General features: G+C 34.4%; 1 protein-coding gene across 1 annotated transcript; it reads left to right on the top strand.

Annotated features, from left to right (window-relative positions):
* The first annotated feature begins 16549 nt into the window (after positions 1 to 16549).
* Positions 16550 to 55003, top strand: LOC107843086 (flavonol synthase/flavanone 3-hydroxylase). The gene is made up of 3 exons (XM_016687254.2): positions 16550 to 17236; positions 53813 to 54140; positions 54615 to 55003. Exons 1-3 carry the CDS (start codon positions 16722 to 16724, stop codon positions 54825 to 54827), a joined length of 1056 nt encoding a protein of 351 aa, XP_016542740.1. The 5' UTR covers positions 16550 to 16721; the 3' UTR covers positions 54828 to 55003.
* Positions 55004 to 57500: the final 2497 nt, after the last annotated feature.

Raw genomic sequence — 57500 nt, forward strand, 5'->3', positions numbered from 1 at the left:
ATAAGACATGATATATTACAATAATTTATTATAAGTATAATCAAATATGAGTAAAGGCATATGCAACTTATATGAAAATAGGTTTCCCATGCTCTAGACAGATTATGTACTTAGCTGCTCATGTTGAGTATACAATCTGCCAACATGGCTTTGATACCAAATAAACGGATCTGAGAACAACTTGTGGGAATTAGGTCGGCTATGGATAGCCGATATGAAAAGTGCAGACAAACGATGTCATGCACATAGATGTGAGCTAACCTCTCGGCATTGAAGAATGTCTGAGTAGGGATGAAATATGCTGACTTGGTCAACTGATCTATAATGACTCAAATACCATTAAAACCACGGGAAGTGCAAGGCAAACCACTAACAAAGTCCATCGTGATCTGCTGTCACTTTTACTTGGGAATGGGCAATCTCTGAATCAATCCACCAAGTCGCTGATGCAGGCTTTTACCCGCTGACAATGTAGGCAACGAGCCATAAAGTTTGTCACATCTCTCTTCAAGCCTCTCCACCAATAATGTTGCCTTAAATCTCAATATATCATGGTTGTACCCAAATAAATCGAATATCCTGAGCTATGAGCCTCATGAAAAATTAATTGGATCAAGCCACCGATCCTCAGAACACAAATACAGTTATCAGATCTGAAAACACCTTTAGAATTTGTGGTATCCCTCTAGACTCACCAGTTAACATATGATTACGGTGGATGCAAATACTATCATCCACAAACTGAAGATCCCAAATTTTCTCAAATAGTGAGGTAGTTGTGATCATTCACCTTAAGCTTCCTCAAAGTATAAGTGATAATACAAGCATGTTGCATCAATACACAACCAAACCAATGCTAAAAGCATAACAATACATGGTGAATCCCTCACCCTCAACAAGAAGAGACAAATAAAAGCTGAAGTGAGAAACTCCTTGAGCTTTCCAAAGCTCGACTCACACTCCTCGGACCATTAGAAAGGAACCTCCATAAATCTGCTCATAGGCACTGAAACAGTAGTAAAACCCTATGAATCATCTATAATAACCAGATAAACCATTAAATCTATGAACCTCAGTCAGAGATGTAGGCCTAGCCCAATCATAAAAAGCCTCAATCCTCATTGGGTTTACCATTATACCATTATTAGACACATGTCCAAGGAATGTCACTAACTCAAGCCAAAACTCACACTTAGAGAATTTTTTCGAAAGCAAATAATCTCTTAGAATCTAGAGCACAATCCTCAAATGTTATACATGCTCCCCTCTACTCATCGAATACACAAGTATATCGTTGATGAATATAATCATGAAGGAACCCAAGGCCTAAATACTCAGTTCATCAAATCCATGAACGCAACTTGGCATTAGTCAACCCAAAAGATATCACTTGGAACTCATAATTACCATAATGGGTCTTAAAGGTTGTCTTTGGTATATCCTCAGCCTGAATACTCAATTGATGGTAATCAGACCTCAAGTAAATCTTAGAAAATATCACTGTATCCTGAAGCTGGTCAAACAAGTCATTAATGCTATTGACATCATTGTATCCTCAAGTCATTAATGCTTAGAAAACATCATTGTATCCTGAAGCTGATCAAACAAGTCAAACACAGGTCTTTATACTCATTCAAAGCTTCAATTATAGCTTTCTTTTATTGCGGTTGAGCATGTACAATTATCTTAGTCTCCCTAATATTTTCATGATCTCCTAAATTGATCGCCTCGGTTTTATCCAAATTGGGATTTGACTTATTCTCAAATTATTTGAAATATTTGCTTATTTCCTCAAATGCATCTCCTTCATCGTATTCAACTTCTTTATTCATTATTTTATAATTAGATTAGGTTTATAAATCTGGTTGACAATTCTTTATGCATTTCATATTATTAGAATCGGCATAGAAAGAACTGTATGATAGAAAATAAATAAATAAAAATCAGACTCAAAATAAAACGAAGGGAAACTACGCTTTATTAGAAACATAGATAAAAAGAGTTTTAACCTAAAATACCAAGTTTAAAGTTTTGAATTACAATCCTACAATAATTTAAATTACAGGAGTAAAAACAAACAATCTACTAAGACTATAAGAAAAACAAACAAACTACCAAGACTCCTTTATAATAGGGAGAGAAGTGGCCTCCCAATTGTTAAGCTGGACATCAGGGCCAACAAACTGCACATCTGTATTGCTGGTACCTTCTCCAATTTCAACCATATCAGCTTCAATGAACATGTTCTCAAAAAGGCCAATCAACTTTATATCATCATCATTCATTGATTCTGCAGCAGGTAACTTGGAGGATCCAACAACACTAAATTTGATGAAAGACTTGTGAAGTGGCGGCATCAGCTTGGTAAGTGGTCATGACTCTTTGTTACACTTTTTAACCTTCTTTATATCTTCAGCAGTAGGCTCGTATCCCAGACCAAAAGTACTAAAGTTCTCATAGAGGTTTACCGGATGAACTATGCTTGCAAAAACATCCCTAGACCTTCTCCTGATTCGAAACCATGCTTCAACATTTCATTCACTACCATAACAGATGTAGAGAAAAATTGTGGTCTTGCGATGAGATTCCCCACAAGGATATGCTCAACAACCACTACCTCAGAAGTTTGATGAATTAACACATTATCTGCAGTATCTTATTTGATGGAGGAAATAAAGTAGTCTTTATAAATGGATAAATATCCTTCACCATGAATAATTATTTCTTGCCTGTCGTGTTCAAATTTGACCATTTGATGCAATGTTGATGCGATTGCTTTAGCCCTATGAATCTATGACCTTCCCAATAGCATATTATATAAAGTTTCAATGTTCAACACTTGGAAATCCATAGCAAACTCCACAGGTCCAATTGTCAATATGAATTCTATTTCACCAACGGAATTAGTTTTTTATCCGTCAAGACCTTTGATGCATACATTATTAGGTCGGATCCTTTTCACATTAACATTCAACTTTTGAAAAGTTGACATAGGACAAATGTTAGCACCTGATCCTCCATCAATTAACACTCGAGTAACGATGAAATATTTATATTTCACAGAAATGTACAGACCTTTGTTATGCTCAGTACCTTCCATAGGCAATTCATCGTCTGAGAAAGTAATTTTATTTGCTTCAAGGATCCTTCCAACAACTTTTTCCAGTTGATTTACTCTACTATCACTAGGAACACATGCTTCATTAAGAATCTTCATTACAACCTTGGGGTGTTCCTCTGAATGTATCAATAAAGACAACAAAGAAATCTATACTGGTGTCTTCTTCAACTGTTCTATAACAGAATATTCCGGCAATTTCATTTTCTTTAAGAATTCTTCAGATTTTTCATCAGTGACAGGCTTCTTGACTGTCATTCATTCTTCACTGCCTTGTTTATTCTTTCTTAACTCTACTGGAGCATAACATCTTCCAGATCGAGTTAATCCCCCTACTTCATCTATATCTTCAGTCACTTCTTTCCCCTTGTGCATCACCACAATGCTATCATAATTCCACTAGCTTGGTATCAACCATAGGCAGCTGTGACACTGGTTTAATAATAATAGAAACTATGGGAGCTTCTTTTATGATTAAAAGAGGCTTATTGGATCTTTCGGGAATAATGAGTTTTGGTTTTATTTGACTTGACCCAATATTTTCTGAAATCTCTTTCCCCACCACCAAGGGATCATTCAATGATTCGGGTTTTGCTATCACAACCTCCGCTTCTGCAGGATTTTCTTTTATCAAATCTATAACATTTGCTGATTTTTCCGAATCAGTTTTAATTTTAATAATTGGTTTAAAGAAAATCATAACATCTTCACCACTGAGTATGACTTCGAGCATGTTTGTTTCATTAAGATCTGGCAGCGGATTTTGATTGACATTTGGAGTGCCTAGTCTTTCTACCATAATCTGTTGGGTATTAATCAACTCTTGAATGGATATTTTTAGATACCAACATTTCTCTGTGTCGTGCCCTGGGGCATCAGAACAATATTCACATCTTCTAGAATAGTCCAAATTCTCCAGAGGATGATTCGGGATCCTTCTCTCAATTGGGTTTAGAACATTCAGTTTTCTCAGCCTATGAAATAAACTAGTGTAAGATATTCCAATAGGAGTGAAATTATCTTTTACCATGTTATCCCTTTTGAATTCTGCTCTAGGTCGAAAATTAAACCTAGGAGTGCCTCTTTGAACTTACGGGGCCATTGGATGATTTTAGATTGCTGGTGCACGCCACTACGGGTAAGAAGGAGCCCGATCATATGGTTGTGCATTATAAATAGGATATTGGGGGGATGGAATGAAATATAATGGATTCTATGCGTATGGTTGACACACACCTCTCTAATTTTGCCGTGGACCTGTCTTCTTTTCTTTCCCCCAAAACTTCCTATACCACTTTGAATTACCTGTGTTGTTGCTTTTAAAGCGGCCTGGCTGATGATCTTTCCTGATTTTATTCCATTCTCTACCATTTCTCCAACTTTAATAACTTCAGCAAATGTGCTTCCAATTGTAGAAAGTAAGTGATGGAAATAATCAGGTTCTTGTGCTTGTAAAAAGATATCAATCATTTCAGATTCTTTTATTGATGGTCTGACTCTTGAAGCCTTCTCTCTCCATTTGATAGCAAATTCTCGAAAACTTCCAGTCACCTTTTTCTCATGTTAGCAAGCGTAGTGCGATCTGGCACTATCTCAATGTTATATTGAAATTGTTGACCAAAATCCCGAGCTATGTCATCCCATATGTACCAACGGGAAATGTCTTGGTCAATGAACCATTCAGAAGCTATACCTATAAGGCTTTCTCCAAAGTAAGCCATCAATAATTTTTCTTTTCCTCCTGCTCCCCTTAATTGATTACTAAACTTTTTCAAATGAGCTACAAGATTGCCGTGACCTTCATATTTGTCAAACTTTGGCATTTTGAACCCTAACGGCAAATGGACGTCTGAAAACATACATAAATCCTTGTATGAAACACTTTTTGGTCCACCTAGTCCTTGCATATTTCTCATACTCTGCTCTAGGCTTCTAACTTTTCTAGCCATCTCCTCCTATTCCTCATTCTTGGAAATCTTCTCAATCACAATAGGAGTATCGCGTTAATGAACATGATAATATGGATTTTGAGATTTAAAAGTCATTTCAGGAGGATACAATATATCATGACTTGGTTTCCCCATATTCTTCGGTACTATCGGTTGAGCACCCGCAGTACCTGGTGCTACAGAAGTAAAAAGTGGGTTATTTGCAACAGACGAATTTGGTGGGTGCATGTTAGAAGTACCAGCAACTCCAGGCATATTAACAAATGGGACAAATCCTGGTGGGTAAAATAGATCACCAGTTTGAGATGGGTCAGAATTTGGATCATTCGAAGTCAAAAGTCCAAGGATTGAAGAAGGCGAGGCTTGTCCATTCAACCAAGCTTGGTACATCTCTGCCATCTATTGTTTCAATGACTTTATTTCTTCCATTGATGCTACTATCAACTGATTTTGCTCTTCTTCACTGTCAGACCCTATACCTTTTCTGTGGGTCATTCTTTTTTTACCCTTGTATCTGGTGTTATACGGATGTGATGCCAGTTTAAACCACAAACCAACCAACAATTACTTTATCTTTCTGTTACCAAGGAGCAAACGGGTGAGTGTTATATTTTTAACATATTATAATGCCAAATTATATGTCATGCTTCTATATGCATTTTCCAACCTATCATGGAAGGCTTTGTGTTTCATCCCGGCTTTTCTAGGCATATTTTTTAAAAGTTATGATTGAACCTTTTGGAGGGTTGCCTACGTATCATGCCAGGGCATGAATCAAATCTTGCGTAGTTCGGGAGGAATTTAATAAAAATGATTTTATCTTTTTTTTCTTTTTTTTATTGAAGAAAATAAATAAAGTAAGTGAAGTAAACCATATGTAATATATATAGAAATAAACAGTCAACTTCATTACATTCTATAATATAAATACGACAAAATAACTGACCTAACTCCTAAAATAAAACCTACTAACTGACATTTGAAAACTAAAAGACATAATATCTAAACAAGAAGTTTTAAAACTGAAAATGAAAAACTATGACAAAGAAAATAACTATCCATTCAAGAAGACTTCGGCTTAATATGTCCTCCCAAGCTCAAATATATGTCCTCCAATGAAGTAGTGAGATGCTGTGAGAAAGTTGGTACTTGTGCCAAAAAGTCCTCACGATCCCATTCCTGGGCCTGTCGATCTCAAAAATCAACCATCTTTCTTGTACGCTGTTCAGAGCAGAAACAACCTCCAACTATTCTCGTAATATTCCTCTTTCACGGATCCAATGAGATCTCTCTTGATCAATTTTTTCTTGCATGTTTTGTTCAACTTCTTGCAGTTGCTGTCGATGAGATGCGGCAAGTTCTGCAACGTGTGACCTTTAGTGATGGACAGTTTGATTTGTCCCCGAAGTGCAACCTCAATATCTGTTGATTTAGCTTTCTCTTCATGAAATTCCCTTTGTTGTTCGTCTAATTTTGCCCTGTCATGCTCTAATTCTGCTCTTAAAGCTTGGTTGGCCTCATGATGTTCTCGCATGACTCTCTGAATCCTTATCCTGATTGCAGCTTCCTGATCTATAGGTCCCCTAACCGATCTTTCTGTTCTGACTGGCGGACTCGACTGTTCTTCAAACCATTCACGGTAATCTGGGTGCACTTCTTCTTTCTCACGCTCTATGACCATCGTTTCAATCCCCATAATACGACAACCCTCCCAAATCTGCTGGGCCAAATCTTCTGGAAGTGGAATCTCTGGTCTGACCTCAAATACAAACTCGGTCATATTTTCCATTATGGGAATTATTTGATGCCTTCCTAGCTGACGTAGAACCCTCAATGGAACATACGGTTGAATACCTCTAATACCCATTAATAACAAGAACGGACGAATGACAGAACTATGTATGAATTGGCTCCAAGGGAACCAATAGAGATTCCAAGTGATTTTATCTGTTGTCAAAGAACGCAAAAGCTTAACCTAATCTCTAATTTTTTTTGGACATTTATATTTCTCCATCCTTTCCTCGTAATTGTTGATGCGATTAAATCGCTTAGGATCGAACCTTGTCAATGTAGGACGGTGATAAAGATGCTCCACAATCTACATCTGTAACAAGATATTACATCCCTCGAAAAAAATCTTTCCCTTCTGACAAACAGTCAGAGCACGGTAATATCAGCTAGGATCACTGGTACCATAGTGTAATCTTTCTTAATCAGTATCTGTACTACTTCCGCTAAACGAATATTAATTTTTTCTTCTCTTCTCGGGAAGACCATAGTGCCTAAAAAGGCTACCATGAATGCAAATCATCTGTGAATTTTCCAAGCCTCAAAACTCCCCTTATTATAAAGTTGTTTAACGTACTTTTCAAACCCCTCTTGCCTTCCATATCTGTCATAAAAAAATTGCAAGGAAACTCAACTTTTTTTCATTGATTCTTCTTTCGTATTCTGTATGTTAATGAGCTTGCAAAATCTGTTTATTGAAATAAGTCTTGGGGCTATAAGTTTCTTCCGATGCATATCCCCATATCCAACATAGCCCGCTATCTCTTCTAAAGTAGGTGTTAACTTAAAATCTGAAAAGCGGAATACATTATTCTTCGGGTCCCAGAAATTCAGTAATGCAACAATCACCTCCCTATTAGGTTTGATTCTCATGATACTCGTCAAAAAACCCAAATACTTATGTATCTCATCATAATCGAATGTATCCATTTCGTTCCACCACAACCAAAGCTGCAAAGCGGTACAATCCACAACCTGAAGCGGTACACTCCCATCTCTCTTTCTCTTTGGACGCTTTCCACGAACGGAAGGGGGGGGGGAGGGGGGGACATTTTATACCTATTGACAGGTACATAAGATTAATAAATATCTAGACTTAGACAAAACTTAATTTATTAATTTTGAAAAGAATTTATAACTTAACTTGTAAAACCTAGTGCGACCATTATTTGGACTTAGTTGCAAAGAACAATTTTACCAAAAATCAAAGCGAGAGAAACAAGATTGATAATATTTTTCAAGAAAAACACTTATTTAAATTGACTCTATCAAAAACTTTTCTGTAACAGACTTCTAGACAATTTTATCTATATGTTTGAAGACAATATTCCCTAAGTACAAAAATAAAATAAAAGGACTCAGAAATAAAGAAAAATAGAATGACCGTTTTATGTATCAAGTTGTATAAAAATTTCAGTCTCACGACCCTAAAGGTTCAGGACTGTTAAAATTGATATATATATATATATATATATATTGTAAAAACTTAGTGTCATGATCCGTAAAGATTCCGGGCTGTTAAAATACATATTTTATTTTTATTTATTTTGTAAAAACTTAGCCTCATTATCCCTAAAGAATTCGGGCTATTGAAATATATATATATATATATATATTTTATATTTATATATATATATATATTTAATTATTATTATTATTATTATTATTATTATTGTAAAACCTTAGCCTCATGATCCCTAAAGATTCAGGGCTGTTAAAATATATATAAAAATTGGACTTGAGAATTAGAAAAATAATTATGAAAGTAATCATATTTTCAAAATATTCCCCAATAAATCTATGAATAATTTTTCAAAAGATAGGGTCGTATCCTAGGAATGACTTCCTACGTATCCCACTAAAATGTGAGAATCAGACACTCGTAGTTCATAAAGATTGTAAAAACTATGTTGTTGTACATTTAAAAATTTTCTTCATTTTAAAAAAAAATAAAAAAAAAAATTTTCTTTCAAAAAAATGATTAACTAAATTTGAGAATAAATTAATCTCTCGCATTTTAAAATTGCCTAAAGCCGGTCAACAAATAAGCAACCTTCCAAGAAAATGTCAAAGAGCATGTAGAATGAATATGTTGGTCTTCATAAATTAGGTCACCTCTCCTAGACAGATCCGGCCCCTATGCCGAGTCCTGCTAAGTCAAATGCATATGATGCGAATAAAGAGGTACCTAATAGGGATAACCAAATTCTGAGTTTTCAGTTCTTCTAAATTTAAACCTAATACGGATAAGTGTCTAGACTGGCTTACTCGAGCGGACACTCGAGCCGAGGAGGGACAACTTGGTCGGTAGCAGGGCAACACCGCTTTTGTTGTCGATACGAACCCCGCCTAACATGTGTGACTATATCCTTCACCAGGTGTCGTGACACTCTGGGTATCTCAAAAATAAGGTAGGATGCATATGCTGCATTCCCTCTATCGTATTTCAGAGACTCAGAGGGGGTACGCGAGAGAAAACAATATATAATATAGTTCAAATAACATCAAAGCGGTAAATAAGCGACAAATAGCACATAAGACCAATAAACACAATACCAACAATAATTAAAGCAAGTATAAGTCAATATTAAAATCTCAAATTCTTATTAGTCCCCAGCAGAGTCGCCAGAGATGTCACACCCCTTTTCCGCTCGAGGAGATCGAGTCGAAGGATTTTTCCAATTAAAGTGACGATTTTGAATAGGGATTATTTTTTTACAGAGTCGTCACTTGAAATTAAGTTTTGGTGTTTCAAGTCACCTTTTTGAATCCCTAGTCAAACGGAAATGACTCTTTTTATTAGTCTACAAAAATAAAAGACTGGGTAAGGAATTCTGTTGACCGATGGGAAGGTATGAGGCACCCCTCGAGTCCCGTGGTTCAATCACGGTCTCTTTATTGACTTATAATAACTTAAACTATTTTGATAAATTATGTTAAGGCCAAAAACCGCTCATTTTTATTATACCGAAAACTTGTCTATTGTCTTATATTTAAATAAATCGATAAAAATTAATTTTAGAAAAATATTTGTTAAGGTGCATTAATGCATCCTTGAATTTTAATGTCTTAGAAAGATGCGTATTCCGCATTCTTAACTGAGACGAATTTTTTAATCGTGATTAAAATATTTTCAATACTGAAGACGTTGATTTATCATTTAAAAATTCACAAATAATTTATTTATCTATTTTTTTACTTATAATATATTATCTGATTTCTTATAATAAATTAACACAATAAACTACGGTAAGAGAATATATTAAATAAAATAGTTAAATTGTTTTACAATCGGACTTGTCATGAAGGAGAAAACTATCAAATACTTTATATTCTAAAATAATTTAAATAAAATTAATTAAACATTATAAAAATCTCATCCGAATTACATATTATCTTTTTGATCTTAAAATAATATTTTTTATTTTTTTTTGAGATTTTAATTTATAAAATCCAAGAAAATAATTTAAACAGTAATTAAAATGCACTTTTAAAATGCATATTGTCATTTTCGTTTAATCAAATATACTCCATTATTTCTTAAATATTTATAGTCAACTATTATCAAATATTAAATTATTCTAAACAAACTTGTATAAAAATTAACACATACAGATATAGAAAAAATAAAGGAACCCAATCCTTCAAAAAGCCATTGAAACTCTTAATTCTGACTAGATCTGGCCTGTAAATGGTATGGCGACAGTGGAGATTTTTCCGAAGACGTGGTCGTCGCCGGAAGGTGTGCGTGCAAGGTGCATGTGTATTTTTCAGTGGATTTGTGCGTAGATCGATGTATGCGGGCTGTAGGTTTGTCGGCCAGTGGTGCAAATCCGGTGAGGGATTGGTCAGATCTGAGAGTAAGAATGATGGCTGGCAATTTAGTCGGCTTTTTTGCCGTTGACGGTGTCGTTGGCGGCGCTAGCGGCTTCACCGGTGTTTTTTGAACTTTCCGACAGGGAGGAAAAAAAAGGCAGCGTCGGCGGTACTAGTGGTAGCCGGAAAAGGAATAAAGAGAGACGACATCACTGGTTTGGATTTTTCCGGCGACTAATCGTCTTAACCGTGACGAAACAGTGAATATAAGTGTTTTCCGACAGCGAATCCAATGAAGATTTCACCAGAAACATCTTCTTACCAGCATCTCCTTCAATCTATATATTTCTTTTGCTATCTAATTCATCCGAATTTTACTAATTTTTCTCTCCTTTCATCTAGATTTTCTCACAATTTTTATATACGTTGTGTGTATTATTGTACGTCTATTTTTTCAATGAATACAAATGTTAATGTATGAAATCTGTAGTGTATGTAAGTTGAAAAATAGTGTGTGTGATCATGTGTACATTAAAAAGCCTGTCAATTTTCTTTTCATCTATTTCTCTTTTCGTTTCAAATTTTTAACTTTAACAGTATTAACACACAGATTTTTAATACTCAAAAAAATATAAATAAATATGTTATAACTTAATTAAATAACATGCAATAATAAGAAACTCACATAATCGATTAACTATGTTTAATAATACATAAAGCAACTTAAACATCTTTATTCATGCATTTATAAGTAAATTCATAACGTGAGTGATACAGGATCGAATAAAAAACCTGTAATAAATTGAATGGACTAATGAACAAAGAAATCTATCACCAGAACCTTCAATTTCCTTCTTTTCTCTCTTTTGTCTGATGTTTTTCTCTTTCTCTGATTTTTCACTTTTTTTCTCTGTATTTTGATATTCTTTCTCACTGATTTTTAGTTTTTCTCCCTTTGATTTTTACTCTCTGATGTTCACTGTCTGATTTCTGATAGTGTAAAAATACGTAAAAAAAAATGTCTGATGGTTAATTTATATATGTTGTTCTAGGGTGAGAGAGTCCCTTTTGTAGAGGGATTTTGGGGGGAACGGTTGTTTTTTTGGGATTCCTTCATCAACATATAAGGGAGAGGGAATATTTAAAATTCAAATTAATTAATTAAATATTTTTTTAAAATAAAAAAAAATAATAATAATAATAAATAAAGATATTAATAATAATAAATAAAATAATTGTTAATTTTATATTTAACAAGACATAATAAGAATTTATAAATAGATAAAAATAACAATAATAAATAAACTAATAATTAATTTTATATTTAACAAAACATAATAACAAATTATTACAGGTGCATCAAAGCTTTCGATCGCATAGAATTTAGTGAAAGGTCCAACTACAAGAATCTATTGTATGCGGCTTACCTTATATTTATGCTAGAGGTTGTTTCCAATGCTTGAACCCGTGACCTTCTGATTACATAACAACAACTTTACCAATTACTTCAAGGTTTCCTTTAATTGCATCATTATTGGATCAGTAAAATAATTCATTTATTATTAAATATTAATATAAAAATAAATTTTTAGTTATCTATGTAAGGAAAGATAGTGACCATATCAGTTTTAGATATAAAAACTCATTCCTATGCATAAGAAATCGGAAGAAAGAAGTTATATGTCATCGTTTTATTTTTTAATTAAAATGGAAAGTGTTTGTATTATTTATATTTGTAATATTACCTTATGTCTCATACATATAATTTACCCCCACCTCATTCCCTCAAAAAGTAAAAGAAAATTGACGCATTTTTTTTTTTAAGTTTGGAACAATCAACAGTAGAAAAAAGTACTTTTGAGGTACTTTGCTAGCTCAAAGGTCTTTTGAATAAAAATATAACGAAGAATAAAATTAACTCATTTAAAATAATTTAAAAATATATTTAGCTCTTTTTTCTTTCAAAAAATTGAACTATTTTATACATAGAAAATATCAATTTCAGAGGAACCTTAACTACAAAACATCCCTCTTGTGTTTTCTAAGCTAAATGGAGTTAGGTTGAAGGGCGGCAATTACAATGCCAAGTGTCACTTTTTTTTTTTTTTTTAATTTCCCATTCGGTGTTTGGTATCTGCATTGGAACTCCAATTAATTCAGATCGCATGTTACAGAGCTCATTAAAATGACAGTGCTCCCAACAGAGTTTTCTCTATACCCAGAGTTAAATCCTCTACCTTTGATTAATGATGGAGCAGCCCCATACACTGCATCACAATTCATATTGGTGCCAAGTGTTACTTTCTATCATATAATACCTTCTCGACTAAAAACCTTTTTTTTGGCTCATTCTTTTACGAAAAGTCTAAAATATCCTTCAACTATATAAATTGATTCAAAAATGCCCTCTATCTATCTATTGGCCCTGAAGTGCCCCTCCCTTCTACCTATTAAAGCTATTTTGACCTTTTATTTAAAAAATTAATCTGACCTCACTTAATTTATGACATTTCTTCTTTTAATTGGTCAATTAACACTTAATTAAAATAGTTAATTCTAAATTAAAAAATTCGCCCCGCCTCAAAATAATAACCCAACCCACTATCCACCAAACCAAATAACCCAAATCAGTACCTTATTTCAATATCAGTTCACAATCTTTTTCCTTCTTTTCTCTCTTCATCTTCTCCGATAGAAAGCAACGACTGCCGAAGTTACCATATTGAACATCTTAGATGACAAAATCTTACACTTCAGGAGTAATTTTACTCCTTTATAAGTAAGAAATTCTTTCTTTTTATTAACAATGTGGCTAATAAATTAGCAGCACTTGAGTTATGATCTTATACAGCCGCAGGATTTCTTCTCCAATGCTAGTTACCAAATCTATCTCAAAGGCCTCATGATTGTGGACAAATAAAATCTATCAGCTATACACATTTCTAACCAGAGGAAGGCACATATGACTTTTATCTTTATAACTTGCTCATAGTTAAACTTAGTTCTATGCGTTTTAAAGTTTTGGTATAGGTTGGATGCCTCACTTCTTATGACTAGATGGTCTTTGTATCAGCATACCAAATGCTATTTACTTTATTTCTTTTGTATCCAATACTGAATTTCTATCTTCAGAGCCATTAGAAGATGCTTGTTATGTGATAATTCCATTGATGCATCAGCGACTGGTCATGAATCAGTCTTGTGGACTACTATCCTCTAATGGTAAAGACCTGTAAAGTGTTTTCTACTCAGAGAAGACAAGAGAGAAAAGAAGAAAAAAAAGTATGAACTGATATTGAAATCGGGTACTCATTTGGGTTATATAGTTTGGTGGGAAATGGGTTGGGTTATTATCGTGGGGTGCGTAGGGTTTTTAATTTAGAATTAACTATTTTAATTAATTGTTAATTGACCAATAAGAAAAAGATATGTCATAAATTAAGTAGGGCCAGATTAATTTGTTAAATAGAAGGGCAAAATAGCTTCAATAGATGGAAGAGAGAGACATTTCAGGCCCAATAAATAGATGGAGGATACTTTTACACCAATTTATATAGTTGAAGGACATTTTAGACCCTTTTAACTTTTTTTGCTACAATTTTCACAAGATATAAGGAGGTGTTTGGCGATGAATTTTTTTTATTTTTTTTGAAAAAGTATTTCAATTTAATTAAAATTATAGTGTTTGACCATAAGAATTTTAAATACTATTTTAATATATATTTGAAAAAATGAAATATTTTACTTTTACTTCTATCACAAAAAAATCAAAAACAACCTTCTCGACTAAAAGTTTCTTTTGGCTCATTCTTTTTAATATAGCTTTTATTGCTACAATTTTCACAAGATAATACGGAGGTGTTTGGCGATGATTTTTTTTTTTTTTTTGAAAAATTATTTCACTTTAATTAAGATTGTAGTATTTGGCCATAAAAATTTCAAATACTATTTCAAAATGTATTTGGAAAATTGAAAATTTGCACTTTGACTTCAATCACAAAAAGTCAAAAATAACTCTAATTTATATTTATGATCAAACATAACTTCAAACTCCTAATTCATTTCCAGCTTCAATTTTAGCTTCAAAATTTTTAATTTTCATGGCCAAACACCTACTAATATTCGTTTAGTCTCATTTTGTGTGACAACCTTTGATTTAGCACGGTATTTATGAAAATAAAGAAAAACTGAAACTTGTAATTTAAAATAATTTATTTTTGTGATTGTAAATTATTTGATAAAAAATAAAAGATAAATTTTAGAGTAAGATGACATTTTTTTTTGTGACCAACTAAAAAGAGAATGACACTACATAAAATAGGAAGGTGGAGTATACTTTTAGGTCCTATTTGGCCATGAAAATCATATTTTTTTAAGTTGAGTTGGAGCTGAAGTTGAAGTTGGTATGGAGTTAAAGTTGGAGTTGTGTTTGACTATGAATATAAATTAAAGTTATTTTTTAAATTTTGTGAGAGAAGTATGAGTGAAAAAAGTGAAAACAAGTAAAACTTGTTTTCACTTTTTCCCAATACAATTTTGAAATTATATTTGAAATTCTCATGACAAAACATATATTGTTTTCACTTTTTTTTAATTAGTGAAATAATTTTTTGGAAAAAAGTACTCCCTCCGTTTAAAAAAGAATGACCTATTTTGACTTGACACAAAGTTTAAGAAAATAAAAAAGACTTTTGAATCTTAGGACTTTAAATTAAAGTTGTGTCAAATGCAACAAAATGTCTTTTAATCTTGTGGTCCTAAACATATCATGTGGAAAGTTGAAATTAAAATATTACAAAAAAAAGAAACGGATCACTCTTTTTGAAACAGATTAAAAAGGAAAGTTGGAAATTCTTTTTAAAAAAGAGGGAATAAAAACTTTCAAGATCAAACGACTACTTAGTATGTTATATCTAAACATCTTAATTTAAAATTGTAAATTTAAAAAAGACGAGTTACAGACTCTTTGCCCAATCACATATTAACACCCTGTTTGGCTAAGCAAATCTCTAGTTGAAGTTGAAATTAAAGTTTGAGTTGGAGTTGTGTTTGACCATGAATATATATGAGTGAAAAAAGTGAATTTTTTCAAATACAACTTGGGAATTGTATTTAGAATTTTCATAGCCAAACACATCTTATTTTCACCTTTTTCACTAAATTAAAATCATTTTTCGAAAAAATATAAATAATTTTCATGACCAAATGACTACTAATATTGTAGATAAAATGAAATGAAGAATAGTACCCCCTCCGTCTTATTTTATGTGTCGTCATTTTCTTTTTGGTCCGTCCCATGAAGAATATCAACTTTCCTTATTTGGTAACTATTTAATAGGATCATACCCATTTTATGCTTAGTGAGTCCCACTTATTATGAAAAGACAATAAAAAAATAAACATTAAAATAACTTTAAAAGGGATAATTTTGTAAACTTTATAAAATCATCACTTATTTTTTAAATTTTTGTGTCCAATCAAATGACGATACATAAAATGAGATAGAGATAGTATTAATTTTCATGTCAGATTTCAGTACAAAAAAAATTCAGTACACATAATAAAGTGATGTAGGTGGTATGAATGAACCACAATACAACCACTAGAGTTGGCATGATGGTTCAGCACCATGTCCCTTAATCATGAGGTCTGAGATTCGATCTCCGCCTCTGGCGAATGGAACAAATTCTGTGGCCAATTTCCTACTGCTTAGTGTACTGACAAAGAAACGAAAAATTAGTCTTACGGCTGGCAACTGTGGAGTAACTTGGAAAACTAAAAGAAGAAAAAAAGTACGAACCACAATATTGCACACAAATAATAAAGTGAAGTAGGTGGTATGAATGAACCACAATACTGCACATAACTCGCCCACAAGAAAAGGACCCACCTATTTTTGGTGAAATGTATTTTCCTTCGTAGTAATAATTATTAGACGGCGTCATTTCCCCATATAACGCAAACAAAATTTGCATGTATTAGGGAGGACACTAAAGAAGAAGAAAAAAACAAGAAAAGAGAACAGAAAAAAAAAAATAAAAAATTAAAGAATGAAAACAGTTGAATGTAACACGGCAACAACCATGCCAATGGAGGTGGCAAGGGTACAATCAGTAGCGTCAATAACGAATTGCATGGACACAATTCCATCAGAGTACATTCGTTCAAAGAACGAACAGCCGGCAGCCACAACGCTACACGGAGTGGTGCTTCAGGTGCCGGTCATCGACATAAGTGATATTGATGCTAATGAGGAAAAAATAGTGAAAGCAATAGCGAAGGCTAGCAAAGAGTGGGGGATTTTTCAAGTGATAAATCACGGAATTCCTGATGAGGTGATTGGGAATTTGCAGAAAGTTGGGAAGGAGTTCTTTGAGCAAGTACCACAAGAGGAGAAAGAGTTGATTGCGAAGAATCCAGGATCGCAGAGTATAGAAGGATATGGTACTTCTTTGCAAAAGGAAGTCGAAGGGAAAAAAGGTTGGGTTGATCATTTGTTTCACAAGATTTGGCCTCCTTCTTCCATCAACTATCGTTGTTGGCCTAAAAACCCTCCTTCCTACAGGTTTTGCATCTATATCTCTCTAACTTTTTTGTTTATTTGCAAGTTGAAATTGAAATTTTATGAGGAAAATTTAACATTACGACAGATTAAAATAGTTAATAATAATGAAAATTTATTTATGATGTGAGATGTATATGAGGCAAATCCTAAAAGAAATATGCATGGACACAACCATTTTCATGGTTGTTATATATGGCAGTGTTGTCATTTGTGTTAGCAATTTTGTTTGAAGATTTTGTTAAGCTGATCTTAAATCATAGACATATTAAAAATGAAGAATGAAACTAAGTAGGTGCTGGGCATGAAAATCAAATTAGAGTTGAAGTTGGAGTTGGAGTTGGAGTTGTATTTGACTATAAATATAAATTGAAGTTGTTTGAATTTTGAAATATCTATTTCGCCAAATACGTTTTCACAATTCTACTTGAGGAAAAAAAAATAGTAAATACTTTTTATGGCCAAAGTCCCCCTAAATTAAACCACCATAGACAAATGAGATAGATCAGTGATAAATCAGTATACTAGTATGTTAGGTAAAACAGGATTTGGCTCCTCATCTCCATTACACTCTCTCTTTGTATCCTTAATTGTACATTTAGATGAGTGACAAATTTGTCAACATTTAAAATTTTAAGATGTACATTAAATTAATTTAATAAGTCAACCATAATTAAAAATAAGTTAGGAAAGAAACTAAAGTTCACCAAATTTGGTAAGACAATCTCAATCTTCTACAAATTTTGACTCCTCATTAACAGCATCACTATAATTATACTTTTAAAATTATTTTAATGTATAATGTTATGTATAATGTTTATTTCTTTTTCATTGAAATCTCGTAAACTACCTTTGACAGGAAAAGAAAGGTCAAATCTAACTTTCATTAAGTAAAAGGATCAGTATTTCATAAAATTACATTAGAAATGTAAGAAAAATAAAGAGGAAAAGAGATATTGTACGGTGTTTAATTTGCAAAATATTTTAGAATATTTTCTGTTGAAATGCAAAGCTAGTCTTTTTTTTTTCTGTGAATTATTTTACTGTTTCTTTACCCCAGGTGTGATCTCCTTACGCCTTTATTTTTGGTTTTATTTGATCAGATGATTTAGAAAAGGGAGAGTAGAATTAAATTTAGATTAGGGAAATGAATTAGTAGGGATGTGAAAAAAATCATAAAAGTAATGATATTAGTGAGGAGTATATCTGTGGAAGATTGAAATTTTTCTCATCAAAATTGGTGATTTGTTTTCCTAACTTAATTCTTTAATTATATATGGTTAATTAAGACACTTGTAAATTAAGTTAATCTAAATCATTAAATTTTAAATTTTAATGGAGAGGAGCCAAATTCAGTAAAATATACTCTCCGTCCCAAATTATCCATCCTAAATTTTCTAATTTGATTTTCCATTTAACTTATCTTTTTTCATTAATCAAGAAGAGACAAAATCTTTTTTCCTGTTTTACCCTTTGCATTAGTTACTTTTTCTTCAAATTAACGGCGGGTAATTTGGAAAGGAGAAACTAATTTCCATCACACTTTTTCCTTATTACCTGTGCCTTCTTATCACCAAGGCGCCAACTCAGAGGCTGTTTGAATGGGATTAAAAGCTGATCAAATTAGCTTTCAATCTCTCTTTTAAACTTTTCTAAGTTTTTAACAAAATTAAAAAATACTTAAAAACCTAGAACAATTCAAGGCCACAGCGCAACTTCCCTGACAATGGTGGCGGCAAGGGTACAAGCAGTGGCAGACCCTGAATTTAAGAATAATGTGTGCTTAATTTTTTTTTTTTTTAAATAAATTCAGCTCAATGAGGTTTGAACCCGGGGCATCCCTTGTAGTGGAGAACCTTAAAGTCAACCTAAATACCAATACACTCAACCAACTTTTTATTTATTGCGTGCTTTTATATATTATATATTTATTTTCATATATTTTCTATGTAATTTACCGATTCCGCGTCGAGTTTAGTGGGTACCGGAGCACCCCACAAATGAATGTAGGTCTGCCCCTGGGTACAAGCGATTGCATCAATAACGAAAGGTATGGACACAATTCCATCAGAGTATATTCGTTCAAAGAGTAAACGGCCGGCAGCCACAACGTTGGATGGAGTTGTACTTCAGGTGCCAGTTATCGACATAAGTGATGTCGATGCTAATGAGGAAAAAAATAGTGAAAGAGATTGCAAAGGCTAGCAAATAGTGGGGAATTTTTCAAGTGATAAATCATGGGATTCTTGATGAAGTGATTGCGAATTTGCAGAAAGTTGGGAAGGAGTTCTTTGAGGAAGTGCCACAAGAGGAGAAAGAATTGATTGCGAAGAATTCAGGGTCGCAAAGTATAGAAAGGTATGGGAATTCTCTGCAAAAGGAAGTAGAAGGGTAAAAAGGTTGGATTGATCATTTGTTTCGCAAGATTGGGCCACCTTCTGCAATCAATTATTGTTATTGGCCTAAGAACCCTCCTTCCTACAGGTTTCGTATCTATATCTCTCATTTTTTGTTTATTTGCAGGTTGAACTTTTATACCCTGAGTGCATTTTATGATGAAAATTTACCATCACAACAGCTTAAAATAATTACTTATAATAATTGTTAGGAAAATAAATAATCTTACTCAATATAATATCCATGCAAAATAGCAATAACAAGAGAGTAATTACGACACCAAATATTATAATGATGGGGTAAATAAAATATCCAATGGAGTGATACAATAATATTAATTACAAATTGGTAGTGTCAAAAGACTACTACTCTTACAAAGAAACAACAATCTTTTATTTCACACAACTCATTATAATATTACTCCCACATTATTTTTCTCACAGACTATAGAATATCTGTGGATTACTCTCTTTTCTCTCTACTGCTCTCTCTGTTTTGGTGTGTGTTGGAATGATTGTGAATTCATCTATTTATAGATGAACGTCCAAGCTTTAAACAATCAAACACCATGTCACAACACCAAATTTGTCAATCATGTTGCAACACCAATCCATGTCACCACATTATGCAGGTTGTAACACCATTTTTCTTGTTATTATTTTTTTATTTATTTATTTTAATTATATTTGATCCTACAATTCTCTCCCTTAATTTTGATTTTTCTTCTTAATTTCAAGACTTGATCTCTCTTTGAAAGTTTTCAAACTTGAGAGGCTTTGTGAAAATATCTGCAACTTGATCATGGAATTTCACGTACATGAGATCTACATCTTTCTTGGCAATGCATTCTCTGATGAAGTGATACCTTGTATCTATGTGCTTACTATGATCATGATATACTGGATTCTTTGAAAGAGCCTGTGCTGACTTGTTATCAACAAAAATCATCATGCCTGCAGCTTGTGGTAGGTTAAGCTCCTTCAATAATCTTCTCAACCAAATGGCATGGCACGTACATGACATTGCTGCCACATATTCAGCTTTGCACATTGAGAGAGTAACAATGATTTGTTTCTTTAAGCTCCAAGAAACAATACAATCACCCAAGAATAACACAAAACCTGATATGCTTTTCCTATCATCCACATTGTCACACCCTTTTTTTTTCACTCCCAAAAAGAATTAATTTTTTAAGTTTTGAAAGGATTTATTATTAAAGTGACAAAATATGAAAATTGTTTCGAAAAAGGATTCATTAGTTTCAAAACTCAGAGTCGCCACTTGGCATAAATCAGGTGTGCCAAGTCACCCGTGGATACCTTTTTCAAAACGGTTTTGACTCTATAAAACTGATCCGCAAATAGAGATTTCGGCTAAGGAATTCTGTTGATTGAGGGGAAGGTGTTAGGCACCCCTTGATTTCGTGGTTCAACCACGATTGCTTGGTGGAGTATATCGGCAAATTTGGACACTATGAATGTATAAACCACACCAAACATAAATAAAACGATCAATCAAGCAAACAAATCCAAAAATAATGTTCAATCCAATTATACAGTCCAAAATAGAAAAAGAATGCAAAAATGTAAATTCTATTCTACCCTACACTAATTTTATACTACACTCCCATGCTACCTGTCACACCCTTTTTTTAACTTCAAAAAAGATTATGTATTTTAAGTTCGAAAGGGTTTTATTATTACGGTGACAAAAATAAAAAATTTATTTCGAAAAAAAGGATTATTTACATTATTTTTTTTCTTATTTAGAGTCGCCACTTGGCATAAGCTGGTGTGCCAAGTCACCTTTGGAAAATCCTTTTCGAAACGGTTTGACTCTAAAAAAACTGATCCGCGAACAAAGATTCCGGCTAAGGAATTCTGTTGATCGAGGGGAAGGTGTTAGGAACCCCTCGATCCCGTGGTTCGACCACGGTCGCTTGGTGGAGCGTATCGGCTAATTTGACATGACAAATGTACAAACCACATAAACGCACAAAACAAGCAAACAAACAAATCACACAAAATTCAAAACAAACCAAAATAATGTTCAATCCAAATTATACAATCCAAAATAAAAGAGGTGCTGAAATATAAAACCTATTCTATTCTAAGCTAATCCTAAAATAAACTCCACCCGACGTTTTGGGCCTTGATCACGAGCCTCCTTTGCGTACATGCTACTTTGGGGCATTCCCCAGATAAATCAATACAAATCCTTCGGGGCATTCCCCAGCCAAATGAGTACAATTTAAATACACGCACATATTCAAATACTCCAAAAAATCATTATTCCTACATTTTCCTACCCGGCCTACGTTGCCTACCAAGTTCAACGTATCACAATTCTATCATGTTCAACATTATCAATACATCAAAACTAAGTAATATTCATTTTCCTCCATTTTTAATCCCCACCCTAATTCATTCTCAACCACGTGATTAACCCATTTAATACACAATCCACCAATCGAGAATAATGAAAATTCACCAATCATGCTTAGCACATCATACACCCAAATGTCACCAACAGTTCACATCAACAAACAAACCACGGTATCGAATCACACGCAATAACAATCACATAAGAATTAAATAAAAGAGGAGAAAGAATTGGACCTTAAATTTGAAGCTTTCAAACTCAATGTTATTCGAATAAAGAGAGACCGCACCCGGAAACATCGAGCCGAACCTTAACACCAATAATCCAACTCGACAAATAATGACCCGTTCACCGTTACTTTTCACGCCGTTACTGTTCATCGGTACCGTTCATCGGTTACTGTTCACCGGCGCCCCCTTTTTTGTTGTTGTTGTTGTTCTTGTGAGGAAGATTATTTTGTGATTGTTGTTATTGTGGAGAAGATGATGATCAAAGAGTGAGCCTCCCCTTTTTCCCTCTTAGAATTTTTCTTTTATAATGGGCATAAATTTGTTATGATGTGGGAATTTTGGTGGGTCCCCCATATATTCTTTCTTTGTGAACAAGAAAAAGGAGGGTAGTTAGGGTGGTGATGGTGATGTGCCATTTTTAATAGGGAGGGGTTGTTAGAATAAGATAAAATTAGTTAGGAATTGTTATTTTTGTCTTTTTGTGAAGGGTTTATCACACGGGTGAGGGCACACACTAAGACGAGGGTAAAATGGTAAGAATGCTTTCGGGAAGGGACAAAATTATGTGTCTACATCATGACCCTCTTTGCAGGTAAACACAAAGTGTTTTCATACAAAGAAGTAGACAACGAGACAGAATTTTGACCTGACCATTATTCACAGGGAAGAAACAAAAGGAAGAAGGACGACTGAGTTGGAGAGTCGAGTGAGGTCCCATCGAGGCTCCGTTCCACGGCTCTGTCATTACATCAAAAATGAAAATTACAAGTTAAAACATAAATGAAATTACAAAAATCATATCTATAAAGCTTCTATTGGACTCCTGACTTAAGTTTCATCACCCTATTCTTCAGGCGGGCTCCTGACTTGCAATTTCTTCAACTTGTTGCTTGGTTTTCCAATGCTTCACCTCATTGCTTAACTTTCAAATTTTTCACCCTATTCTTCAGGCGGGCTTCTGACTTGTTATTTTTCAATCTGTTAACTTTCATCTTTTCACCTTGTTGCATTGTTTTCAACTTCTTCAGCTTGTTGCTTGACTTTTCATTTATTCGCCCTGTTCTTTAGGCGGGCACCTGAAATCACATCAAAACTAAAAGAAAATTATCCCAAACAAGAATTATTATATAGAGAAATTTCGTTTGCCAGAAAAGTAAAGTTCAAAAAAAAGAATTAAATTTTTGCCCCAGTTTTTTATCAGAAGACTTTTGGGAAAGTCACATCATACCTACTTGCATGTTATAATGATGAATCAAGACTCTGACCAAGAAATGTATCTCTTGAGAGTAAAATTAAATAACCAAGCCAAGGAAGTGCGTCTTCTAAGAATTAAAGTGAGGGATTCTATCTAGAAAGTGTGTCTTTTAGAGATACAAGTTTTAGTTAAAAAGTGTGTCACCTGATAAATGAAAACTAGCAAGAAAGTGCGTCTCCAAAGGATTAAGTGCAATAACTTGACTAGAAAGTCCATTTTCTAAAAATCAAGGGGACTGCTAAGAAGTGCATTACCTAAAAGCAAAGTTCGAATTACCCAATCAAAGAAATGTATCTCCTTACCAATGTTGCTTGAATTATCAAAATAAGGAAGTGCATCTCCTTACCAATGCCGCTTGAATTACCAAACCAAGGAAGTGCATCTCCTTACCAATGCCGCTTGAATTACTCAAACAAGGAAGTGCATCTCCTCACAAATGTTTCTTGAATTAAACAAACAAGGAAGTGCATCTCCTTACAAATGTTGCTTGAATTGCCCAAGCAAGGAAGTGCGTCTCCAATATTGCTTGAATTACCAAAACAAGAAAGTGCATCTCCTTTGGAAGTGCGTCTCCTTATGATAGCGCTTGAATTACCAAAATAAGAAAGTGTGTCTCCTTACAAATATTGCTTGAATTGTCCAAACAAAGAAGTGCGTCCCCTTACAAATGTTGCTAGAATTACCCAAACAAGAAAGTGCGTCTCCTTACAAATGTTGCTGGAATTACCCGAATAAGGAATTACGTCTCCTTACAAATGCCAATCGAATTGCCAAATAAGGAAGTGCGTCTCTTTACAAATGTTGCTTGAATTATCAAACAAGAAAATTCATCTCCTTACAAATGTTGCTTGAATTTCCCATACAAGGAAGTGCATCTCCTTACAAATGTTGCTGGAATTACCCGAATAAGGAAGTGAATCTCCTTACAAATGCCGATTGAATTACTTAACAAGGAAGTGTGTCTCCTTTGGAAGTGTGTCTCCTTATGATAGCGCTTGAATTACCAAAATAAGGAAGTCTGTCTCCTTACAAATGTTGCTTGAATTTTCCAAACAAGGAAGTGCGTCCCCTTACAAATGTTGCTGGAATTACCCAAACAAGGAAGTGTGTCTCCTTACAAATGTTGCTGGAATTACCCGAACAAGAAAGTGCGTCTCCTTACAAATGCTAATCGAATTACCAAACAAGGAAGTGTGTCTCCTTACAAATGTTGCTTGAATTATCAAACAAGGAAGTGCATCTCCTTACAAATGTTGCTTGAATTTTCCACATAAGGAAGTACATATCTTTACAAATATTGCTTGAATTACCAATCAAGAAAGTGTGTTTCCTCACAAATGTTGCTGGATTTACCAAATAAGGAAGTGCGTTTCCTTACAAATATTGCTGGAATTACCCAAACAAGGAAGTGCGTCTCTTTACAAATGTTGCTAGAATTACCAAAACAAGGAAGTGCGTCTCCTTACAAATGCCGCTTGAATTACCATGGGTTGGAATACCAAATATGTGCAGCAACATTGCCTCTTGCATTTGTAGAAGTGAGAATATTACGGCCCTTGATGTTTAGGATTTGAAATCCTTGATTCGAAGGTAGCATGTGTTCCTATTTCATACAAAAAAAACTTGTTAGTTTAAAAACATGGTGGTTGGTTTGTGGCTTAGCTTTCACAGCAATCGCTTTTGCCCCCGTCATATTTAACCTTACTTCCAGCCATTAACATAGGTCATTGACTTGGTGCATCATTGACCCAAACTCAGATTATTAAGAGTGACTTTGAAACAAACACAGTATCTCTGCTTTGCCATGCTCCTCAAATAAACCCTTTGAACCTTGTTATTTTCATGAATTCTCAGACTTGTTTGTTGACAAAATTTGTATGCCTTATTTCGGCTAACAATCATTTCTCTTTTATGTGTTGACTTTTGTCTTGCTTTGTGCAATTGGAGAAGCTGGTAGCAGTTTTGAAATATTTCCTCACTTTTTTTTTGACAAGGACTTGACTCAAAGACAAGAAAAAAATGGCAGTGATTTTTATTTGGACAACTGACCCAAGAAAAATAAAAATAAAAATATAAAGAAGAAAGAAAAGACAATGAATGTCCCCATTTGAAACAAAGAAACAAAAAATTTATCTAAAAATGACTGTCAACTCTAATGATTATGCCATGCATTTTGGATTAATCTGCCTGATCTTTCCATACACACCTTCCACCAGTTGTTATTGGGTTAATGGTCTTGAAACTGAGTTGCTTCCTTGGGCCAATTACATTCGACGACCTCATTCGGTTAGTGGCACCTTGAAGGGTTTTCGCTAACAAACCTCTCTTATTTTTCTCTCAGCTCACCATCGTCTTATGGTGCCCGTACGGGTTTTCACCAAGAAGACTCTCTCATTTTTATTTCTCTCAACTTACCATCGTCTTACGGTGCCCGTGAGGGTTTTCACCAATAAGACTCTCATTTTTATTTCTCTCTTGATTCCTTGTGCTGAGGAAGATAGGTATTTCCTAAATACATCATCATATCCCTTGCATGCTTTGCCTTAACATCTCCAAAGATTAATCTGAAGGTATTTCTTTGGTTGTAACTTGGCTTTTGGATAGGGTTAGAAAGAAAGGATAGGATGAGGCCCAAACGACACTTAAAGTAGGTTAGGACTTACAACTTTTGGAATCTACTCAAACAATGAGGATTAACTCATGCCCCAGTTTCTTTTGACTGGGTGATTCTAAATTGTTTATTTGGTTGGACTGAGCCTTTAGTAGGGTAGCCTACGCATCTCACCCCCGAGAGAGGAGAATCAGGTCACGCGTAGTTCTGGCAGCTTGTTCTTTCACTTGATTCTAATTTTTTTCTTTTGTTGACTCTTTTCTCTTTGGATTTTTCTGACTCTATTTGTCTTGACACTTTTTTATTTTTGGACATATTTTTTTTTTCTTTTTTTTTTTGAACTTTTTTTGAATCTATTGTTTTGCTCGACACTTTTCTTTTGAGCTTTGCTGACTATATTGATTCCAAAAGAGGGGTATGAAATAAAATAGGACTGAAGCTCAAATGGGGTAAACAAAGGATGACACAATGTTTGGATAGCAGAATAAAATGCCTTTGTCATATCAATCCTTGAAAATGCAAGTACATATCATGTAATATGAAAGTGAGAGATGAAGATCATTTGCGACATCTTTTTAAGTAGATTGAGTCTGTGCGTCACTACTTCTTCTACAAACTCCGCCTTTGTTGTACATTCCTCACATCGAATGACTCATGCTTTCGTGGAGCTGCTTATCTTCTTGTTTCTCTTGATATAGGGATCACACGTCCACTATTTGACCTAATTGGGGCTTGTCTTTTGATCGATGACCAAGTTGTTCTTGTGATTCTCAAAATAATTGCCTTAACTTGTCACCAAATGTCTCAGCACTCTATCTATTTTCTCATATGCTCTCTTTTTTTAACTTTAACCCTCTGATTCAATGTTCATGCTTAAACTGGATTTTAAGATCTGGCTGAAAATTTCACTAGCATTTCATATCACTAGAGTCAACACAAAATTTACTATATAAAGAAAATAAACAAACAACACATATTTAAAATACAAAGGAAAATGAGACACTTTATTTAGTCGAAACAAAAGATAGAAGAGTTTGAACATAAACAACAAAAGGAAAAAACAAGACAGATCCCGAACTATAACCTTGAAATAATTTAGAGAACAAAAAATAAAACAAAACAAGTTACCAAACCCCTTCCTGGTAAGGAGAGAGGTGACTTCTCAATTGCTCAGCCTGACATCTTAGCCACTGGTTTGCATATCAGCATGACTAGAGTTTTCCTCACTGTCAATATTTTGCACCATGATTGATTTATCTTGAATCATCTTTTCAATTTCTCTTTTCAAAGCACGACAATCTTCAATACTGTGACCCTGAACATCGGAATGATATGTACATCGTACATTAGGATCAAAACTTCTTGAATATGGGTCAGGAGTATACCCAAGGAGAGGAGTGATCATGACCTGTTGTACCAATCTCTGGAATAAACTTACATACGACTCTCCAATGGGTGTGAAGCTATCCCTCAACTTCTGTCTCATTTCATTATTTGGCTTAAATTGAAAATCAGGCCTAGAAGGGCTTCGGTATGTATGTGGAGTCAGAGGATGACTCGGCAGAGTTGGCGCACGCTAGTGTGGGTAAGATAGAGGTTGAACATAGGGTTGCACATTATACACTTGATATGGAGGTGGGGAAATGGGATATAATGGATTTTGGTAAAAATTCTGTGGAGCTTGGGCATAAACTTGGGTTTGAGCCTGTGGGTAACGATGGTGTGGTCCTCTTGCCCATGCCTGTTGTCCAACTGTAATGGCAGATGCATCTTCCTCATTCTTCTTTCCTCCCATACTTCCGGAACCTTTTTGAATTGCTTGAGTAGTCGCTTTCAATGTTGCAAAACTCATAATGCGACCAGTCTTAATTCCATCCTCTATCATCTCTCTCATTCTGAGGAACTCAATAAATGGCTTGCCTAATGCAGGTAACAAGTGTTGATAATATGTTTCATCCTGTGCTTGAATAAACACCTCCACTATATTACTTTCTTTCATTGGCGGTTTTACTCTAGCAGCTTATTTGTGCTATCTAATCGTATACTCCCTGAAACTCTCAGTATTCTTCTTTTTTTATACCAGTTAGGGATTTATCGTTGGGAATTAACTCCATATTGTATTGAAATTGTTGCACGAATTCGTTAGCAAGGTCATCCCAGTTGTTCCACTTGTCGATGTCTTGGTCAACAAAGCATTCTGAAGCTAGACCTGAAAAAATCTCACCGAAATATGCCATGAGTAATTCTTTCTTCCCTCCAACGCCCTTTAGCTAGTTGCAATAGCATCTCAAATGTGCTACAGGATCGCTATGTCCATCATACTTCTCAAACTTTGAAATTTTAAAACCAAGAGGAAGATGCACACCAGGAAACATGCACAGATCTTGATATGAGACACTTTTGTACCCCCAAGTTCTTGCAAGTTTTCCATAGTCAGTTCCAAACTTCTCAATTTTCTGGCTATTTCCTCTTGTTTTTCTGTCATAACAGGATTCTCAGTATTTGGAGAAAATTTAGGCAGTTGAGGGCAGTCATAAGGACCAGTCGACTTAAATGTGGGCTCGGGAGCGTAATGCTGATCACTAAAAATATTCTATACAGGGTCGCTTGTAGAGTGGGGAATCATAACCGTTGGATTGACATTAAAAGCAGGAACTTCAGACGAGAGTGGGGATACAAAAGCATGAATAGCAGGTGGAGCCGAGCATGTGGTAATTTTGTATTGAGGAGTGAGGAAATGAATATTGGAAGTGTTTGGATACTGTTGCCCCGGAGTAGGTCCTGATGCATGTTGTGACGTGTCGACCAAAATAGAAAATTGTGCATGTGACACTGGAGGAAAACTAGAAAGATATTCCAGATTATTTGCGGGAAATGGAGGAGACGGTAACCCATTAGCCCAAGCTCGATGCATTTCTATCATTTGCTTCCTTAATTTTTGAATCTCTTCATTAGCTCCTACATTCTCATTCCCCAAACTCCCCATCTGATTAGTGACAACAAACTCGGTATCCTTGTTGGCCATAGCTTTCTCTGTGACTTGGAGCAATATGGTGGACCAGCCAAAATGCCACAAACCAACCACCTTAAACTATTGGACAAGAGATAGCAAATGCGTTAGAGTTCAACGATTTTTCAAAACCTCTTCTTCTTCTTTTTTTCTTGAAAAAAATCACCGAACCCTAGAAGGGCGCCTACGTATCTCACCCCCGAAAGGGGAGAGAATCAGGTGTGCGTAGTTGGTAAAGTTTTGCCAAAATGGCCAATTAAACTCTTTTTTCTTTATTGAAACAAAGTGTCAAAAGAATTGACGAAAATCTTTTTTTTTTTAGGTTTAAATCTCTATACAAAATAAAACCTGTGATTACCAAAGAAATTTTTTTTTGGGTTTTCGATTTTTGAATTTCATGTGAAAATGAAACTTGAACCTATTAAAGGAAAATCTTTTTGTAGTTTTCTTTTAAAGAAGTATATGAAACGCCTACTCTAAATGGAGAGTGAAGAAATATTTTTGGATTTTTCAAATAAGATCCCCGAACCAACAATATAGGCTGCCTACGTATCTCACTCCCGCAAGAGGAGAATCAGGAGTGCGTAGTTCGTCCAAATTGCACAATTAATTATTAAATAACAGGCTAGACCCTGACTTAAGAGACACGACCAAATACAGACGATGAACCATGTTAATAAAATCTTTTGAGTTTTCATTTTGACACTTCACAGAAAAATGACATCAACAACTATGAAAGAAAAATCTTTTTGGTATTTTCGTTATAGGAAATGTAAAAAATTTCTAACATCTTCTTTTTTTGCATTTTTCTTTTATAAACACATCCTATGAATGAAATTTTTTTGTTGAAGTTTTTGAATTATGAATGCATGCTAAACGAGACAAAGGAAAATCTTTTTGATGTTTTTGAGAAAATGAGTGTGAAAGGTAAAAAAGTCCTTTTGGATTTTGGATTTGTGAAAAATAAAAGCCATAAAAAACTTTAAAAACTACGATACTCTTTTTGATTCATTATTTTCGACTCACTTTTTCTATTTTTATTCTTTTTTTTTCTTTTTCATTTTTTGCCTAAGAACCTTACTCCTAACAAATGTTTTTTTTTTCAAATCAGTCCATCAAATGACCACGTTACCCTTAAAGATGCAACGGTTAGCACGTAGGGATGCTTTAGAGGTGAGTCTCCTACAAAGGGCCATGTTTGTCCCGCTAGGTCTCAGTATGACGCACATAAGCATAACCTAAATGCTGACCTACGTTATGGTTCACTAACAAGGCTGTTCGGGGGAGCGTATGATCGATAGTGACTGCTTTGCTTTCCACCTACTCCATAACACCGACGGATTCCCCCCTAAAATAAGGGTGACTCAACTAGAGGTCGTGTATAACACGTGTACTACGGACTTGTTGCAGAAAGAAGGCATGGGGGTAGACACATGATGCCAAATATAAAAGCGGTAATATATAGAATAAATATTGTACACAAAGAGCACGAAAATGCACAACAGTGATAAAAATAACACAAACAATAATCACAAACAATGTTTATAAACCCATAATGCCAAACAAAGCAATACGACTCCAAAAATAAGACCGAATTCTGAAAAGTTCCCCAGCAGAGTCACCAGAGCGGTCACACCCTTTTTTTAACTTAAAAAAAGATTATGTATTTTAAGTTCGAAAGGGTTTTATTATTTAGGTGACAAAAATAAAAAATTTATTTTGAATAAAAAAGATTATTTACATTATGTTTTTTTCTTATTCAGAGTCGCCACTTGGCATAATCCGGTGTTCTAAGTCACCTTTGGAAAATCCTTTTTGAAACAGTTTGACTCTAAAAAACTGATTCGCGAACAAAGATTCTGGCTAAGGAATTTTGTTGACCGAGGGGAAGGTGTTAGGCACCCCTCGATCCCGTGGTTCGACAACGGTTGCTTGGTGGACCATATCGGCTAATTTGACATTACAAATGTACAAACCGTATAAACGCACAAAAACAAGCAAACAAACAAATCACACAAAATTCAAAACAAACCAAAATAATGTTCAGTCCAAATTATACAATCCAAAATAAAAGAGGTGCTAAAATATAAAACCTATTCTATTCTAAACTAATCCTAAACTAAACTCCACACGACGTCCGGGCCTTGATCACGAGCCTCCTTTGTGTACATGCTACTTCAGGGCATTCCCCGGATAAATCAATACAAATCCTTCAGGGCATTCCCCGGCCAAATGAGTACAATTCAAACTTTTCATGCAATAAAGTCGAATGTACCATTCACGCACATATTCAAACACTCCAACAAAAAGTTATTCCTAAATTTGCCTACCCGGCCTACGTTTGCCTACCAAGTTTAACGTATCACAATTCTATCATGTTCAACATTATCAATACATCAAAATTAAGCAATATTCATTTTCCTCCATTTTTAATCCCCACCCTAATTCATTCTCAACCACGTGATTTACCCATTTAATACACAATCCACCAATCGAGAATAATGAAAATTCACCAATCATGCTTAGCACATCACACACCCAAATGTCACCAATAGTTCATATCAACAAACAAACCACGGTATCGAATCACACGCAATCACAATCACATAAGAATTAAATGAAAGAGAAGAAAGAATTGGACCTTAAATTTGAAGCTTTCAAACTCAATGTTATTCGAATAAGGAGAGTCCGCACTCGGAAACCTCGAGCCGAACCTTAACACTAATAATCCAACTCGACAAATAATGACCCTTCACTGTCACTTTTCACGCCGTTACTGTTCACCGATTACTGTTCACCGGTACTGTTCACCGATTACTGTTCACCGGTGCTGTTCACCGGTACAGTTCACCAGTTACTGTTCACCGGTGCCCTTTTTTTTTGTTGTTTTTGTTCTTGTGAGGAAGATTTTTTTGTGATTGTTGTTATTGTGGAAAAGATGATGATCAAAGAGTGAGCCTCCCCTTTTTCCCTCTTAGAATTTTTCTTTTATAATGGGCATGGAGTTGTTATGATATGGGAATTTTGGTGGGTCCCCCATATATTCTTTCTTTGTGGACAAGAAAAAGGAGGGGGGATCACATGGATAGTTATAGTGGTGATGGTGATGTGTTATTTTTAATAGGGAGGGGTTGTTAGAATAAGATAAAATTAGTTAGGAATTATTATTTTTGTCTTTTTGTGAAGGGGTTATCACACGGGTGAGGGCACACACTAAGACGAGGGTAAAATGGTAAGAATGCTTTCGGAGAGGGACAAAATTATGTGTCTACACTATCCGATGCCTCGGGCCTTCATCACAGACATCCTCCAAATACAAAATACTTCGGGGCATTCTCCGGCGAATAAATACAAGTGATCGCGGGGCATTCCCCGATTAAATGAATATATTTCCAAATGCAAGAACTAAAACCAAACCCTTCAACTCAAATTCCACATTCAAACATTCAACAAGAAAACTTATTCCTAAATTTTTGCCTACCCGAACTAACATTCGTCTATCCATTTCAACATATCATAGTTTTATCACATTCCAATAATATTCATGCTCATTACGAATTAAATAAAACAACAATAAACCAAAGCTAATCTAAATTCAATTTTTTTTTATCAATTTCTCAATTTCATCCTCCAAATCCATTTTTAACCACATTATTAAACCAGTTCGACTATCAAATCACTTTTCAAAATCCAAAACCAACAACACATACCCCAACGAAGATTCAAACATTTAAGCATACCAATCATTCATATCCACAATAACAATTAACATTTTGCTCGAAATATTCAAAACCGCACCACAAAATCACGATATTAACCAACTTCAATATAGTAAAAAAGTAGAGTTGAGAGATGGACCTTTGAAGAATCGATTTTGTTGATAATTAAATCAAGAAAGCCCGAACTATAGAATTCCTATTAGGACCTCAACAATGACGAACTCCAACTCCGTATTGAAAAATTTGAGACCCAAAACTAAAGCTTCGTAAATCCAATTGAACCCAAAAACCAACACTGTTCACATACTATTCACGTACTGTTCACGGTACTATTCACAACACTGTTCACAAAACTATTCACGATACTGTTTCTCTCTCGATTTTTTTTCTCTCTCGTGTGATTCTCTCTTCTCTCCCTCATTTTTTTGTTCTTCTTGTGAGGAATATGATTTGGTGATTGTTGTTATTGTGGAGAAGATGATGATGAAAGAATGAGCCTCCCTCTTCCCCTTTTAGAATTTTTCTTTTATGTATTTTATTTGGTTTTTCTTTTTCTTTATTTATTATTCTATGTGGAAGCATATAATTGGTGGCTTGTGGGAATAAGTGTGTGGAATATGGAAAAGTTAGTGTGGCATGTGGAAAGATGAGGGTGGCGTGTGAAAAAATGAGTAGGGTGTGTGCCTTTTGCATGTATCGAATGAAAAATGGAAAGTGAGATGTTGAGGTGGCATAGTGAGGTGGCAAAGATGCTATGTATTTAATTATTTTCAGTTCTTTTTTTTTTTTGGAGAAATTATCAATTAAACAAAAGTATGGTAAGGCGAATAAAATAAAAATAAAAATAAAAATTAAAAAAAAATGATTAAAATATTTTCGAGAAAGGACAAAATTACGTGTCTACACACATCTCGCGCATAACCGCCATCACAAAATCCCACAAGGTAAAAATCATCAAAAGAAAAATAAAATAGTCCAAGGTGTATCATACCTTTTAGGTAACGAAGAATTCTTCTAGCAACTTTCGAGTGAGTGGAGGTAGGATCTTCCATGAATCGACTTACTACTCCAACTGAAAAAAGTATATTTGGTCTCGTACAGATCAAGTACCTCAGACTTTCCACGAGACTTTTGAAAAGAGTGGAGTCTACTTTTTCACCATTATCAAACTTTGATAATTTTATTCCACTTTTCATTGGGGTGTTCATAGAATTGCAATCAATTATGTTGAATTTCTTCAAAATCTCTTTGTATAGCTTTCTTGAGATATTAAGATGCCTTCCTCCATTTGCTTAACTTCTAGGCCCAAGTAATATGACATGAGACCTATGTTTGTAATCTTAAATTCAAGGGACATAGTTTTCTTGAGAGCTTCAAATTAAACAAACATGGGTTATTACCCATTAGAATAAGATCATTAACATAAAGACAAACAATCAAAACATCTCCATTAGTATGAACTTTAATGTAAAGTGCATATTCATGGAGACAACAAGTAAATCTATTTTCTTGAAAATACTTGTCAATGCAACTATTCCACGTTTGTGGAGCTTGATTTAATTCATATAAAGTTTTTTTCAATTTCAACACTTTATCTTCGTGATTCTTGACCACAAAGCCCAATGGTTGTTCATCATAGACTTTCTCTTCAAAATATCCATTCAAAAATGCCGACTTGACATCTAGTTGATAGATTTTTCAGTTTATTTATGCTGCCAAAAAGATCAGCAAACGAATCATTGCCATGCAGGCAACAGGCGCATAGACTTCTTCATAGTCAATTCCATGTCTTTGCTTGTAGCCTTTAGCCACAAGTCTTTCCTTGTGTCTCTCTACCTTTCCATGATCATTCTTCTTTGTCTTGTATATCTATTTGACTACAATTACTTGATGATCTTTAGGAAGAGTTGTTAACTCCCAAGTGTTGTTCTTTTTTATCGACTGAATTTCTTTCTCCATGGATTGTCTCCACCTTTTGTCTATAACAGCTTCATCAAAATTCATTGATTCACTGTCAGCATAGAGATAATATAAAAAATCAAATTAGTAACTTCTTTTGTGTCATCATAGAGTTCTTGAATGCTACTCATTCTTTGTGGCCTTTCACTTGAACTCTGATCTTGAGAAAAAGAAGATGTAATATTTGCTGGTGTGGTTACATCCTGTGCAGGTGCCATGGTATCCTGCTCTTCTTCATCTTCAAAGTATGGAAGAAAATCATATGTTCTTTCTTCATGAGCCTCTTGTACCTCCCAGTTCCATGACGCTTCTTCATCAAATTCACCATCACAACTGACCTCCACTTTGTTTTTGCTTGGATTTTATAATTTGTAGCCTTTTGAATTAGTTTCATATCCAATAAACACGTACTTGACACTTTGATTATCAAGTTTAGCTCTCCTTTGATGTGGAACATGAGCATAGGCTATGCTCTCAAAAATTCTCAAGTACTTGACACTTGACTTTCTTCCGCTCTATTCTTCTTGAGGTGTTTGATCTCTCATATTTCTTGTTGGAGACCTGTTACTTAAATAAACAGCACAAGAAACAGCCTCGTCACAAAATTCTTTTGGCATATTTTAAGCTTTCAACATACATCTTGCCATATTAAGAATTGTTCTACTCTTTCGTTCTGTAACTCCATTTTGTTGGGTCGAGTAAGGTGCCATTAGAGGGCAATGAATTCCATGAGACTTACAAAAGTCATTAAATTCTTTTAAAGTGAATTCGCCTCCTCTATCAGACCTTAAGACTTTTATTTCATAGTCGCTCCCTTTTTCTACAAGTGCTTTGAAATTTTTAAAAGTAACAAAAGCTTCTGACTTTTGCTTTAAGAAATATACTCAAGTCTTTCTACTAAAATCATCAATAAAGAGTAAGAAGTATTTACTTCTATCAAAAGAAGATTACAAGTGTGAACAAGCTGAAGTGGATTAGTTGCTTTTGACGTAGTTTCCTTCAGAAAACTGATAAGGCTCAAATTACACTCTTGAATGGGTGTAAGCGATCATTGTCAATATAAAACCCAACTAGGTTGGGGTCGAATCTCACAGGGAATATGGTGTGAACTCAAGTTATTTGCTATTTAATCTACTGATAGTTTAATGTTTCCTAAAATAGGGCGTTTAGGTTTAGCAAGTTGTTGTTTGTCACTTTACTTTCGGTGTTTGTAAATCAAGAGTTTATGAAATAACCAGAATTATGTTCACTAGGGCTTCCAGTACATGACAGATGCTAAAAGTGATTCAAGATCTCACGGTGGGTAAGATAACAAGTTTTCTTTATCGATGTTATGCTTAAATGTCTCTCGACCTACTTAAGCGTTTAATTCCCTAATCCTCTTGGACTTAGGAAATTTCTATTTACTGCCCAAATTTTACCTCAGGTTAACCAACCTTGTTACAGCACTGATTATTAAACAAAGTATTTTCGAGTCCCTATTGATAATTCACTTTCTACTATGTTTGATTTCTTTCTCAAGCAAATCAAAGCAGGTGTGTCTACTGTTTGCAACCAACAAAAGTTAATTAAAACTTTAAAATTATCAAGAGATCCTACTACCTGTTGAATCTTGAATACTTAGCACCTCATCAAGACCTAACCCTAGATCCCATAATTCAGGTTAAAGGAGTTTAGCCACTCATGATGCAATGAACGAAACACCTAACTGAATTCATGATTTGAAAGATAAACTTACAGAGATGAATAATTACCAGTGAATTCTAGATTAGATCACAAAGGAAAATCCCAAAAATACTGATAATGATCTCTTGAAGTAGTTGTATTGTTAAAATCTAGGAATAGAGAGAGAAAATATCAGAGTATGTTGTCAAAACTCAAAGTGTGAAATAATGTCTGGAATCCCCTTAGAAAACTCAAACAAAGCTTTAAATAATTTACCCTAATTATGGAATCAAAATCAAGTTTACATCTTTTCCTCAGAATAGACGACGACATCCGTGATAGCTTATCAGGAGTCTGACGACTTATCACGGATGTCATCTTCCTCTTCATTTTTGGCTCTTGCTGTCTAAGACTGACGATGATGATGACTTCTTATCAGGATTTTGACAGCTTATGAAGAACATCATCACATTCCTGCTCCAATTCTTATGTCCTGTCTACGTATGACGGTATCCTTGATGCCTTATCACCATCCTGATGGCCTATCACAAAATATTGTCAACTCTTCCAGCTGAAACTCATCTCCTGTTTAAGGCTGACGTTGTCTTTGATAGCTTATCATTGGGCTGACGACTTATCATGAATGTCGTCAGCCACACTTGTCTTTTATTTGCTTCATATTTCAGCCTTTTTGCTTCCATTATTTTTGTTTCCCCTGCATCTCAACATTTACTGTAAAATCAAAGTAAACTAATCAAAAAAACTAAAGTTGCTCAAGATCTTGCAATTATTTAGAGTTAAAAACCTTAAATATATTAGCATAGGCTCACACATCAACACCCTCAACTTAAACAATTGCTTGTCCTCAAGCAACTATGATATAACTAAGAGAATACAAAGTACACTTTGGCATCTAACTAGTCATATTAGTTCATAATACATTCACCATCTCCAAGGTCAGTCAATTTAAAACTCACTGTTGATCTTTTGAAGAACACCCATGCTACTCACAAGAATCAAGATATGGCAAAATTTCAGCAATAACAACCATGCCATACCAAGATCACACTATCTGAACAAGTTAGTGACTAGCAACATACCCAGTGTGCCCTCACAACAAAGAAATCCCTTTTTCACTCATATCAAAATTCACATACATAAACATAGGGACAATCACAAGACTCACTCAGAATGAAGTTCTAAACACTGCAGGTCAAATGCCATAGGCTTGCCCTTGTAGTCAGTACCCAAGTCTTCAGACAGGTCGGTTAGGATTACTATAGGACTTTTCTTAAGCTTGTAATGTAGGTCAGGGCTGGTATGATATTCATGGCTATTTTAGAGTGACTATGCCTCCTTGACACTACACTAAACTCTTAGGGTTTAAATTATCAACCTTCTTTTCTTCCTCTCCTTTATTGATCACACGTGCTCAAGATGGATGCGGTCTTTTCAATCATCATATTATCTTTTTATCATCTTTAACACAACTTTCTCTTTTCTTATTCCTTTTTCACCGCATCCAACTTTTTATTCTTTTCTCTTATTCTACCTCTCTTCATGCTCATTTTGCATCACGTACCCCTATAATAGCCACCTTCAACTTAGGCTGTTTGCCTAAGTCAAGGTGCACAGTATCCAAGGAGGACCAGGGACAAAACAGGTTCATTGTGAGGTAAATGGGAGGATGAGAGGTTTCACAGAAAGAAATAGGCATATAGGCTCAAATAAAGGATCAAGGGATATTATCCACATTGGGAAGGTTATTTAGGTTGAAAGTGCGTTACAATCAAACATGGCCTATGATCCTTTCCTAACCCTTACTTACAACCTAGGCATGACTAACAGGGTAAGTTCTAGATTCGGCACACAACAGAAGCTGAGTAATACCTCACACACACATGGCACACAAGTACATCGCATATCACTACTTATCCGATTCATGCAATTTGTTCAACAACAATCGTCAAGTTGCCAGACTAATGCCACAAAAAGATGCACCGCAATCACAGATGAATGTAATTCACACAGTTATAAACTCAGATCAATGAAGCGGTACTCAAAAGTCACAAAATAAGCTAACTGCCTCAAGTACCTGTATTACTCCTAATTATATACCAAAAATTGTTATAACAACATCCTACCCTACACCCTCAACTTAAAATTGAAAATAAAACTAAACTAAGGGTTAGAGTATACCTAGAATGGATCAATCCTAGAGTATACCTGGAATGGATCAATCCCGGGGTTCATGGGTTTCCTCCCATGCAGCTCCTGATGTAACGTTGTGACACGACTCAGGTATCTCGATTACTTCAAACTTTATTAAGACAGATAATGGTGACACTTTTCATTGATTCTTTCGGACTAATGTAAAGCTTGACACGTTGCCCATTTACCTTGAAGGTACTGCCATCATCGTTTTTAACTTCCACTACTCCAGATGAGTAGACTTGGCTAATTTTAAAAGGGCTCGGCCACTTAGATTTTAGCTTACCAGGGAACAATTTGAGTCTAGAATTGAACAGAAGTACCATGTCACCCTTTTGGAAGTCTCATTTCTCTATCTTTCAATCGTGTTATTTTTTTTATATTTTCTTTATACAGATCTACTCGTTCATATGCCCTGAGATAGAATTCATCCATCTCATTCAGTTGCCCCAGTCTTAACTCTGTTGCCTCCTTCCAATTCAAATTTAGCCTTTTGAGTGCCCATAAGGCTTTGTGCTCCAACTCTATTGGTAGGTGGCAAGCTTTTCCATAGACCAGCTGAAATGGTGAATGCCAATTGGTGTCTTGAATGCAGTCTAATATGCCCACAGGGCATCATCGAGATTTTGAGACCAATCTTTCTGGCTAGCGTTCACCGTTTTGGCTAGGATGGCTTTAATATCTCGATTTGATACCTCCACTTGCCCACTGGTTTGTGGATGGTATGGAGTAGCTACTCGATGTTGTTTCACCCCATATTTTGCTAAAGCTGCTCGAAATAGTTTGTTGCAAAAATGAGATCCTTCATCACGTATAATAGTACGTGGTACTCCAAAGCGAGAGAAGATGTTCTTCTTGAGAAAAGCAACAACCCTCTTCCCTTCATTATCAGACAATGCTATAGCTTCGACCCATTTTGAGACGTAGTCAACATTAACTAAGATATACTTCATCCAATACAAGCTTACAAAAGGACCCATCAATGCACCAAACATCAAACAATTCTACTTCAAGAATCTTAGTCAAGGGAATCTCATGTCTTTTGGAGATTGAACCTTGCCTATGACATTGGTCACATTTCAGCACAAACTTATGGGTATCTTTGAACAATGTTAGCCAATAATAGCTACTCTGCAACACCTTTCTAGCCGTTTAGTCGCCTGCATGGTGACCCTTACTGGGGAAGCATGACATGCTTCCAATATGCGCAATACATCCATTTCTGATATGCATCTCCTTATAATATTGTCCGTACATCACCGAAAAAGATATGGTTCATCCCAGAAGAAATGAGTCACATCATGCAAGAATTTCTTCCTTTGATGGAAAGAATGGTTTTCTGGGATGACCTCACTCACAACATAATTTTCATAATCCACATACCAATGCAATTTTTCCACAGCGGTAGCCAGGATCTCCTCATTAGGAAATGCATCATTGATATTTGTTTTATCATAAATTTTATGTTCACCTTCCATTCTAGAGAAATGATCTACAACCTTGTTTTCACAACCTTTCCTATCTTTGACCTCAAAGTCAAATTCTTGCAGCAATAATACCCATCTAATCAGCCTTGATTTTGCATCCTTCTTAGCCATTGGATACTTCAAGGCAGCATGGTCGGTGTAGACACCACTTTGGTCCCGAGAAGATAAGATCTGAACTTCTCAAAAGCATACACTACGGCCAAAGGTTCCTATTTATTGATGGTGTAATTCTTTTGTGCTCCATTTAGTGCTTTGCTGGTGTAATATATCGGATGAAATAATTTGTCCCTTTTTTATCCCAATACAGCTCTAAGGGCAATACCACTGGCATCACACATGATATCAAATATTCTTGACCAGTCAGGTGCAACAATAATAGGGGCCTCAACCAGTTTCTTTTTAAGGCATTCAAATGCCTTCAAGCATTAATCATCAAATGAAAACTTCACTTCTTTCTCCAAAAATTTGTACAGTGGATTTGCAACTTTCGAGAAGTCTTTTATAAATCTCCGATAAAAGCCATCATGTCCAAGAAAACTACGCACTCCCTTCATTGAAATGGGAGGTGGTAGTTTCTCAATAACTTCTACTTTGGCTTGATCAACTTCTATCCATTTTTTGGAAATTTTGTGGCCAAGAATGATGCCCTCTTTTACTATGAACTAACATTTTTCCCAGTTAAGCACCAAATTAAATTCAACACATCTCTACAAGGCTAGATTTAGATTTGCCAAACACATCTCGAATGAAAAGATAGAAATCATACACCATTGAAAAGTGGTAGGCGCATTGCATAGCCTAAATTGCATTCTCTTAAATGTAAAGGTGCCATATGGGCATTTGAATGTCATCTTATCATGATCTTCAGGAGCAATGCAGATTTGGTTGTATCCAAAATAACCATCCAAGAAGTAATACCACCCCCTTTCAGCTAATCAATTAAGTATTTGGTCCATAAAAGGCATCAGGAAGTGTTTTTACAGAGTCCAAGAATTTAGATTGCGGTAGTACATACAAACTCTCCACCCAGTTATAGGTCTGAGTGGAATCAACTCATTCCTTTCATTAGCAACCACCATCATACCCCCTTTTTTGGGCATATATTGAACTGGGCTCACCCACTTGTTGTCAGAAATAGGGTAAACCACTCTTGCATCCAACCACTTAATAATCTCCTTCTTAACCACCTCTTGCATTGGTGGGTTAAGATGGCACTGATGCTCTATGGTTGGAATACAATCTTCCTCAAGTTGAATTTTATGCGTGCAGATGCCTGGGGGAATGCCAATAATATTTGCGATGGTCCATCCTATAGCTCTCTTGTGCCTCTAAAATACTGAAATAAGTGTGTTTACCTATTGCTTATCTAAATCAGCCACAATAATAACAGGTAGCGTGTTCTCGTTACCTAGAAATATGTATCATAAGTGTCCAGGTGGTTCTTTCAATTCCAACACCAGAGGCTCCTCAATAGATGGATTAGCTGGTGGTATTGGTCGATTACTAAGGTCAAGGTCTAGGTTTTTAGGAGCATAAGGATATGAACCCATTCCTATCAAATCACAAATGGTCTCTTCATACTCCCCGATGCCTTCACGATCATAATTCATTATAATTACGGCCAAAGGTTCGATAACAAGTTTCTCAGCTATGGACACTTCCTGTTTGTCCTCATAATACACATCAACTAATGAGAACACACTCATTTCTTCATGTTACTTCGTTGACTTACCCACATCAAACCAGACCACTTTATTATTCATCCTGAATAAGAGCTCATTCTCTCTCAAATCAATCAACACACTTTCGGTTGCGAGGAAAGGTTGACCCAAAATTATGAGCACCTTGAAGTCCACCTCGCAATCTAGAATAATGAAGTCTACAGGGAATATAAAGTTGGACACCTTCACCAAAACATCATACAGAATACCAACAGGTCGCTTCACTGACCTATCCGCCATCACGAGTCCCATATTGGGGGGTATGGGATTTCCCAGACCTAACTTTCTATAAATAGTCAGTGGCATCAAATTAATGCTTACTCCTAGATCACATAATGCCTTGGCAAATTCCATAGTCCCAATTGTACAAGGAATAGTAAATGCGCCCGGGTTTGGCTTCTTCTGCACTAAGGTCCTTGTAGAAATAACGCTACAATGGTGGAGATTTTCCTCCAATTCATAGCTCACAGCTCTTTCCTTAGTCATAAGGTCCTTCATGAATTTTGCGTATCCTGGCATTTTCTCAAGTTCCTCAACTAAAAGCACATTTATTATTAATTACTTGAGCATTGCCATGAATTTGCTATAATTTGTATCATCATCCTTCTTCTGCAATCATTGAGGAAAGAGAGGTGGTGGCCTTGGTATAGTTTTCAACACCACTTTCTCTTCTTTCTCTCTTTCTTTCTCCAAAGCATTAACAGAACTATCCAGCTTCTCAGACTCCACTGGATTGCTTTCTTTGAATTCATAAACAACTACCTCACTATTTACAAATTTTCCCACAGAAGGGCCAGGTAATATTTTACCACTCCTAGCGGTAATCACCATGCATGAGCCATCATTTTATGGATTCTGAACCGTATTACTTGGTAACGTTTTGCTCTTTCGCTGGTTAAATGCAGCAAAAAGTTGGCCCATCTACTGCTCCAACTGTTTGATGGCAGCGTAGTGTGAGTGCACCAACTGACTGATGGATGTCAGATCAGTCTTCATGGTGGTTACACCAGAGTTGGTGGCCTCAACTCCCTTCAACAACTTCTCCATCATATTCTCCATGGATATCTTTCCAAAGCTATTCCCAGCAGCTTCCTGATTTCCAGGAGGAACATATAAACCACTCCTGTCATTATTGCTTCTCCAGTTTTCTTGCTCCCTTTCTTTGTAACCAGGCTCATCATAAATGTTCTGACCTTGATTTCCTTGGGTTTTTCCTCAAAACCCCCCTGATTATTAACATAATTAGCCTTTTCTTTAGGCTTCACATCAACTCGGTCTTGATACGTTACAACCTTCACTTCTCAGTCTTCCCCAATAATAAGTTCTTAGTAAGCAAGTCCATCTGAGTCTTTAGATAGGCCATGTCTTTATCCCTTTCCTTATCTCTCCTGCATTGTTTAGCAGACATACCAACAGAAATTGTGGGGCTTGCTACCATAGAATCCCTGGTATACCAAGCCTGACTCTATTTGGTTATCCTATTCAGCATATCTGAGGCATCATAAAAAGACAGATTAATAAACGAACCACCTGCAGCATTATCTATAATTGACTTTGTTACAGAGTTTAGGGATCTGTACAAAGTCTCCATCAAGTGTAGGTTCGTTATATTGTGATTTGGACACTGTGTCAGCTTCTTTTTGAATCTCTTCCATGTCTCATGCAAAGCTTCAGTAGGAAGCTGTCTAAAGTTGCTAATGTCGTCTCTCAACTGTACTCTCCCGGAGGGTGGAAAAAACTGTTCTAGAAACACTTCTTTTAATTCCCTTCAGTGGGTGATGGAATCAGGCATAAGCTCATACAGCCACAATGTTGCTTCCCCAGATAGAGACAACGGGAACAACCTCAACCATATAGCGTTCTAGTCCACTTCTAGGTTATCAAAAGATTTGCAAATGGTGATAAAATTCACTAGATGCACATTGGAGTCATCCCTAGGAAGGCCTCTAAACAACCCCTTCAGATTAAGGAGTTGGATCATAGTGCTCGTAATGTTAAATTTGGCTCCAGGTGCCAATGGTGGAGGAATGATTACACCCATTGCACCTGTCCCATCCATACCATCATCATCATCATTTATATCATACTGGACCGCCTGGTACTCTTGTTTTCTTTACAATGAACAGTTTTGGTTAACATTAGGTGGAACTTGTGCAACTATCTACTCTGCACGCCTTGGGTCCCCTGGATTCAACAACTCGTCGTCCCCTAAATATTCGTCCTCAGGGTTTGGATGTTGTGCATGTTGCCCAACATTTTGCACATTCACCCGAGCTCTAGCTAAGGCTGCCAGTCTGCCATCCTTTTGTTGTTCTGCCATTTTTCCTATTCGTTAAGGTTTCGAATTTAGTGGTAATAATGTTTCTCCAGAACATCTGGTTCTTGGCATACACTATAAAATCTTGCCAATAAACAAAAACAACAAATAAACGTAAATCTAGGAAACTTAACTAACAATCGATTAGCGCATACAAACTTCAGCTTACAATCGTATTCCTCGGCAACGATGCCATTTTTGATAATGCTCAAATTTCACTCTTGAATGGGTGTAAGAAATTGTTGTCAATATAAAACCCAACTAGGTTGAGGTCGAATCCCATAGGGAATATGGTGTGAACTCAGGTTGTTTGCGATTTATTCCACTGATAGTTTAATGTTTCCTGAAATGGGGGTTTAGGTTTAACAAGTTGTTGTTTGTCACTTTACTTTTGGTGTTTGTAAATCAAGAGTTTATGAAATAACTAGAATTATGTTCACTAGGGCTTTCGGTACATGATAGATGCTAAAAGTGATTCAAGATTCTCAAGGTGGGGAAGATAACAAGCTATGTTTATCGATGTTATGCTTAAATGTCTCTCGATCTACTTAACTGTTTAATTCCCTAATCCTCTCAGACTTAAGGAATTTCTATTTACCGCAAAGATTTTACCTCAGGTTAACCAACCTTGTTACAGCGTTGATTATTAAATGAAGTATTTTTGAGTCCTTGTTGATAATTCACTTCCTACTATATTTGATTTCTTTCTCAAGCAAATTAAAGCAGGTGTGTCTACTATTTGCAACCAACAGACGTTAATTAAAACTTTAAAATTATTAAGAGATCCTACTACTTATTGAATCTTGAATACTTAGCACCTCATCAAGACCTAACCCTAGATCCCATAATTCAGGTTAAGGGAGTTTAGCCACTCATGATGCAATGAAAGAAACACCTATTTGAATTCGTGATTTGAAAGATAAACTTATAGAGATGAATAATAACCAGTGAATCATAGATTAGATCACAAAGGAAAATCCCAAAAATACTGATAATAATCTCTTGAAATAGTTGTGTTGTAAGTCTAGAAGTAGAGAGAGAAAATATTAGAGTATGTTGTCAAAACTCAAAGTGTCGAATAATGTCTGGAATCCCCCTAGAAAACCGTAAAACAAAGCTTTAAATAGTTTACCCTAATTATGGAAACAAAATCAAGGTTACAGCTTTTCCTCGGAATAGACGACGACATCCGTGATATCTTATCAGGAGTCTGACGACTTATCATGGATGTCGTCAGCTCCTCTTTACTTTTGGGTCTTGCTATCTAAGACCGACGATGACGATGATGGTCTATCAGGATTTTGACGGCTTATCAAGAACATTGTCATATTCCTACTCTAATTCTTATGTCCTGTCTACGTCTGAAGGTATCCTTGACGCCTTATCACCATTCTGACGGCCTATCACAAAATGTCGTCAACTCTTCCAACTGAAACTCATCTCCTGTTTAAGGCTGAAATTGTCTTTGATAGCTTATCACTGGGCTGATGACTTATCATGAATGTCGTCAACCACACTTGTCTTTTATTTGCTTCACATTTTAGCCTTTTTTCTTCTATTATTTTTGGTTTCCTGCATCTCAACATTTACTGCAAAATCAAAGTAAACTAATAAAAAACAACTAAAGTTGCTCAAGATCTTGCAATTATTTAGAGTTAAAAACCTCAAATATGTTAGCATAGGCTCACACATAAAAAAACCTCCTTGCATGTTTTCCAAGAAGATAAGCTTCATACAACTGATTGAGATGATTGATTGATGGAATTCCATCAATTATGTTCTTGTCTCCCATTGATTTGAGAGCTTCAAAGTTCAAATGTCTAAATCGCATATGCCAACACCACAATTCATCTTGCACATTAGCCTTTAAACACTTTGAATTAATGGTCTTAAGATTCAAAGGAAATAATCTTTTTTTTTGTCGTATGCACTTTGACAATTAAATTATTACTTGAATCTCTAAGCCAAAGATGCATATTTAGTATATGAATATCGTATCTTTTTTCAAGAAGTTGGCCCAAACTCAAAATATTATTTTTAGTTTTAGCACATAGTAAACCTCATTGATCAATTTGTGATCACCATTTTTACAGGATATCAAAATTATACCTATTTCTTCAATTTGAATCTTTGAGGTATCTCCAAAAGGCACATTACCTCTCGCCGTCTTCTTGATCTCCACAAAATTTTCTTCATAGCTACACATATGATTTCTTGCTCCATTATCAAGATATCATGAACTGTAATCATCTATATTATCTTCTATGAGTGCCATTAATAATGTTGACTCATCTTATTCTTTGTTGTTGTCAACAAGGTTAGATATTTTTTCAACATTACTACGACATTCCCAAGAGTAATGTCCAAATTTATGACAATTTTTTCACCCAATTTTAGATTTTTCATACCTCATTTTATTAGTACCTTGATAAGCTCCACGCCATCTTCCTCCTCGTTGTCCACAATCACGACCTCTGAATATTTGGTGATTTTTATCTTCATTGTTGAATTTATTGATATAACTTCTTCCTCTTCCAAGACCTCTGGGGCAGCCACGGACTCGCCATTGTTCATTTTCTCTGTAACGTTTTCACCTCCAAAATTTTTTAAGGATGCCTGAGTTTTAAGAAGTTGCTCCAACGGCTCATTTTTTTTTCTTTTCATTTTTTCTTCGTGGACTTGTAAAGAACCTTCTAATTGCTCTACTGCCATAAAGTCTAAATCTTTGGACTCCTCAGTAGCACACACCGCATAATCAAATTTTGGTGTTAAAGAGTGAAGGATCTTTTCTACCACATACCACACTCACATCATCTACTTTCTCCCCGTACCTTCTTAGTTGATTCACAACAACCATATACTCTTGAACAAAAATTCAAAATAGAATTAGATTCTTTCATTTTTAAAACTTCAAAATCAGCCCTTAGAGTTTGAAGTTTTACCTTCTTCACCTTATCAACTTCTTGGAGAGAATGTTGTAAAATCTCCCAAGCTTCCTTCGAGGTGGTTGCATCAGCCACCTTCTCAAACATACCATCACCCAAATATTGGTAGATGAGAGTGAGGGCATGTTGATCTTTCTTTCTTGTCTTAATCAAGACATCTTTTTATTTTGCGACGGAGTCTCTTCATTGACGGGTTTTGTATACCTTTTGTCTACAATGTCCCAAACATCTTGAGAACCAAGAATGGCTTTCATTTGTAGGCACCATTTTTCATAATTTTCCTTTGTAAGGCAGGGATACTAAATAGACAGTGGACTATTATTTGTCATGGCTTTGATACCACTTTGTTGGAAAATAAATAATACCACTGAGGATAATATCCACACAAAATAGCAATAAAAAGAGAGTAACAATGACATCAAATATTATAATAATGGGGTAAATAAAATATCTAATGGAGTGATACAATAATACTAATTACAAATTGGTAGTGTCAAAAGACTACTACTCTTACAAAAGAAATAACACTCTTTTATTTCACACAACTCACTATAATATTACTTCCACACTATTTTTCTCACAGACTGTAGAATATCTGTGGATTACTCTCTTTTCTCTCTATTGTTCTCTCTATTTTGGTGTATGTTGGAATGATGGTGAATTCATCTATTTATAAATGAACGCCCAAGCTAAACAATCAAACACCATGTCACAACACTAAATTTACTAATCATGTTGCAACACCAATTCATGTCACGACATTTTGCATGTTGCAACACCAATTTTCTTGTTATTATTTTTTAATTTAATTTATTTTAATTATATTTTATCCCACAATAACGAAAATTTATTTATGAAGTGAGATGTACATATATAAGGTAGGATCCGACTCCTCTCCATTTTTCTTCTCTTCAATTTTTCCAAGTTCTTGATTGAATTAAAGACACGTGTCATAGTATAAAATTAATGGTTGAGATTTAATTAGTTAAATCAAAGTCTCACCATAGTTATTTACTTCCTTATTTAGTTATATTTTTTCTTTAAATATCTATTATATCTTTTACCCAATATTTTTTAAAAAAATCTTTACTGCCACAAAATATATATTAAAATTTTTTTCTAAATAGTTTGATTTTTAATTTTTTAGAATTCATAATATAGTTAAAATTTTAATTTTTCTAGTTGAGAATTCAAAAGAGATACATAAAGAAAATATAATGAATTTATTTGGCACAACCTTTTTATTTAATTTGGCATACGTATGGTACATAAAAAAATAAAATTAGAAAAAATTCAAGCCACAATCTTTATTTTTTTATTTGAAAAACATTACTTAAGAAAAACAACAAACATTAGCAAATATATATATATATATATATATATATATATATATATATATATTGGATTTATTTGGCACAATTTTTATATTTCATTTGACACTACAATGAATTTATTTGGCACATAAAGAAAATAAAATTAAAAAAAATCAAGCCACAATCTTTACTTTTTTAAATTGAAAAACATTAATTAAAAAAAATGGCAAACATAAGCCAAAAAAAAGTAAAAACCTAGCCGAAAATTGTTCAAGGATAGAAAGAAAGTAATTTAATATATTTAAGAAAGATACATAATGGATAGTTAAAAATATTTAAGCAATAAATATATGAAAGTAGATAACTATGATTAGAACTTTGACTTAAGTAATTAAATCCCAACCATTAATTTTAAATGATGATCATATGTTTTCAATCCAAGCAAGAACTTGAGAAAATTGGAGAGGAAAAAAATGGAGAGGAACTGGATCATATAAGGTAAATCCTAACATAAAAATGTATGCGCGCAAGCACTTTCATGGTAGTTATGTATGGTAGTGCTTTCATGATTTGTGTTGGTAATTTTTTGTACTATAGTTTTTTAAAGCTTTTCTTTACGCAGAAAAAGGAAAAAAATGTTAAATCTAAAATATAAACCTTGTTATAAATGTATTTATATTATAGTGAATGTCTATATAGATAAGATCTATCAAGATCTAATAAGATCTATCAATATCTAGTTGATATCTATCAGAATTTGAAGTATCTGTCTTTTACTCAGAAACTAGGAGTAATTTCCTCTATAAATAGAATGACTCTCTTCATTGTAAATCATCCCAAGGATCCAAGAGATCTCTCAAGAGAAATAACAATTACTCTCTTTATTCTCTCTAATCTTCTTCTTTATTGTTTCATAAAATGTTATCAGCACGAGACTCTACCAAATAAGGTGAGATTATAAATCTAAAGGTAATTTCAAGGTTAGTAATTCCTTATATTATTTGTCTTTTGCTACTAATAATATAATTTTTGTTGGATTTGAGGAAAAATATTTGGTTTGGAACCATTTATGTTTTAACTTTATTCCTTAAGAACAATCTTATCAAAAGAGATGATAATATGTTGGGTTCAAGTCCCATCGATTTATGCCTAAGACGCTTTTATATGGATAATACGTTGAGTTTAAATCTCAATGCACCATATTGATGATATTGTGATGACTAAGACAAAATTATGGATATTGGTGAAACATGTCCCATTAAATATACTCCATTCCTTGAATTGAATGTGTTAGCAATAAATCATATGAATGCCTCAATTTGATTTTGTAGTAGCTACCATAATTTGATATGCTTAAGGCATGATTATATTTCATTCCTGGAATGAGAATTTCGATTATTATAAATATAGATCTATATCCTGGGGTGAATATAATGTGATTCTATATACACTCGAATGTATTCTTAATTGTGAAGATATCACAATCCACTTTCAAAAGAGGTGAAATAATTGGAAGATTGAATATCTCCAAGTTACTATGATAAGAAACACAATTGTGAAAAGTTACCGAAGTATGATGAAATCACATGTCATAATAAACTAAGAGTTTATTGTTTATTGATACAAATTTCATGCAATAGTAAGCCTGATTTTTACTAAAAAAATTTTGCACATGTTATGGTAACTTGGTGTTACTAATACAAATCATTTAATCTATTGACATACACGATTTATCATCATGAAGATGTGCATATTGAGTATTAGACATATGTTGAAGAAATAAAAGATTCTTCAAGAATTATTTATGTTGCTTGTTCTCATGATAAGTTGGTTGGACTAACTAATATTGGGATTGGATCTCTTCAAATTTGGAAAAGTATAAAAGGTGAATATGGGCCCGTTCACCTATCATGTGATCTATTAAGATACATCAATATAAGATGATCACTTGTACATTTATTGTCAACATGCAGTTTGACATTTATAACGTTGCTTGCTCAATAAAATTGAGTTAAGAACATAATTTTCAGATTGTGTAATCAAGACAATTCATCTTGATGATGATGGTTTGACATTGAATGTCTTCGATATATAGCTAAACCATTGCTAATGAGAACAAAGCTTCATGTGTTGGTCTGAAATATGATATGTTGCATACAATAGAAATTATATGCATTAGACCAATAAATTATGATTATTTCTTCTCTCTCAATTGGTTCAAGGTGAGAAACCAACTATTCCATCTAATAATTTTAATGTGCGGTACACGATTAATGAATATACCATGATGCACAAAGATGGATTTCTCAAAGAAGATGGAGGATGTATGTTAGTTTTTTTAACATAAGGGGGAGATTATAAGCAGTTATGAAATATGTTAGGAATTATCATCAGACCCTCATTCATAAGATAATTCACGTCAAATGCCGAAAGCATCTCATATTTAAGATGCAAGTGCTCCTATTTATGTCCTTGAAGGACAAAGTCTATGCATGCATGAAGCATCATAAACCAATCAGTCCCAAGTAAAATAATCCTTGAAAAGGATAAGGAACAAATAATCATAATAAAAAGGCAATGTGCTTTTGAAGAGCCTACGACTTAACACTTCATGAAACCTTATGAGAGGTTCAGGTACCTAAAAATAATGAAGTGATGAGATCTCAAAATATTATGTCACACTATGAACCGATACAAAATGATGTATAATCAATATCTTTGATACAATATTGGCGTAATATTGTGAAAGATTACGAGGATCCGAATTCTACATTTATTTAAGCATGCTAACATAGAAAAATTTATCAAGTGACCTGAAAGGATACATTTTGGTAATCGTAAAACTTATTTGATTTTCACTCCAGACACTTGAAGATGTCACGCTTGACATGTTGGATATTGTCACTTGACAAAAATTCATATGAAAATGCTTAAAGGATTCAAAATGCCTGAAGCATATAAAGTTTCTGGGAAACCAAAAAACTTCATATTATCCTCATAAAAGATAATTTGATGATTTGAGTATCATTGAAACTCATGGAGAGTTTTCAAAAGTAATAGAATATTTGCTTAAATGAGAAATATGCACAATTGAATAAGTATTCATTCCGACCTCAATAAAAGAATGAGGAACTCCTTGATTATGAAGTATCATATCTCAGTGCAATTGATGCACTAATGTATCTTGCAAATACTTCAAGGCCTGATGTAGCCTTTTACAGTTAATTTGTTAGCAAGTTAGCAGTCCTGATCTTATTGGTCCTATTGATGTTGGGTACTTATCTGACCTACATAAAGTTCGATCTCAACTAGGCTATGTGTTCATATGTGGTGGTACTACCATATCTTGGAGATATACAACACAATCTATCCTAGCCACTTCATCGAATCATGTTGAGATGATAGCTATTCATGAAGCAAACCTAGAATGTGTGTGGTTGAGGTCCATGAAACATCTCATTTAAGAAAAATGTGGTTTGAAATGTGACAATATGCCCATAATTTTATGCAGAGATAATGCAGCATGCATAACACATCTTAATGGAGGATTCATAAAAGGAGATAGAACAAAGTACACTTCATCAAAGCTTTAAATAATGGTGATATTAACGTGCAATAGATTCGTTCAACTGACAATATGGCTGATTTATTCACCAAGTCTCCTCCAATTACAATTTTCAAGAAAATGGTGCACAAGATCGGGATGCAAAAGTTCAAGGATGTTCTCATTACGGGGAGAAAATACGCATTGTACTCTTTTTTCCTTTCAAGGTTTTTGCCCACCGGGTTTTTCTTATAATTTTTTTAATGAGGCAGCCTATATGGTATTATTAGAGATGTGTACTCTTTTTTCTTCACTGGATTTTTTTCCACTGGTTTTTTTCTAGTAAGTTTTTAACGAGGCTTATTATCTATCAATTAGACATTCAAGGGGAAGTGTTATAAATGTATTTACATTATAGTGAATGTCTATAGATAAAATCTATCAAAATCTAATATGATCTATCAATATATTTGTATTTTAGTCATAAATTATGAATAATTTCTCCTATAAATAGAATGACTCCCTTCATTGTAAATCATCCCAAGAATCCAAGAGATCCCTCAAGAAAATAACAATTACTCTCCTTATTCTCTCTACTCTTCTTTTTTATTCTTTATTGTTTCATAACAAACATAAAATTATACCACCATCGAGAATGGGATAGATAGGGTATAAAGTGGCATCTTACTTGAGTGCCCTGGATTTTTCTCAAGATGCCAACTAAATCTAAACATAGTACCGTAGACAATAAGCCATTCTAGCTACTAAGGCCTATAATCTTTTTGTTTGCCACTTGAAAGCCAAAATGGATTGCTTTCTACGCCATTTGGAGTAGTTACTTTGTATTCACAAGGAAGACGTGTTAATAGTTTGAAGAATGATAAAAAAAACTGGTGTAAATTAGATGGGTTTTATAGAATAACAAGATGTTATCAATCATAAGACATCCTTCAATTAAAAGAACTTACATAGTACCTTTATTATAGTTTATTTCTTAAGTTTTCTAGTTCAGCTAGTTTACTACTCCCACTTTTTTCTTGATGATGTTTGATAAATGGGGCGCCTCTCTATGATTCTAAAGTTTTTGCTTAGATTTCTCTGTGACATGACATAATTTCAAATAAATAATTAAAATTTCAAATCTAAAGCAAGGCTCTAATCATGCTTTAGATAAGTAATTCCTTTCTTCCTTTTTTGTTTAAACATTTCTTTTCCCATTTCAGAATATAACTCAAAAAGAAATTAAAAACTACGTAATAAGTTATAATTTTTTTTTTTTAAAAAAAGAAAGACAGATACGACATGAAAAAGAAATTAAGAAGAGATATACTTTTTAAGAATATTTTTATGAGAAAGATAATATGTAACGATTGTAGGATTACTGAACTGTAAAAAGTATATATATATATATATATATGGAATATTAATGATCTAAATTATGGTTGTCGGCTTGCTTTAGTCAATTAAATCCTACCCATAATTTTAGCCTATGCCACCTATCCTCAATTCAAACAAGAACTTGATAACTTGAGAAAAATGAATATACGAGAAATAAAGAGGAGTCGAATCCATGTTAAATAGGATGTTGATGGTTGAATATAAATACTATGATATTACAAGTTTATTAGTATGACTAGAAGTAACTAAATTTATTTTTCTCAAACACGTTTTGTATACTTAAGTGCTATCACACTTAAATTCATGCATTAGTCACAATGTCCAAAGTGTCGGGACTTAGTATCATCAAATTTTAAATTTTGAATCGTCTTTAAATACATATTGTTGTTTATTTACTTTGAATATTTTTTTGTAGGGAAGCAAACGAGGAATATGCAAAGAGTCTCCGAGTAATTGTAGATAGGATGTTTAAGTGCTTGTCACTTGGGCTTGGATTGGAAGCCCACGAAATGATGGAGGCAGCTGGTGGTGAAGACATAGTTTACTTGTTGAAGATCAATTATTACCCACCATGCCCACGACCCGATTTAGCCCTTGGTGTTGTGGCCCATACAGATATGTCCTGCATCACCCTTCTTGTCCCAAATGAAGTCCAAGGCCTCCAAGTGTTTAAGGATAGCCATTGGTATGATGTGAACTACATACCAAATGCCCTAATTGTCCATATCGGTGACCAAGTTGAGGTATATCTCCTACAACCTATTCACTTCTTATTGATCATTCTATCATTTTGGTGTACATTGAACTACTTGTTTCTAGAGTTAGTTTTTTCCCTACTCAAACTTAATTAGAGCGGCATGATCAACAATATTTTATATAGTCGACTTCAATTTTTCTTGGGATTGAGGCCTAGTATGATTGTTATAAACTACCCTAGTTATTATCATATATGTATCCGGTAAAATGCCCTAGTATAGAGGTGAAACCAAGAGTTTTCAATTTATAAGTTTATATTTGAGAGCAATGAGTTCAATTGGAAACTAATAATTGAGTTCTAAACATATTTAATGAATTTTTAAGACAAATGTACCATTTAAGCATCAGTTAAGTACGTCCGAACATGTATCCCTTCTTCTAGCTCTGCCCTCGCCCTAGAATTCTCTCTCTCCGTCTCTCTTTATGTTTCTATTTCTAAAAATTAGTAAATGGTTGAACAGATTCTTAGCAATGGTAAATACAAAAGTGTGTACCATCGGACAACAGTGAACAAGGACAAGACAAGAATGTCATGGCCTGTTTTCTTGGAGCCCCCATCAGAGCATGAAGTTGGGCCAATCCCTAAGCTGGTTAATGAGGCCAATCAACCCAAATTCAAGACCAAGAAGTATAAGGATTATGTCTACTGCAAGCTTAATAAACTTCCTCAGTGAAGAATTATGTACGCCAGTGATTATTAGCTAGTAATTTTATCTATACCATCGTTTTGTACTTGCCAAAACGTATCTTATGCCCTGAAGGAATTTATGCTTAATTTTAAGCTGTTTGAAACGTTGGCGTGAATACTTTATTTTAAATGAGCAGGCTGAATTTGGGCATGTTAAATGGATAGGTTGGACTGAATTTGAAATGTCAAAATGAGCCGGTTGTTTAGGTGGAAATAAGCAATAAACTACATAAATGATCCTTATAATTTGTAGTTTTGTATTTTTGTTCCCCATTAAAAGGGTTGTACAAAACTATTTTTTTTATATAGAACAATTACCTATTTCCTTCTCTATATTTCAAATATTTCTAAACAACTCTATAGTTAGTAGGCATTTGACCATGAAAACTACTAAATTTTTTTGGAGTTGGAATTGGAGTTGAAGTTGGAGTCAGAGTTTTGTTTGGCCAAGTCTTTTGAAACTTTTTTTAAGACTTTGAAGAAACTTTTTTAAATATAATTTACACCCCTAATTTTAAAAAACTATCAGAATCACCCAACTTAACCAATTATTCCTACAAGATACAACCAAGTATGAGAGGAGATGATAATGTTGTCTTTGCTGTTGGGTGTTGCATAAAGAGTTGCAAAAATAGACGTATTAAAGTTCCGTTATATCATGACGAGATTTTGAGGAAGAAGATAAAACTTGAAGTTGTCTTCAATTTTGAGGTCTTTTATCAATGGAAGTAGAAAGAAGTGACAATGTGGTAGTTAAGCGTTTAACTTCGATTGTTGGTTGAAATTGCTGGGAATAAAGAGGAATAATACTACTATACCTGTTAACAAAATATTATTCTGATAATATTAGCAGTACAAAAATACAACAGTGTATATATATTTATTATACTTGAGTTGTGCTAGACACTGTCCTAAGAAACTATTTCAGCAGTGTGAAATGTTTCTCCAGGATTAAACAAGCACTTTCCCAAATATTTAGAGGATACAAGAATCAACAAAATTATTAATACAAGCCTCAATAGTTAAATTAGAAAAAATATAACTGATAGAACTTTTTATATAACAATAAAAGGAAGGAAGGAAGGAAATGAGAAAATGGAGTAAGAAAATTATATGAAAACTTTGGAAGATTGTATATGTTACTACAATATGCCAATAATGTGGCCTATTGATAGGCAAGGTATAAACTATTTCTTATCATAATATGAAAAGTATTACTACGCTTGTCATTTAACAATATAGAGAAGTGTCATTCCTTTCAAGTTTATACAAGTGTTATACCATGTGTCAAGAAAGAACTATACTCCTTTCAAGTTTATATAAGTGTTATACCATGTATCAAGAAAGAACCATACTCCTTTCAAGTTTATACAAGTGTTATAACACTTGTTTTTTATCAACAAGAGAAGGCAACTTTTGTTATGTTTCAAACACATATGTAGCCAAGATATGGCTTCTTATTTGATATTTGTTTTTCACCACTCTTTTCCAAACATACAATAATTATTTTGAAATAAACCACTAATTTTTCTACAAAAATTAATAGGGTTTTTTTGTAAAAATAAAAAAAATGGGGTCATTTGTAACAATAAATAAAATTGAAACTGAACTTGGAAAAAAGTGAATTCATTTTTTCAAAAACAATTTGAAATTGGATTTGGAATTCTCATGGCCAAACAATCCAGTTTTCACTAAAATGAAATAAATTTTCGAAAAAAAGTAAAAAAAATTTATGGCCAAACAGGTACTACGTCTTGGTTTATGAGATATTCTACAAATCTTATCTTAAAGGCACGACTTACCCCAAGGATTTTTAAACAACAAATTACGTACTTTGGACAAGAGTCAACAGTACCACATGTGTTTTTTACTTATAAAATGCTCTATAACTTTTGCCTTAGAGGCAGGACTTAGTCCAAGGAACATCAAACAACAAGTTATGTCCCATGGACAAGAGTTGACACTACCACATTGTGCATTGATTTATGATAAGCTCTATAACTCTTCCCTTAGAGGCAAGACTTCAACTAAGAGATTTCAAGCGATAGGTTGTGCCCCTTTGGGCAAGAGTTGACATTACCATATTATGTTTTGATTTATGAGATGTTCTATAACTCCTGCCTTAGAGGAAAAACTCAATCAAGGACGTTCAAACAACAAGGTACACCCTATTGTCAAGAGTCGACACTGTCATATTGTGTCTTGATTTATGAGATATTTTATAAATCAAGGACTTTAAAACAACAAGTTATTTCCCATCGGTAATAGTTGACACTACCACATTATGTCTTGATTTATGAGATATTCTATACCTCTTGCCTTAGAGGCACGACATAGTCCAAGGACTTTCAAACAACAAGTTACACCCCATGTGCAAAAATTGACACTACCACATTGTGTCTTAATTTATGAGATGTTCTATAACTTTTGCCTTAGAGGCAATACTTAGCTTACAAGTTACGCCCCATGGGCAATAGTTGACACTACCATATTATGTCTTGATTTATGACATGTTTTATAAATCAAGGACTTTCAAACAACAAGTTTTGCTCCATGGGTAAGAGTTGACACTACCACATTATATCTTGATTTTATGAGATGTTCTATAACTCTTGAACAAAGGGGGTCGACGCATTCCCCCAATTTGAATTGATAAACT

The sequence above is a fragment of the Capsicum annuum genome, chromosome 9 (assembly GCF_002878395.1).
Source record: "Capsicum annuum cultivar UCD-10X-F1 chromosome 9, UCD10Xv1.1, whole genome shotgun sequence".
In the NCBI taxonomy this organism is placed as follows: Eukaryota; Viridiplantae; Streptophyta; class Magnoliopsida; order Solanales; family Solanaceae; genus Capsicum; species Capsicum annuum.

Bases quoted from the DNA above. Each gene is read 5' to 3' on its own strand.
- LOC107843086 (XM_016687254.2), top strand. From the start codon at position 16,722: ATGAAAACAGTTGAATGTAACACGGCAACAACCATGCCAATGGAGGTG. The intron at 17,237-53,812 runs GTTTTGCATCTA...ATTTTTTTGTAG, and splicing joins AAAAACCCTCCTTCCTACAG to GGAAGCAAACGAGGAATATG. The intron at 54,141-54,614 runs GTATATCTCCTA...ATGGTTGAACAG, and splicing joins ATATCGGTGACCAAGTTGAG to ATTCTTAGCAATGGTAAATA.